The 72,089-nt window shown below is 40.0% G+C and overlaps 2 protein-coding genes, 1 long non-coding RNA gene and 1 pseudogene across 3 annotated transcripts; 2 read left to right on the top strand and 2 right to left on the bottom strand.

Moving 5' to 3' along the window:
• The first annotated feature begins 11,790 nt into the window (after positions 1-11,790).
• On the top strand, positions 11,791-46,623 carry SPMIP4 (sperm microtubule inner protein 4). Its single transcript, XM_028119349.1, has 9 exons — positions 11,791-11,924; positions 21,293-21,469; positions 28,357-28,428; positions 30,468-30,497; positions 33,536-33,717; positions 34,997-35,085; positions 42,523-42,697; positions 42,977-43,068; positions 45,802-46,623. The coding sequence occupies exons 1-9, from the start codon at positions 11,791-11,793 to the stop codon at positions 46,621-46,623; spliced, it is 1,773 nt and encodes a 590-aa protein (XP_027975150.1).
• Positions 15,996-58,854, bottom strand: LOC114221216 (uncharacterized). The gene is made up of 3 exons (XR_015766741.1): positions 58,719-58,854; positions 25,692-25,844; positions 15,996-16,203 (listed from the first exon to the last, which is right to left on the bottom strand). It is a non-coding gene; the product is annotated as an uncharacterized LOC114221216 (long non-coding RNA).
• Positions 52,306-52,747, bottom strand: LOC114221215 (ubiquitin-conjugating enzyme E2 variant 1 pseudogene; annotated as a pseudogene).
• Positions 58,855-59,006: 152 nt separating the features above from the next.
• Positions 59,007-61,243, top strand: CYCS (cytochrome c, somatic). The gene is made up of 3 exons (XM_028119380.2): positions 59,007-59,142; positions 60,264-60,441; positions 60,565-61,243. The coding sequence occupies exons 2-3, from the start codon at positions 60,273-60,275 to the stop codon at positions 60,711-60,713; spliced, it is 318 nt and encodes a 105-aa protein (XP_027975181.1). The 5' UTR covers positions 59,007-59,142; positions 60,264-60,272; the 3' UTR covers positions 60,714-61,243.
• Positions 61,244-72,089: the final 10,846 nt, after the last annotated feature.

Below are 72,089 nucleotides of genomic sequence, written 5' to 3'. Positions count from 1 at the left end.
TTCATTTTTTTCTGACTTCTTTGTAGATTTTTAAAGATTTTATTTATTCATTTGAGACACAGAGATACAGAGAGAGAGAGAGAGCATGAGCAGGGAGAGAGGCAGAGGGAGAGGGAGAAGCAGGCTCCCCACCGAGCAGGGAGCCCGATGTGGGGCTCGATCCCAGGACCCTGGGATCATGACCTGAGCTGAAGGCAGATGCTTAACCATCTGAGCCACCCAGGCGCCCCAAGATTTTTTATTCCTGCTTCCTCTCTTGCTGTCTTCCTTTGTTACTTGATGACTTTTTGTGGTATACTTTGACTCTTTTATCGTAATTTTTGTGTATCTAATCCAGATTTTCTTTTGTGGTTGCCATGAGACTTAGACAAAATATCTTATACTTATAATAGCCTATTTTAAGCTAATAGCAACTTAACTTTGGTAGCATACAGATACTTTATACTTTTATTTCTCCCCCACTCTCACATTTTAGGTTATTGATGATACAGTGTACGTCTTTTTATATTGCGTATCCAGTAACATATTATTGTAGTTATGGCTCTTTTTTAATAATTTGTTTTTTAACTTTTAAACAAGAGTTTAAATTATGCACCACCATTACAATATTAGAAAATCTGACTTTGACTATGTTTACCATTACCAGTGACTTTTACATATTCACTTTTTGTTATGTTAATTAACATCCTTTTATTTCAGCTTGAAGAATGCCCTTTGGCATTTCTTGTAAGTCATGTCTAGTGGTGATGAACTCCCTCAGCTTTTGTTTCTTAGGGGAAGTCTTTCTCTTCCCTTTTAAATTACAGTTTTGTCAGGTATAGTATTCTTGGTTGACAGGTTTTTTTCTTTCAATATTTTAAATATATCGTACCACTCTCTCCTAGACTGCAAAGTTTTTCTTTTTTTAAAGATTTTATTTATTTATTTGACAGAGATACATATAGCAAGAGAGGGAACACAAGCAGGGGGAGTGGGAGAAGGAGAAGCAGGCTTCCCGCTGAGCAAGGAGCCCAACGCAGGGCTCGATCCCAGGACCCTGGGATCATGACCAGAGCCGAAGACAGACGCTTAATGACTGAGCCACCCAGGCACCCCCAGACTGCCTCCCATGTATATGACAACTCATTTTTCCTGCTTTCAAGATTCTTTGTTCCAAATTTTGACAATTTAATTATAATATCTTAGTGTAGCCCTTTATGGGTTCAACCTATTTGGGGTTGTTTAGACCCCATGAATCTGGATGTCAATTTCTCTCCCCAAATTTGGGAAGTTTTCAGCCATTATTGCTCTAAAGAGACTTTCTGGGGGTGGCTGGGTGGCTCAGTCAGTTAAGCATCCAACTCTTGATTTCAGCTCAGGTCATATCTCAGGGTCGTCAGATCAAGCCCTGCATGGGGCTCCACACTCAGCACAAAGCCCACTTGTCCCTCTCCCTCTGCTCCTCCCCCCACTCACTCTCTCTCTTAAATAAAATCTTTAAAAAAATAGATTTTTTTAAATTTTGTTATGTTAATCCCCATACATTACATCATTAGTTTTTGATGTAGTGTTCCATGATTCATTGTTTGCATACAACACCCAGCGCTCCATGCAGGACACACCCTCTCCAAAAAAATGGGAATTGAAGAGATTTTCTGTCCCTTTCTCTTTCTGTTCTCCTTCTGGGATTTCCATTTTACCGTTTCTCTTGATGGTATAAGTCCCATAGGCTTTCTTCACTCTTTTTCATTCTTTTTTCTTTTTGCTCCTCTGACTGGGTAATTTCAAATGCCCTACCTTTAGTTCACTGATTCTTTCTTCTGCTTAGTCAAGTGTGCTGTTGAAGCTCTCTATTAAATTCTTCAGTTCAGTCATTTTATTCTAGTTCTAGGATTTCTGTTTGGGGTTTTTATAGTTTCTATTTCTTTGCTGAACTTCTCTTTTTGTTCATGCATTGTTTCCCTAATTTTGTTTAACTTTCTGTGTGTTCTTATAGTTCACTGAATTTCTTCAGAGGATTATTCTGAATTATTTATCAGACAGTTCATAGATCTCCATTTTTTTTAGGGTCAGTTATTGAACCTTTATTAGTTTCCTTTAGTCACGTTTCCCTGATTCTTCATGATCCTTGATGCCCTGCATTTGTATCTACGCATTTGAATAGCAGTCTCTTCTTCTATACTTTACAGGTTCATTTCAGCAGAGAAAGATCTTCACTAGTCAGCTCAGCTGGACTGGATGGGTCAGCTGGCACAGTCTGTGAGCAACTGGGCTTGCTATCAGAGTCTAGTTGAGCAAGGCCACTGCTTATGCTCTGAGGTTGTAAGGGGGGAGGGTGCCACTGGCTGAGCTCCAGGGTAGGCCTCCTGGCTGACCTACATGTCAAGCAAGGTTGCTGGGTGGGCTCTCTCAGGGGGTGAGGCTGTTGGCTGTGCTTCACAGTCAGATGTGGCCACTAGCTGGGCTTTGCAATCATCTCTGGTCAGGCAAGGTCGCAGGCTATGTTCCATGGTGGGTGATGCCACTGGTTGAACTCCACAGTTGGGAAAGTCTATGGGCTGAGCTCTGCAATTGCTCCTGTTAGATTGGATCTCAGACTGTGCTCTCCAACCGGATGCTGCTGCTGACTGGACTCTGTGCTCAGGTGGGACTTCAGGCAGAGCTTCAGAGTTGGAGAGGCCTCAGGCTAGTTCCTATGAACAGGCAAGGCCACAGACCCTGAAGCTGGGCAAGACTACAGGCTATGCTTCATGATTAGGTAGGCTGCTGGCTATGCTCTCTGGTCAGGAGGGGCCTCCAGCTGTATCCTGTACTTTGGTGGGCCTAGATAGTGTACACTGAGGTCTAGCAGGGTAACTGGCTGGGTTCCCTTTTAGGTAAGGCCATGGATGGGGTTCAGCAATTGGGTTGGGCTGTAGGCTGGGCTCCACAGCTGGGCAGTAATATAGGCTTGACTGCAAGCCTTCCTAAGGTCACTGTTCACACTCCCTGGTTATGTGGGGTGGGGCCACAGCTATACTCAATAGTTGGGCAAAACTGCTGACCTGGCTCCCTGCCTGTGCATGGCTGTAGGATGGACTCTGTGGTTGCCTAGATTTCCTGATCAAGTGGGATTGGAAGCTACATTCAAGAATTGGGTGCAGATGGAAATTTGCTTCCCTGCCTGGGGTGAGGAGGCATAGAACAGGCTCAACAGCTGGTAAAGCCTGTTAGCTAGGGACCCAAATCAAGCAGAACTGCCAACCAAGTTCCCTGTCCAGACAGGGCCACTAGCTAGGATCTCTGCTCAGGCACCACTGCAAGCAGGAATGTGATTTGCCAAGTTCTGAGCTTCGGTTACTGTAAGCCCTAAACTCTTCTCCATCTCTATCTTTTCCCCAGTGGTTGAGCCCCACAGATTCTCCCAGCCATCTCTGTGAAGGAAGACCCAAGTGGGTTTCCCGGGAAGCATCTCACAATGCTCAGAGGCTAGATGTCCACCTAGGGCTCTGTATTTTTCCCCACTTGTGAACCCATAGGCCCTGGGGGGACTTCAGTGCATCCAGGCATGGAGGGGCAATACAATCCTCCTACTCTCCTAATGAGGTTCTTCTCAATCTCTGTGGATGGACATGGAGGTGCTTCAGCCTCACCCCTGGGTTCTGCAATTTTCACAATGTCTTGTCTATAGATAGTTGCTAGTTGGTCTTCTTATATAGAGGGACTGAAGTGAAGAATGGCCTATGTCACCGTATTGATTATGTCACTTTTTCAGTTGTGTTTAACTTAAATAAATGTTATGGAGCTTTAGATCTTATTCTGTTTCTTTTTTATTCAACAGTTTTTCTTTCCTATGTGTGATACAATATGTATAGTTAGGAAAACAGAAACGAAACTAGGCATTTCAGCAGAGGGAATATAGAAAAGTGATGACAGAGATGTACTGAAGACCAAAACAAGAATAGAAAAAAATAATAATAATAATGACAATAAATTGGGGAAGCAGAGGATAAATTAGGGGTTACCAAGTCCTGGAAGCTCATGAATCTTGACTCTGACCTGTGAGGGAGGGTCTCACACACAAAGCAAAATCCAGGACTAGAATAGCTGCTGGAAGCACAAGAACCGAATAAAGATTCTAGACACTGAACAGTGCTGGGGACACACTGGAGTTCAGGCCTAGGGAGAGTGAAGGGACTTCGGTGAACATTCTGGCTGTGCAGCTAAGGCCCTTTTATAAAGGGGCAAAGAGTCGGGGGCAAAGTTGAAATAGACCCACCTTAATAAAACCTAAAACCAAGTCTTATACATGCTGGTAATTTAACGGCCTGCCAGAAAAAAACTCAATACTCTTTCAATACCAATAACATAACCCAAAGGATGATTCCAAAGTTCCTTACTTGAAAAAGTGACAGAGGTAAAATGGACCTAAAGGAAATTTAATGGAATGACCAACATCAGAACCTACCCACGAGTATGAACTAAAATTGTACCATCATATATGGGCCAAGTGTTTTTTAGGAATCAAAGATTTCCTAGGCACAAAAACATATCAAAGAGATTTTAAATAGACAGTTTCCCACCACATTATAGTATTAATAAACAAACCAAACTATAAAATAAAATAAAAACTAAAAAGGCTTTCCCTATTCTCAAGACTCAACAAGACCCACCTAGCTTAATCCAATGGCAAATATTCAACCCAATTCAACAGATTTACTTGGTACCTACCTAGGTGTTTCCAGAATTATTTAGCCCACTGGCACTGGTTTCAAGGAGGGAACACCCAAACAATTATTCTTTTCATGAGCATTTAAGTGCCTGTTAGGTACTAAGTACTAAAGGTGAGCATTAGGAACCCAAAATGAATCGAAAAACACCACTCCTGCTTTTTAGGAACTCCCATATTATGGAGAGAGGTAGACATATAAACCAATAGGTACTGCAATATAAGTGTTGTAATACAGAGGCAAGAACTAAAGGGGAAGACATGAGGGTGCATTTAACTTTCCACAGAGAAGAAAAGAATATGAGGATAGCAGAGAAGAGCACAGCTTTGATGTCCAGACATGGATCATTTGTCATGTATGTCAAATGAGAATAATATCTACTTCACAGGGCTGCTGTGGGATTTAAAATTATGTACACCTGCACACACATGCATAATTCTATCATAGCACCTGGCACATAGTGTGTATTAATTAAATTATCTTTGCTAAGGTGTGCAAATTATCAATTTATTGGTTCTCCATTCTAAATTCACTCTTCTTTGCCCTGCATTTTGTGAGAGTGGACTTGGATCCTGCAAAAGCTTCTCCTTTGTCAGGTGGCAGAATTTTAAACTTCATCAATAGAGGGTACTGGAATGACCCTGCAAGGCAAAGATAACAGTATAAGACACTTCTGTTTCAGGTACTGATCCTCTCTTATTATTATTCACCACCAGAGCCCAGCCGCCACAAAGAAGAGTTCCAGCTGTGCCATTAGACCACTCTCTCTCCACCAGCAGCTGTATGCAGCCCATACCCTCCCACAATAGCAGGCCACTTCTAAAGGCCAGCTCTGGCCAACTCATATCTTTCAAGCAAGATTTGCATTTTACATGTCAGATTTGCATTTTACAAAAGTCTCCCCGGTGGCAGTGTAGAGAATGACAGGATGAAGCTAAAACTTGGAGGGAGGCAAAGTAGTAGAACACTGTAACTGATGTTTCTAAAACTCACTAACATTTCCAGTTCCCTCTTTTTCTAGGTACATAGGAACAGGACATATCCCAGGCCACGTCCTGTTATTTCCTGTGGCCACTGAAATGTTTAGAAACTGATGCAAATCACTTCTGAGCAGAAACATTTAGGAGCTGGTACTTAATTATCTACACTCCCTTCTGCTGGTCCAAGTCTTGAGGCCCCATACTGAGATGGCAGAATTGTCTGACAGTAGGTTTTCCATCAACCTAGACCCCTGATGACAAGGTGCAGAGGCCCCCTGCAGTACTGGAGCATAAGGAGAAACTAGCTACTGAGATTTTAGGCCACTTTGATTTGGGGGTTATATGCTACTGTGGCATGAACTAGCCTAGAGTCCACTCCTTTGGCTCTTCGGGATCCACAGACACCTCTCTACCCATATTTAAACATCAATGCAATAATATGGCATGCTTCCACCTAAAATGGTGAAATTATTTTTCATACAAATGAATATACTATCACTCACTCCCCAGAAGGTCCTAACAGTCACCATGTCTACTTCTGAATGATGTTAATTTCCTCTCCTAGTTTAGTTACAATGCCATCAAAATATTCTGCATCTTAAATACTACACTGTAAAGTCAACCACCAACAAACATCCTTTAATTAACATTAAAGTATTAAAACATTCTAATATTTAAAAAAATAAGAAAGAAAAAATTATACAATATGTACAAACATTACATAACAAGTGTTTGGTTATCTATTACTGCATGATAAACCCTCCCAGGGCTTGGTGGTTTTAAAGAACAACTGTTTTATTACCTTGTGATTCTGCAGGTTGACTGAGATCATGTGGGCAGTTCTTCTGCTGGTCTCACCTGGGGCCTCTCATGTGGTTGAGTCAGATGACAGGTGGGACTGGAGTCATCTCTTCAGATAACAGGGACATTTTGACAACAGGGTCTCTCTCCCTCTTCATGTAATCTTTCCACAGGGTCTCTCCAGTAAGGCAGTCAGACTTAAAAGCAAATGTTCCAAGAAGGAGAAAGTAGAAGCTGCCAATCTTCTTAAAGACTAGGTCTAGAATTGGTACAGCACCACTTCGACTGCATTCAAGTGGTTAACATGAGTCACAGACCAGCCCATTCAAATGTAGGTGGGAAGTACACGTGAGCATTAATAGCAGGAGCTGTGGTTCACTGGAGGTCATCTTTGGAGCCTAGTCCACCTAGACTAGGAAGAAAATATATAGCATGACTACAGTCCTCATTTCCATACTTCTTGAGGCTAGAAGTGCAAGAGTGTTTGCCTCTCGATGCTGCACCTACACATTGGACTATAACTGGTCCCTGGGTCCATATCCCCAGAGACTGCAGGCACTGGGACAATTCCTGACACATTCTAGGCAATAAGGGATTATTTACTAAATAAGCACATTTTATAAATATCTGCATCTACGTCATTTCAATGACTACATAGTTCCTTAGCTACTTAAGGCAAAAAACTCAATTTACTATTAATTAAAGTGTCATTAAACTCATTTGTAATCAGTTCAATTTTAAAGCCAGCAGAATATGTATTTTTAATTGTCATCCTAATAAGTAGGATATATACATTGGAATCAATGAGGTTTTAAGCTTTGCAATTTTTTTAAATGTATATTTTAAAGTCACTGAAAGAGACTTCCCAACCCATCTTCTAGGCAAGGAATAAGACTCAAACTTTTTCCCTTTAAAAAATACTCATGAGGGTGCCTGGGTGGCTCTGCCAGTTAAGCATCTGCCTTCAACCAGGTCATGATCCCAGGGCTCTGGGATCATGCCCCACTTCAGGCTCCCTGCTCAGCGAGGAGACTGCTTCTCCCTCTCCCACTCCCCTTGCTTGTGCTCTCTCCCTCTCCCTCTCTCTCTCTCTCTCTCTCTCAAATAAATAAATAAATAATCTTTATAAAATACTCATGAAATAACTATATCAAAAAGATATCTGTACACCCCATGTCCACTGCAGCATTATTTATAATAGCCAAGACATGGAACAACCTCAGTGTCCATCAACGGAGGAGTGGATACAGAAAATGTGGCACATGCACAAACACACACACACACACACACACACACACACACACGAAAACTATTCAGCCATTAAAAGAAAGAAACCCTGCATTCGGGACACCTGGGTGACTCAGCTGCTTAAGGGTCTGCCTTAGGCTCAGGTCATGATCCCCAGGGTCCTGGGATCAAGTCCTGCATCTGGTTCCTTGCTCAGTAGGGAGTCTGTTTCTCCCTCTGCCTGTCACTCTCCCTGCTTGTTCACTCTCTCTCTCATTCTCTTTCCTTCTCTCTCTCTAATAAATAAATCTTAAAAAAAAATCCTGCATTCATAATGACATGTATGGATCTTGAGGGCATTATGCTAAGTAAAATAAGACAGAGAAAGATAAATACTGTATGATCTCACTTATATGTGGAATCCAAAAAAAAAAAAAACCAAACTCATAGAAAAAAAGATCACATCTGTAATCACCAAAGGCAGGGGGTAAGAGATGAGGGAATCAAGTGAAGGTGGTCAAAAAGTACAAATTTCCAAATACAAAAACCACTGGGAGGTAATGCACAACAGGATGACTAGAGTTAATGCTATATGGTATATTTGAAGTTACTAAGAGAGCAAATCCTAAAAGATTTCATCACAAGGGGAAAAAAAGTCTTTTTTGTAACTAAACATGGTGACAGATGCTAACAACTAAAATTGTGGTAATTATTTCATAACATACACATATATGAAGTCATTATGCTGTACACCTTAAACTTATACAATGTCATATGTCAGTTATATCAAAACTGGGGGGTGGGAATTTTTTTAAATACTCCTATCTGCCAAGAAGTACCAGATATCTCAAAACCTTATTTGGTTCATTAACAAATACCACTTACTTAAAAGTCTCGATAACAGATTTAAAACAAAGGTTATAGAGTATAACTAATAATTTACATTATTATAGTCTTCCCATATATTATTTCCTTGAAGGTTAAAGGTCTAACTTTAGGGGTTTGGAATTTTTGTCAACCCAGCCACAATATTCTATGCAAACATTTTTTCAATCCCAAATTTCATTTTCCCTGCTGGAAGGATTAGTGGTGACTTGAAGAATATATTAAGGTAAATGAGGTGATGAAGGAGAGATCAACCTGTCAGAAGTAGAAAAGTGATCCGAGGCTACTGACTCCACTGGTGGTGGTGACAGACCTAAGAAGTCAGTTATTTTGAGCCCCACCCCCGTAAGTGGCTACTTTGTGTTGTTGGGGTCACATATATATCACCTGATGGCTGAGGCAGTGTGAGTTAAGTTAAAAAAGCCTAGAATAAGGAGCATGGTCAAGTAGACCCAGTCTTGACATCCTCAAGAACCTTTCAGATAGGGAAGGATTTCCAAAGTGAACCCTTGTTTTATAAAGATCTGACAATGAATTTTTTTTTAAGATTTTATTTATTTATTTGACAGAGACACAGCGAGAGAGGGAACACAAGCAGCAGGAGTGGGAGAAGGAAAAGCAGGCTTCCTGCTGAGCAGGGAGCCGGACGTGGGGCTCGATCCCAGGACCCTGGGATCATGACCTGAGCCAAAGGCAGATGCTTAATGATTGAGCCACCCAGGTGCCCCCGACAATGAATTTTTTTCTTGCCTATAAATTTTATTTGGAAATAGCAAATTTAAAAATAAGTAATTATATTTTCCTACCCTTTACTCCCACTTGACAGAGAATAAAATTTCAAACCCAGTAGAACCTGTAGACTATCACCATATATCCTGGTCAATCAACCCATTGTTGCCCTAACTTCCCTGGTACCACAACCATTCACATACAAACATGTGGCTAGTGATGCAGCTTCAGCAGATATGCCTGATTCAATCTATCACGCTCAATCATTACCTCCCAGGAAGAATCAAGCCATAAGGAAATGGGACAAAGGTCAACCACAAGAGAAAGGTGGACTATGGAAATTAATGGAAGGCTGGGCACAGGAAATGGGCTGAGCTGACAGGGAATTTAATGGGAAGGAATTTAAAGGGAAATCCTGAAAACCCTAGACAGCAAAAGGACAAAATAAAATTTAAAAAAAGGTTAGGCTGGACTTCCTCGAGAAGTTTTTTTTGGGGGGGAAAGATATTTAAAGGAGTGAAAGGTATAGGCAAACCACCTAATTCACAACTCTATCTCCAGCAGTATTTACTCTTGCAAGCTTAGTGGAGTTGTGGAAGAGGTGCCGGGACTAAAAAGTTGACCAAGAATACAAAATGACTACCTTGCCTACTCCAATGTACCTTTCTTTCCCTCACAATCAGCTAACATTAACCTAGAAGGCACAGCATAAAATGAATACCCACTGGCCGGCTGATTAAAACGTTGTTTAAAAAAAGGCAGAGAACAAGGACACTGTCACACCTCCCTTCTCAGAGGTGGTGCTCACTCTTACCCCCACATCCTTCTGTGTTCCTGCAGACTTGGTTCTAGCCTCTCCCGAAACCTAAGATTCCCACGCCCCCACCCCTCTGGGGAGCCCAGTTCTGTCATCAGAGAAACTCCGTGGCTCTTTAAGCGCAGAAATGTGGTTCACATTTGTTTCTGGGGAGGGGAAAGGCAAGGGCAGGTGTGCGGGTAACTGAGGTCATCAAGGTGGAGGCTAGATCCTTGGGAACTGCATAGGGCATCCGCAGCCCAACCTGCCGGTTCACCACGTCCGCACCGACCCAGGGGAGGAAGAGCTGAGGTTCTCACAGGGTGCAATCCCGCGAGCTGCGCGTGCAGAGTCCTGAGAAGCCACCCTGGATGTGGCGGCACTCTTCTCCATTCCCGCAAGGGGAGGTGGAGGAGGAACATGGGTGGGTCGCTCCCGCCTCACCAGGGTGTCCTCTGGCCCTCGATCCTGGCCCTGTGCTCATCCTCTGCCCGGTCCACACGAGCGAACGCCTCGGCCAGGGGAAAAGCCTAGAACAGGCAACCCACTTCAAGTAGAACATGAAGCCGCCACCAGAGGACGCCTGGGGGCAGAGCGGGGCGAGGCGTGGGGGCGGGGCCAGGGGCCTGGGTCGCCAGAAGAGTTCCTTTCACCTCTACACTGGGCGTCTAGCCCTCCCTCCACGCTTCAAGTCCCACTTCCCATTCCTACGGGTCGCGGAGCGAGCCTGCGAAACCTCTAAGAGCCGCCCGCTGCCCCGCAAGAATGCATTACCTAGTGCCACGGTCACGGTTGTCGTCACAGGCACCCTCAACCCCACCCCTGGCCTGTCCGCGGTCCCTCTCTCTCTCCCACCCGCACCTGCCCCTAGCCCGCAAGCTTCCCGGGCCCGCAGGTGCCGATGACAGCGGGATTCCACGCCCCGCAGAGGCCCACCAGCTCCGGGGAAGGGGAGACGCGGTCCAGAGCCGCTCCCAGGCGGATGTCCCAGGTGTGTCCGAACCCCTGAGTCACACTGCTTGGCAGGACGCTGATGGCCAGGGAGACACGCGGTCCCAGCCAGGGTGCCTCCTTGGCTTCCCCCTCCAAGTCTGAGGGAGAGGGTGGGATTCTCACCCCTTTGGGGTCCTGCTCCTGCCACGCCCCTGCTTCTCCACCTCTACAAAGGGCTTCTCTCATTCCGGATCCCTGAAACCTTTAGAAGCACAGCTGATTCTGTTGGATGATTCTCCCTGCTTTTTGGAGAATTTATGGGGTGGGGAGGCAGTGGGGGATCAGCTGAGCTTTCTTGAATAGTTATGGTAAATTCTGAGGCAAAAATATAATTTCAGTTGATATCCATACAGTAGTGGCCTTTTATGGATATGGACCTACATGTCATGTCATCCATATAGTGTTTAGATTGTACTTAGGGACATCTTCCACTTGTGGATTTGTTTCCGTTGAAATTCATTTCCATAGAATTTAAGTTGCTATTTATTACTGATCTGATCATCCGAGGGTCCACAGACAGCCTGTTGGGGAGGTGATTTCTACGCAGTGGTGAGCTGAACAATTCAGCAGTGTAAAGTATGTTCCCAGCCTTCCCTGAGGGAGGGTCCTCGTGACAGTGACCAAATCAAGCTGACTGCTAAACCGAGTGTGCCCTCTTCTCTTCCAGTCTGTGCCATCTTAGTCAAGAAACATGGAGGTAATTCATGGCAGGCCCTATTGTTGCAGAGAGCTTGAAGGAGCTGACATACTGTCCAATACCTTCTACTCTAATGAACTGCACACTCCGCTACAAACAACTGTTCGTCCAACTGCCTCAGAGGACAGGTAAAACAAAAACTAGAGAACATAAATCATTAAAAAGGGCTTTAATACATTAGTTTATTTTTATATGTGATATATGTGAGAAAAAAACATTCAGTTAGGGGGCTCTTCTGTTTTCACATCATAGGGATGGCATAACATGACAATTAACTGTAAAGTCTCCACATCCGTTAGGAACTTGATCAAAAGTAAGTTGGTGGGTTTTTTTACAAGGCAGACCTCAATTTCATCCACTACATTCTGGAACTCCAGAATGATCACTTCCTTCATTTGAAAATTAATCTGTTTAATCAAACTTTTTATTTTATAAAGAGTAGTGTAGTGGTTCCCTAACATCCCCTAACACCATCTGTTCAAAAACACTCCCAGAATCTAAAATTGTTCATGGTTGCTATCTAAATTTTTGCTTTACCGAATTTCCTGTAACACATTAATTACAAATTATTATTAAAATTGCACCTAATGTATATCGAGTAATTACTGTGAGTGGGCACTGAACCAAATGCTTTGAATGTAGCAGTTCTTTTAATCCTCACAACAACCCTGTAAGTACTATTATTATCCCCATTTTACATATGAAGTAATGGGTACAAATAAGTAATTTTCCAAGATCTTAGTGCCAGCTTTCTGTTTTTACTTGAATCGTTTTGAGGCAAAAGAAAATCTCAAAACACTTGGACAGTGAAAAAATAGCCTGTGTGGTTGTTTTGTTTTGTTTTGTTGATAATTTCAATTGGTCAAATCTCTCATTTAAGAATTCCTTCTTTAAGAAATCACACAGAAAGCCACTCAGCCTCAGTTTACACTTCCAAAATGGAGTGTCACTACCACACAGGCAATCCATCCCAATTTCGAATGCTACTGATTGTTAGGTAATTCTTTCTACTGAGAACACTTTTTCCTCCTCCTAATTTCCACCTGCTGATCCTAGTTCTTCTCTCCAAAGCTTCGCAAAATAAGAATCATCTACCATCTCCACGACAGCAGCCCTTCAAAGTCTGAAGATCCTTGGGCTCTGTAAGAATTCTCTTTGCCAGACTAAACACTGGTTCTCTGTGGACTTCACTCTTTCTTCCATTGAGGCTTTCACCATCTTGATCAGACGTCCGTGGATCTAGTCTAGTTTGTAAACATGCTTTTTATATGAAAAAAGAAGGTGGCTTTTTTTTTCCTAATGATAAAACTAACACACGTTCCTTATAATTTAGAAATCATGGACATCCATAAAGAAAGCAAATTTTCCATTTTTCTAACAAAGGAAAAGCTATGAAATTAAAGCACAAGGGAGAAAAACCTCTGTACTTCCTTTATCCAGAATAACCACCACCGTTAACATCTCAATATGTGTCTTCTCCATTTTTTAAAATTTAAAGATATTTAACATATTGTTTATAAACTGATATTTTCATTTAATGAAAAGGAATATTTTCATATTTGTGAGAAAGAAGACTCAGCTCATTCTCCTGAGTCAGTCCTTGCTGCATGTGCTCTTTTGTTACCTGATTCCCAAAAGTGGCTGTCAGCCCTGAAGTCCTACTACTCAGCTCCAAGGGGATCAGATTATGGACGGCTTCCCTTGAGTCAAAGGGAACCGTTAGCAGATTGTGCATGATTTGGGCATAGGCAACTGGCCCTGGCTCAAAAGCAAGGTAAAATTTTATATTTAGCGAAAAAGAATCTGAGTAGGAATTTAAGGCTATCCTATCTGAATAAATTCACTATCCCCTCAAAAGCACTTTCGTAAGCCTTTTCACTGAAATGTTTACCTCTTCTACCTACCAACCTATGGTTGGTTAGTAATTGGTTCCAAAACCTTTTAACTGGCATGAAATTTAAGAGAAGTATCTTTAAGAAAATGCTTTTTATTAACTGATTATAAAATTAAATACAACATATGTTCAGTTACCTATAAACTACAGTAAGGTACTACTTGAAGCAAAAGGTAGGTACAACCATGTTCCTGATTCCTAATAACTAAAACTTTCTTTCCCTTTAATCCATGTGAATTTTTTCCTATCATCGTCCCCAAATGGGAAAGCCAGGATGATCATGCATTCTCACAACCCCTCCTTTTAACTCCCTCTTAAAAAGCAGCTGGGCAGCTTACAGAAACAGAAGTTCTCTTTTTCTTCTGAACTGCTGTCAATGCTGAGGCTTACTTCTTCAGAGCAAGGTCAGGGTCTGTGGCTCCTGACTCAAGCCTCAAGGTATCTCAAGAGCAAAACAAGACAAAAAGCTCCTAGCCTTTAGGGATTACCCTTCTTATTGGTAAGGGATGAATCCTAGCATATGTTAGCTCTCAACAGTTTACTTTTCTAAACTTGGATGTACTTAAGGGGATACCTTTTTTAAAATATCATGTGTTCTGAACTCAGCCATTTCAACAACAATGCAAAATGACGTCCTCACATCAGCATACTTTTTTCTTTTCAGAATAGGCAGTCTAGCTCCACTGTTACCCAGCACTGGTATGCAGACAGGACACATTAGAACCACATGAGCAGCTTTCTAAAAATAGAGATTCCCAGGCTCAATCTGGAGATATTCACAAGGTCTGAGGTGGGTCTAGGAAATCTTCATTTTTAGAAGTTTTTCAGCTTACTTTGAGAACTACTAGGCTAGCAGAAAGCACTGAAAACAGTAAGAAAACCAGGATTATGGTTCTGGCTTACCCACTGGCCAAAGGGGAGTCACTCTTTATCATTCAGTTACTTTCTTCACTGGTATATTTTAGAGCAATTATAGTAGTCACTATTATATATACTCTGACTTGATCTCCTTTAAAAATATCAGTAACCATGGACTCTGAGAAACAAACTGAAGGTTCTAGAGGGGAGGGGGTGGGGGGATGGATTAGCCTGGTGATGGGTATTAAAGAGGGCATGTATTGAATGGAGCACTGGGTGTTATACACAAACAATGATGTATTGAATGGAGCACTGGGTGTTATACACAAACAATGAATCATGGAACACTACATCAAAAACTAATGATGTAATGAATGGTGACTAACATAACATAATAAAACTAAAAAAATATGTATCAGTAAACAAGCGGTAGTCTTTTGTATTCCTTCCACTGAAAATTCAAGAATGGCTGATACAGCTATTCAAAATCAGGACAGATGTCTATCTGTTTTCCATTCAGTTGACATCTCCTTACCTCTAGCAAGTTCTCTAGCTCATTGAACAAACAAACATCGATTAAGGCAGTGCATTGAGAATTGCTTAAGATTTCATCAAACGTTCCCATTTGGTTTCTGGATTTATTCCATTGCTTTAGGATTCTTGAGTTTTTTTTTTTTTTTTACTACAAGTCCTCTGCCAACTAAAAATGAGAATATGTTTGTTCTGAGCTTTCCTTTAATCATTCCTTCCAATAATTACTCGCTAAATTCAGCCCCCAAGTAGAATGTAATGCTCAAAACTCCATACTGACTCCAAAGCAAGATGCTCGTTCATCCATAGGAAACCTATCTATCTCAAAAACAAGTAAACACTTAATTTTATGTGGCCACAAACTGCAGTACTAACAATCTACTGTTATTTTCTTTGTTGTGGAGACATGTATTATTTAAGCTTTCAAATTATTTAATCTTAAAACTTCAATATTTATTTTAATTAGTTCCTTCTATAAGATGCAGTTAGTATTCAAGCTAAAAGGCATATGTGAGACACTAAAATAAAGGAGAAATAGGACTTATGTTTGCTTTTGCCTTTTATTTTAAATGGTTTCCTGCAACTTATTGGCTTTAGATGGATGCCCACCCAAATGATTGATTAACATTTTCTACTGGCTCATCTTCCTAGGACAATGTAATATATATGGAGGTCAGATGTTGAGAAATTGACTCATCTAATTTAAATATAACTATTTAAATTGACCATTGAACAACACAGGCTACTGTTCTTCTTTTCCTCTCTTGCTTCACCTCCTACCATAGCTCTTCTCTACTGTGCTTTAAATACCTGAATTCTTTATCATCTCTACTAATGTGGCCCAAAATTCAACTCCATTTTCTCAGTCCTTAAGATTTAGGTAAGTTCCACTCAAATCTTTATTACATACCTTCTGGAAGTCCAAAGCCTTTCTCAAAACTTTCCACATTCCCAGGACAGGGGTGGGGGTGGTCATTAACGACTTTCTGACTTTGGTTTCCTTTGGGTCCACTTCCGCTGCTTCTGTTCAGTAACACTTTGACCCAGATGTGAAACACAGTCATTCTCCAGTTTCCTCCAAAGACCTCATCCACAGAGAGCATTTGTGAGCCTTGTAAACTTTCCTGATCAGTTAGGGGTCAAAAGGAAGAATCACATCACACCATATAACACATAACTTAAAGCCCCTTCTTAGCCATAACTTCTGTATTCTCAAAAGTTCTTGAACCCAGCTGTCACCGGGGTTCCTCACTGGCTTTTCACCCGTGCAGTCCCCAGCCTCCTAATACCTTGCTGGCTTCTCCCTTCTTCATCTCCCTTTACTCTACTTTCCTCTCATCTTCCTCTCACAAGAGTAAAAAACCAAATCCTTCCCTCTGCAGGGCAGCTTAATCAGTCTTAGGTGGCTCCGTGTATTACCAACACCCATACTTCCAGAATCCCAACCTCTACAGCAAGTGGCCTAATAAAATATCTTATCAAACAAAACAGATCCTTTCCAAAGAAGTGTTCTGGAGCCAGCACTGTCAGGATTTTCAATTCCATAAACTTTGTGACCTCTAGGCCTTTTGATGTGTTATTCCCCCACCTACACGTCCTACTCATTCTTTAGAACTCATCTTAGATAGTGATTCCCCCAAGAGTCCTTCCTCCAGAAAGGAATCTTGGTCCTGCAAGGTGCCTAGCAGTATACTATCTATCCTGGACCACTTAAAACCAAGGTCAGATGGTGGGCAGATGCAAATTTGAGCAAAAGACAACAAGAGAGGTGGTTTATTTCTAACTTATCTTTAATATGAGAGAGTAACCTTTTGCAACTTATTGTGGAGATGGTCTCCTTTAGATTTCTCACTTGGCTGATTTCTGTATCCCTCACCCAGAAACCTCCTTAAAACAGAAATAAAATTTGCAAGAATTGGCACTGCCCTAAGGGCAAAAGTGTCTCCTTTGCTTGTTTACCGCTCTGGAGTCCTATTTTCTTCTTATGGAGCTCTGGTAACTCTTTCCTGTCTTGTTAACAACTAGTTGCTTTTATAAAAAGATGTTTTTCTTTTCAGCGTTTTTGTTTTTTGTTTTTAAGTCTGTCTTCTCCAGGTAAATCAATAAGGTCAGATAGAAATAGAATCCAACTTCTCCAAGAAAAGTTAATCCAAAGTAATTGATTCCCTTTTTAAGAGTTACATTTCCTTGCTCTCAAAGAAAACTACCTAGTCAATAAATATTTGTTAGGCATCATATGTTTGCAAGACACTATTCTATATCCTGGGGATTCTACGGTGAGTGTGGCAGAGTCCTTATCTACGGTGATTTGTCCTTTTTGCTGTGCTATGGAAACTGTGATGAATCAATGTTCTTTGTTCTCTACAATATTATACTGTTCATCTCTTGGTGACAGATCACCAGTTTATTATAAAAGGATGTAACTCAGAAATAGCTAGATGGAAGAGATGCATAAGGCACAGTATGTGGAAAGGTGCATGGTGCTTCCATGCTCTCTGAGTGTACTAACTCTCCCCCACATCTCCATGTATTCACCAACCAGAAGCTCCCTTTTCAGCACTTTTGGTTGTTTTCACTGGGAAGGATACTCCAAATAATCTAGACTGCCATTACTAGAAACTGGAAGTCATTAAATCTTTGCTAATTAGGAAGCAGATTTTTTTGCCACATGTTCTTAAGTGTTTAACAAGGCCTGCTTCTAAGGAAAAAGCTTTCATTCCTATGTCACAGGCTACAGTCCAGGAAACAAACCATCTCTTTGGCTTCACTCATTCACTCATATATGCATTCATTCAACAGACTCCACTGAGTACTTCCTACAAAGCATGTTTACAACAGTGAACTAGATAGACTCCCTGCCCTCCACTCTCTTGTTAAGAAAGAGCAGAAAAAGTCATCTGAATTACCAGTTTTCAAAATCAGACTAAGGCCTACCAGCCAATTTATGAAATTTCCACATCTCCAGTCCACTAAATGGTACAGTTGTAAGGGAGGAGACCGGATTCCTATGAAAGGTAACTGTTGAATGGGGCAATGCTTTTAAAACTTTAGCACATATAACAATCATCTAGAGGGCTTATTATAACAGATTACTGGGGCCCACCCCCAGAAATCCTGATTCCTAGCCCTGAGGGAGAGCCTGAGAATTTATATTTCTAGTAAGTTTTAAGAGATGCTGATATTGTGGTGCCTGGGTCGCTCAGTCAGTTAAGCAGCCAACTCTTGGTTTTGGCTCAGGTCATGATCTCGGGGTTCTGGGACTGAGCCATGTGTCAGGCTCCACGCTTAGCAGGGAGTCTCCTTGAGGATTCCCTCTCTCTCTCCCTCTCCCTCTGCCCCTCACTCCACTTGTGTGCTCTCTTTCTCTCAAATAAATAAATAAATCTTTTTAAAAAAAGAGAGATGCTGATGCTGTTGGTCCACGGTCCACACTTTGAGAACCACTATTAAAGGCGCTCTAGATAAAGCTTAGGAGCAAGGGCTTCTGCTCCTTTACACGACTCTCCACTTTTAAAAATCAAAAGATAATCTCCATGTCCATCAACAGATAAATGGATAAAGAAGATATAGTATTTATATACATATAATGGAATATTACTCAGTCATCAATAAGAATGAAATCTTGCAATTTGCAATGACATCAGTGGAACTAGAGGGTATTATGCTAAGCAAAACAAGTCAGTCAGAGAAAGACAAATATCATATAATTCCACTCAAATGTGGAGTTAAGGAAACAAAACAGAGGGCGCTTGGGTGGCTCAGTTGGTTAAGTGACTGCCTTCGGCTCAGGTCATTATCCTGCAGTTGCAGGGCTCCCTGCTCAGCAGGGAGTCTGCTTTTCCCTCTGACCATCCCCTTTCATGCTCTCTCTCTCTCTCAAATAAATAAATAAAATCTTTAAAAAAAAAAAAGAAACAAAACAAATGAAGATAGGGGAAGGGGAAGGAAAAATTAGATGAAAGCAGAGAGGGAGACTCTATTAACACTGTATGTTAATTAAATTGAATTTATATTAAAAAAAAAAGCCAATCTCTAGCCAAGACCATTCAATGGGGAAAGACTATTCTTTTCAACAGATAGTGCTGGGACAACTAGATAACCACGTGCAAAAGAATGAAGTTGTATCCTTATCTCACACCATGTATAGAAATTAACAACAAATCAACATGGATCAAAGACCTAAATGTGTAAAGCTAAAACTATAAAAACTATTAAAAGAAAACATATGGGTAAATCTTCATGATCTTGGATTCAGCACTATATTCTTGACCCTAAAAGCACAAGAAACAAAACAGAAAATAGATAAACTGGACTTCATCAAAATATCAAGAAAATGAAAAGACAACATAGAGACAAAGTAGGAGAAAATACTTACAAATCATATATCTGAGAAGGGACTGGCATCTAGTAGTTTTACACCTCAGTAATAAAAAGAGAGCCCAATTTAAAAATGGCAAAGAATCTGAATAATAGATATTTCTCCAAAGAACATATACAAATGGCCAATAAGCATGTGAAAAGATGTTCAACATCACTAGTCATTAGGAAAATGCAAATCAAAACCACAAAGAGGTACTACTTCACATGCACTGGGAGGGCTGTATGAAAAAAGAGAGGCAGAAAGTAGATTAGTGGTTGCCTTGGGCTTGGGCGGGGAAGGGCAAGTGGGAAATGAAAGCTGAAGGGTACAAGGTTTCTTTTTTAGGTGACGAAAATGTTCTAAAATTATTGCGATGATGGTTGTACATATCTGTGAATATACTAAAAACCATTTAACTGTACACTTCAAATGGATGAATTATATGACATATAAATTGTATCTCAATAAAGATGCTTAAAAGAAATCAGCACATGGACTACAACTGTAAACATAATAATAATAATAATCTGTTATTATTTAACAGATTAAGAATTTAACTCAAGAATTTAACCATGTTCTGTCAGCAATCTGGTGATGCCTTTCATATCTGTGTACTGACTTCCTTGTCTAGAGTTTTAAATTACTTTGATGGCAAAAAGTAGGTTTTTAGTGGTAAGAATACCACTTTAAATAGTTTAGCATTGTCCCAAAGGTACTGACTCTTTTGTGGATTCAGTGTAGTTATACTACTACAGTGCAGTGATTCTCAATATTTTTCAAAGATGAGGATCTCTTTGTTTTCCTGTTCATTTTCAACAGTTTTTATCTCCCACATATGTGTCATGATTCATTGATTGAAATTGTAAAAAGCCATAATGACCAGAAGCTTTTATGAATTTGATAATGCTTTACAATGAAGTTTCATTTAAGTATGTAATGCCCACATGTATTTGAAAATCGGTAGTGTGGTATTCGTAAGATGTTTTTATTTATTTGGTCTACAGATCATTCTTAGTGAGCTTGTGATTCTGCTGACCCTTGAAATAAAGTTGGCTCCCCCTGTGTCCTACTGCCCCATTATCTGGGCATATCATTATTACTTTCACCTCTTAGGGTTCTCATGAAGATTCAGTGAAATACCATATATTAGGTGCATGATACAGTGCTTGGCATTTAAGTGATCTCCATCTTGCTTTCCCTTTCCTGTGTTACCATCAGCCACTTTTGAATATGGAAACGTTCTGGGGTCTTCTGGGTAGTTTGGTACCAATGGGACAGAGTTTAGGGCATTGAATAGGGGCAGGAAGGCCGCATCTCTGAGAGGGCAGGTGAGAAGGCATGAAATATCACCTAGAGCAACAGTATCTCTCATAATCTACCCAGCAGGGAGAATTCCGTGTTTTAAAAATGCAACCCAAAAATAATTGTGAAGCTATAGGAACTTTGGTTGTTCGTCTTAGTCTGTTCAGGCTGCTGTAACAAAACAGCATAGATTGGGTGGCTTCTTATAAACAACATTTCCTTCTCACAGTTCTGGAGGCTTGAAGTCCAGGATCCTGCTGCCAGCATAGTCACATTCTGGTGAAAGCCTTCCTCCTGGTTCAGAGCTGGCACCTTCCTGCTGTATCCTCACATGGTGGAAGGGGCTAGCAAGTTCTCTGGGGTCTCTGTTACAAGAGCATTAGTCCCATTCATGAGGGCTCCATTCGACCTAGTCACTGAGTAAAGGCCCCACTTTCTTACACCATCACATCGGGCATTAGGATTTCAACATCTGAATTCTGGGGACAAAAACATTCTGACCATAGCATTCCATGTTGAAATGATTTTCAAAAGTCTCTCTTTTTTCATAGGTATCAGGAATTAAGGGAGTCGCTCCAACAATGTAGACATCGATGGGGTGCTGATAGGGAATACGGTGGGATAATGCCCATTTCACTCCCTGAGGAACACAGGCAAAAATGTGAACCTCCTCATGTCATGGGCAAAGGACATCAGCATTATGGATTTGGTGGAGAAACCTGGCCAAGGTAAGTAAACTTTCTGCCCTTCACACAGAGGTCTTCATTTTTCATTTTTCTTTATTGTTATTATGAGTCCTTTGTTAACTTAAATCTACCTCCAAACTTACATTTTACTGTTTATGGAAAAGACACAGATGGAAAAACCAACTATATAATTTCTAATTGTGAAATCAGAAAAAAAAAAATCTGTGTTTATGGATGTCTTTGCTATCCTTAGAGATGTTTAAGTATTGTGGTCAGAAATTTTGATTAATTCCCTTACTAATCACATTTTATCTAAAACTAAATGGGAATATTCCTGAGAGACATTAACTTAAAAATGTTTTTTCTTGAGCAAATAGCTGGCTTAATTTGTACAGATGTTGTTGATTTATGGAACTTTTGATTTCTAATTTGTTCATCAATCTGTACTCATTAGAATCTACTGGGCACCATTTTCAAGTATTAAAATATTGAAGTAATCATAACTTTTAAAGTCACTCTTTCAGCAACTTTATTCAAAATACATTAAAACTGAAGAGAAAGCAAAAAATCTGAGCAGCAAATTAAATGTCACATTATTTACTAAAAATATGAAACTTTAAAAAAAACTGCAAAATTTACTCAAAGCACAAACCTTCACACAGAGCCTACCTACCTACTCCTGCTTTATCTAATAATCCTGCTTACCTAGTTTATAACAATCTAGCTAAAGCAGTTTAAAAAAATAAATTAGGAAAGACAAGCTGTAAGTAGAAAGAGAAACAGCCACATTAATGACATGTGGCAGCCAACCTTAATGAAGCCTCAGTGAAGCAATAAAAAGCAGGCAAACGAAAAGGTCTGTCAGTCCAACTGGAAAGATGCAAATATCAACACATTATAGATAGCAAGGACCTCAAGATCATTCATTCATCCAACACATTTTTTTAAGTCCCCACTCTCATGGAACTTACTTTATAATATAATATAATATAGGTAGATTTACAATATCTTTGTAAAGAAACTACTGTTATCCTGGTTTTACAATACACGGAGACCTGGAAGATTCAGTGCCTTTCCCTGGATCAGACAACTATGAAGTTCTGGAACAAGGACTAGAGTCCACGTTTCTTTGAGTCCAAAGCCCAAGCAAATTCTTTTCATCTGTCTATTCCATTCACCATTTACTCCAGCTATTCATTTATTCAGTAATCTGAGTACAGCAAGCTTGTTCTAGATGCTAGAGGTATAGCTCCTCATGGAGTTTACATGTATTGTCCTCAAAATTTATGTATTAAAAAAATACACAACATTCTAAAAGGATCAGAATTGTACTCACAGAATCCCAAAGTGCAAAAAGAGAGCCAAAGATGAGTTTCTTAAGGGAAATCCAGTTTGAAATGAGAGGTTTGTGTTTGCTGCCTCACTGAATGCAGCCCTGGGTGGGCCACCAGGAGATGAAGTACTTGTTCCAATAAGAACGCCCATCATCCCGGGCTCAGAAATGCAGGTTCCTGTGTTCTGTTCTCCTCACATCTTTTTACGTCAAATGTTACCATTTTGGCATATTTAACTCTTAAAAATATATTTAGGACACAGTCCTATTTTCTGATACAATGCACATCCCTTGCCAAACAACTACAGAATAGGTTTTACTTGTTTCCTAGTAGGGAGTAACTTCTGTCACAGTATTTTTCTTTTTCCCAAAAAGGGCCTTTTATTTTTTTTTAAAGATTTTGTTTATTTATTCATGAGAGACAGAGAGAGAGAGAGAGAGAAGCAGAGGGAGAAGCAGGCTCCCAAGAAGCAGGGAGCCCGATGCGGGACTCGATCCCAGGACCCCAGGATCATGACCTGAGCCGAAGGCAGTCGCTTAACCAACTGAGCCACCCAGGTGCCCTACATCATTAGTTTTTGATGTAGTGTTCCATGATTCATTGTTTGTGCATAACACCCAGTGCTCCACGCAGAACGTGCCCTCCTTAATACCCATCACCAGGCTAACCCATCCCCCACCCCCTCCCCTCTAGAATCCTCAGTTTGTTTTTCAGAGTCCATCGTCTCTCATGGTTCGTCTCCCCCTCTGATTTACTCCCCTTCATTCTTCCTCTCCTGCTATCTTCTTCTTCTTTTTTTTTCTTAACATATATTGCATTATTTGTTTCAGAAGTACAGATCTGTGATTCAACAGTCTTGCACAATTCACAGCGCTCTCCATAGCACATACCCTCCCCAATGTCTATCACCCAGCCACCCCATCCCTCCCACCCCCCCACCACTCCAGCAACACTCAGTTTGTTTCCTGAGATTAAGAATTCCTCATATCAGTGAGGTCATATGATCCATGTCTTTCTCTGACTGACTTATTTCACTCAGCATAACACCCTCCAGTTCCATCCACGTCGTTGCAAATGGCAAGATCTCATTCCTTTTGATGGCTGCATAATATTCCATTGTGTATATATACCACAGCTTCTTTATCCATTCATCTGTCGATGGACATCATGAAGCCTCTATTTTAAAACAGCAAGATCTCAAGAGAGATGAAGTTGTGCAGAATGTGTACTCTTCCGGAATACTGTGATGACTTGAGGGAATAAGCAGAAACCCAAGGGTATGGCTATGTCCCCAACGGAAAGGAATGAGCCTTACAGAGGACATTTAACAGGATCTTAGACCGTAGTGCCCAAGATGCTTGTATCCTATCTGACACAATCTCAGCACTTACTCTCTGCCACCTCCATCCCATCAGGCTAAAGACGTATGGAGACAATAATATTCAGTCATCAAGCTTATAGCACAGAAAGGCAAACTGATTTCAGATGACGGAATCAAGAATTCACTCACACTGTGTCATAGCAAATAGCTGGGTTTAAACAGAGCTGTCCAATTAAACACAGGTAATACGAGAACATATGGTAAGGCAATTTTGTAAACCAGGAAGAAAAAAGAAAAAATATGATATATATGTTATATATGTATAACACATATATATTACATATGTACATTTATATATTTTTTAATATATAAAACACATGAAGAAACTAGTCTGAGAAGAAACACAGCCCAGGAAACAAAAGTAGATTCTCTAAAGGACAAAATAAGTATGTGATTCAAATAAAAAAAAAAAAACAAGATGATTAAATGGTAGAACATTATAAAAGGGGAGATCACAGGGCTAAGGGGAAAAATGAGAAAAACAACTACACAAAAGAACTCACAAATCTAGTCCAAAAAGCAGCAGCAAGAAACAGAATAGATGTGACTGAAAATTGATAAGGCAGAGGGGAAAGATAAGGATATTAAAGCAATAAAAATAAAAAGCTATGCTATTAAGAAAAAGCATAATTACTTATCATAAGGAAAACTGATGTCCCAAATGTAGATCATCTAACAAGAAAAACAACAAATAATAAGTAAATCCAGCAGAAATAGGTATTCAGAGATACACAAGAAAAGTCCCTTGAAATCAATAACTGAGGGGCGCCTGGGTGGCTCAGCTGGTTAAGCAACTGCCTTCGGCTCAGGTCATGATCCTGGAGTCCCAGGATCGAGTCCCGCATCGGGCTCCCTGCTCAGCAGGGAGTCTGCTTCTCCCTCTGACCCTCCCCCGTCTCGTGCTCATGCTCTCTCTCTCTTTCTCTCTCTCAAATAACTAAATAAAATCTTTAAAAAAAGAAAAAGAAAATAAATTAAGAACTGGTTCTGAAAATCAAAAGGATATACCATCCAATGGAAAAAACGGAAGTGGAGCTACTGACATTGAGATACAACCTGGTTACATTATTTTATTCATAAAGGAAGAAGCCTGTGTGCTCAAGGCTACTCACATTCAAATCAAAGTCTAGTACAGATATGGATGAGTGGCAGAACTTAGGGCACACATTTGTACCCTGGTTGCTCAAGAGGCTGGGAAGTAGATTTTCTGGATTCTTCCTAGGCAAATGGGATCTTCAAAATGTGGAAAACTAACAAAATGTAGAGAGGGTGTTATAAAGATGTTAGCCATCTGTGCCAGCCAGCTGACTGCCATGCTAAATAGCAGCAGCCACAACAATAATATGCTTTTCTGTTCAACATGGGGCCCATAGACCAGCAGCATCAAGGAAATGGCGAATGCAAATCTTGGATCCCACCCCAGATTGACTGAGCGAGAATCGCGTTTTAAGAAAATCCCTCGGGTAATTCTAACATGTAGCAAAGTTTGAGAACTGCTGCCAGTGTAAGAAAATGCAAGACTTTTTCATACAAATGAAAATGCACTCACCTCCCCAAAAGGGGAAATTCAGAGTCTCATCAGTTCCTGCATCCAGCTCCAAGTCCAAGATCCCTGGGTGATGTTCTCCTCTCTAGTTCAGTGATAATCTTGTCCTGACAGTCCACAGCTATGCACTTAATGAAGCGAACCATCACCAACACCCTATATAGAGTAATAATGAAATAAGGGAAAAGGGTGAATGAAAAAAATAAAACTAGTTAATACATATAAATATAATAAATGTTACATGTTATATTATAATTATATATTATATAAAAGCATACTATATATAACATAGTTATATATATATATTAATATAGTTATATACATACATCCAAGTTTCCTTGCCCTCAGCCAGCACCTGAGCTGGTAGGAGTTCATTACCTGGTGGAATGCCCCCAATCTTCTTCCTGAGAGATCTAGCAATTAGTGGTTCTGCCTGTGGGAGGCCGTTCCAGTATGCCATTAACTTTATGCCACTAGAAGCAATACCAGGAGGTGTCTAAAAGATTCTTTAGATTCTAGAAATACTCCTTTTCCCCATCATTACAACAGCAATCCTCTTACCCTTGACATTCAGGATCAATCATCCCAATCTACTTGGTATAATCCCTCCTTGCCTGTTTCCCCCAATCATAAGGAGCCCCAATTACCACATCATCAGTTCAGCTTCCAATTCAATGGGACCATTGTGTTTCCCGATGAAGAATTTCTCCCTTGACCTAAAACCAGCAAAACTCAAGGTGGCTAGGAAGGAAGTAAAATTTCTCTCAAGTGTAATAGTAAGTATAACAGTGAGAGGTACCACTCCCACTTTCACCCTTCATTTCTTAGACCATCCATTCTGGCTATGGGAGAAACCATTTATTGGTCACCAGTTCAGAGCATGTGCCATACTCCTGAGGACAAGCTTCAGCCACAAATGAATCTTCACTAGGCTGGTCTACATTCTGTAAATAGGATAAGACCAGTGAGTCCTTTAAATTCAATCAGTGCCTTATTTCTTTGGTGGTAAACTGAGTTCCTTAGTCAAAAGTATTATTTTTTAAGATGGCATGCAATGAAGAAGGTATTCAGAAGTCCACTGGTGATGTACTGACAGAAGTATAGTGAGAAGGAAAGGGAAATGTCTCCTTTGGTATGTCTCCTTTCCCACATTTTGTTACACAATTACATAATTATATATGTACCCATTGAAAACATATGTATTATATTGTTTATGTGTGGAATCACTGGATATATAGTAGTAGGCAACTTGGTTTTTTTTTTCTCTCTATAATCTAGAGACCGTAAACACGGATCTATTTTATTTTATTTTATTTTATTCATTTGAGAGAGAGCGCAAGAGAGAGAGAAAGCACAAGCAGAGGGAGGAGGGGCAGAGAGAGAGAGAGGAACAAGCATGCTCCCCACTGAGCAGGGAGCCCGACACGGGGCTCGATACCAGGACCCTGGGATCATGACCTGAGCCAAAGGCAGATGCTTTACCAACTGATTCACCCAGGCGCCCCAACACAGATCTATTTAATTCTTTTTAATTTCTCTTTGTGTTCCACAATATAGATGCATCATAGACTATTTAGCCATTTTCATATTGTTTCCTCTTCTTCTTGGCATTAACTATATGTAACAAATATTCTTGTACAGGCCTCCTTGAGTTCATGCAAAATGTTTCTCTAGGGAAAATCCTTAGTGAAAGTTATGGGTCACAATATATGAATATTTTCAATTTTAGAAATATAGCCCAAATGCTTTATATTCTCGTGGTGGTAAGTAAAAGTATCCATTTCCCTCATACTCTTGGACAACTATGTTATATTATCAAACCATAATTTTTGCCCATCTAATATGTATAAAGGTTACCTTCGTTATCAGAATGCATTTCTCTGGTTGAGTACTTATGTTTGGTTTCTTATGTATGGTCATTTACATTCCCTTTTCTGTCTTATTCTTTGCCCATTTTTATTGTCTTTTTAGTTATGGATTCTTATTATGTTCTAGATATTAATCCTTTACATATCTTTATTACAAAAATTTCTTCCAAACTTTATCTGAGCTTTTTTATTCCATCTTATCTTCAAAAGTTTTTCTTCTGATGTTATCAAATTCCTTTTGGATTTGGATTTTAAAAGAAAAATCTAATTTAAAATGTTTTCCCCACATGGGGCGCCTGGGTGGCTCAGTCGGTTAAGCATTGGACTCTTGATTTCAGCTCAGGTTATGATCTCAGGGTTGTGAGATTGAGCCTGCATTGGACTCCGCCCTGGACATGCAGCCTGCTTAACATTCTCTCTCCTTCTCCCCATCACCTCCCCTCTTTCTCCCTTAAAAAGAAAAAAAAAAAAGTTTTCTGCACCACAAAGAAAAAAACATATTCTTGTATATTTTCTTTTAATATTTGTATGTTTTTCCCAATTCTTTAGATTTTTAATCCATCTGAAATTATCTTTATGCATAGTATGAAATAGAAATCTACTCTTTTTCAAATGGCTAGTGAATTTTTCCTGCATTGTTTATTGAAAAGTAAATTCTTTTCCACTGATTTAAAATGCCACCTTTTTTCATATACTGAATTTCCCATATATACATGGTTGTATTAGTCTATTTGTCTTTTACTATCTGATCATCACTATGTTAATTTGAAAAGATGTTCAATTTAATCTTTTCTTTTCAGAAAACTTCCTATTGAACAATTCTATTATTTGACGCAGAATAAAAAAAGTGGCATCTATGGAAATGATTCTTTGTAAGTTTGGGGTTTCTTTTCCTTATATTGGACCAAATAATGTTTTTAAGTGAAAATGAGTTACATAAGAAATAAAAAAGCCCCAAAATGGGATCTTTCAGAAAAAGTGTTTTTTTTTTTTAACAGAGATCATTAATAATAGAAGCCAAGACCAAAGAAACAGAAATAAAATAAACCAAAACCCACTAAGACTTTGTGGCATTTAACAAGACAAAAAATACAAAATATGGAATAGTAATGTTTGAAAGAATTCACACAAGTCATCTGGGTCCATTCCTCTGCTTTTGACCTAACTATCTAATAAGAATCTGTTAAATTTCTTTAAAGATTCATAGGAAATGCCCCAGCGCCCTCAGCAAAATTTTTCATCAGGAGCTTATGAGGACAGAGGTTAATTATGACAATCTACAAATAATTTGTAATAAAATTACTCCCTAAGTCTCCTTTTTGGATAAGGAATACTTTTTAATTTATCCTTTGCTTAGAGGAAGTATTTTCCAGTATATGAAATTATTTTTTCCTCTTTTAAATAGTTTGGTATATATATTACAAAAGCATACTTTTTAATTTTCAGATAAAAATAAAACACTGACAATCCTAAAGTAACAATGAAAATATCACTTCTTTAACTATTAGAACCGTTAGGAAAGTTTACAGGAAGGAAGTTAATATGGAGTTCAGCCACAAGAGGGAGCCAAAAAGACATGAATTTTGTGGTTGCTAGGCTCTGTTGATCCCTTTGGGATCAGTAAACTTTGAAAAGTAAATGTAGAATGCAGCAGTAAAATAATGGACTGGTTCAAATCAAGGAACTAGTGTCTGAGCATTTTTAATTTTTATTCAACCTTTCAAACTTTTAATTTTTAAAAAAGCTTTCCTTTAAATTTTTTTTTCCATTTTGAATCAGAATGCATTTTAGGTATACACTTGTCAATATCATAGCTAAATTTGTCACATAAGAAAAATTTTAGATGCTGATTTAACCTATTTAATGTTTCATAGCCAACTCAAGACCCCTTGGATTCTTCATATTCATTGCCCCCCCCTTTCCCAACTCAACCACAAATATAACTGTAAGACATGTTTTGGGTCTTTTTTTTTTTTTTTAGTTCCAAGCCTACAAACCTGGAGTCCAAATAAAGAAAGATATAAACCTCTTAAAATTAATGTGGATTATGTATTTATAATACACTGTAGACTCAAAAAATTATATAGCTTATGTACCACTTTCTAAATAAACATACAAATATTGAATAGTATATTCCATTTTATGGATCTTTGCTATCAACAGATAACACTGTATTCATTTTTCATGCCCGAAATACTTCAGAAATATCCTCATAGGCTGAAACTAAGTGTTGAATCCAGTAAAAGCAGGTGACAGTCCTTCTCTAGTGTGGACTTTCTTCCTGGGCTTCAGTATTATTTCTTGGCAGGCAGGGCTCAGAGTAATTAATTAGTAAACACACAACTTTCAAATGAACTGATTCAGAAAAGACATGCCTCCAGGAACTTGTTCAGTTTTGTTCTAGCCTTTCTGTCAAATGGGCACTATTTACTATCATGAGAGATCAGCAATCCTGGGCAAAAGGACAAAGCACACAAAGTACACACAGTACTTATATATCTTGTCCACCAGGCCACACTCGGGTCACTTTAGGTCATGTAATTGTACCCATACATGGTGTCAGGCTGCCTCCAAGCACTCTGGCAATTGCCTGATTATGAGGGTGAATGTCAATAAGAAGCAGAACCATATTATCATTAGAAGCAGTCAGTCCTGCACCTGCACTGCAAATAGGAAATGCAAAATGAGTGCCGAGTGGGACTGAAGTCAGATGGATCAAAAGAACTGAGACATAAGGATATCATATCTCTCTGGTCAATATTCAGTGTTCCAGAAAGTCAATCAACAATATTAAAGACACTGTAGTTTGAAAATGGGATACATCATTATTCTTAAGCAAATTTCCAATAGGAATGTATGCTTTAAAAAGTTCTTAATATAAATTAGGATTTATTTCCTGTTTTTATTCTAGGATGCCCAAACCACCTAATTCAACAGTAGGGTAAGTATATACTTACATTTTCCTTCCCTGTTACAATCAAGAAAAAAATATTGGCAATCCATATGTCTCAGACAGTGTGAGGATAAATGTGCCTTTTCATGAAAGATTTTTTTTTTAACAAGTGGGAGAAGAGGCTGGTATTATATACCCTGCTAACCTTTTTTTAATAAACTTTTTAATTTAGTACAGTTTAAATTTACAGAATTATTTGAAAAATAGTACAGAAGTTCCTACAGACCTCATACCCAGTTTCCCTATTAACAACATCTTATATTAGTATGGTATATTTGTCACAATTCATGAGCCAATATTGTTGCATTGCTATTAACTAAAATCCTACTTTAGTCAGTTTTTTTTAACAAAAATAACCTTTATAATATATACAAGTTATTGAATGAAATCTCGTATTATAGACTAAAGACACACAGAGTCCATAGCTTGCAGGTCTTAAAGTATGTTTTGCTAAATCATTACCAGATATAACTCAATACTATTAACTAAGAAATAGTTTCTAGAATCTGAGGGGAAAGAATTTCTGCCTTAATCCCAAATGATCAGAAATTAATCAGGGCCTCTCCCTGCCTTCCTAACTTCTACCTTTTATCCCTTCTTCACAAAGCCAAAACCCTGGCTACAGACAAAACCAGAAGGACCCAATAACGATGTATACACATTTTGCAAATTGACTTTCTATCAAGAGGACTAATCCCCAGGAAAAAAAAATGGCTTATGAAATTTTTGTGGTTCTTTTTTTGTAATTTAACATGATCTTGGTCTTTGGAATTAATTAAGAAGTCAATCTCTACTTTCTGGTCATGGCTTTGTGATGAGAACAAGATACAATGAAAACCAAGGTAATGGCCTTTGTCAGGAAGTCCTTACCAACATCAGATTAGTAGAAAATGGGGCCACCCTGCCCTGGCCTCTGAGAGCATGCTAGCATTTATTTAACTTGTTGAATGATCCTCTGATAAAGATTAGAAATAAAGCAGTTAGCACAAGGCCTGGCACATAAATGCTTTATTGTTGTTGTTGTAGTAGTTATTGATGGGAGTTAAAAATATTTCAAGGCAATGTCCTCTGAGTACAATTCCTATTCATACAGTAGTTACAATGTCTCAGGACCTCCCACATTACCCAGAGATATTCTGTAGGGACAGTGTACAAATGTGACCATTTTGTGAAATATTCATACCACATTTCCTTAAACTTCATCAAGTCTGTGGGAAATGGTACTGGAAGTTTAAAAATTAATCCCTCATTGATTCCCGATTCCCCATTCCCACTAATTCTTCCATCTTTGGTCAACCTGACACATACTGGGAAAAAAATCCAAGAGAATCAGGATGAATCTTCTTCCCAGATAAGTTAATTAGCACATATTGAGACAATGATTACACTCCATTTACTCAGCCATTCTTTCCAATACGTTTTGTTACTAAATGCTTCTGACTGTTGGACAATATTTGAACCCCAGCATTTCTCATTTCATTCTTCACTGTCCCTGGGTCTCTTATCTTTCTTGCCCAGGTCCCCTGCTTCCTGACCACTCCACCTGCAGTCCCCCAAGGCTTTGAATGTCTAAGAACTTCCCCTGGAACATGGGCTTTTTACTAGACCTCAGTGAACTCCATCCTTTCCTTAGACTGGATGCTCTCTCCACGAGCAAAAATGTGTTCATTCCTGTTTTATTCACACAAATAGTTTGCTCAAACAATAAATGATCACTTATTTTCAAGCCGATTTGTAAGGGGAAGTGAATTTGAGAGGGATAGTTAACTACAGAACCCACCAAATTAGACAATGAAAATATTTATTTAGAATAAATGGAAATCATTGTGTCTTCTATAAAATGAAGTACAGCCAGCATTGCTTCACGAAAAGCAGTTACTAGGCTAGTGTTTTTATGACTACGAGGGACATGAGTTAGTAGAACTGAGGAATGAAAGTCTTGATTCTATGTTCTCATGTCATCACAGAGTTGACAACCTTGTGCCTTGTACCAAGCCATGTAGTAGCTGATGTGGTGCTTTTTAAGCAAAGTAAATAAAACAGAAAAGTGCTTAGTGATTCACAATAAAATGATGCTACACCCAAGGCAAAAATGTGCTCAACTGAGAGAATTTGTGACAAGGGCAAGAAAACCAAATCACTTTCCACAAAAACAGAAAGAACTAGCTGGCCTCATAAATGACTTTTGCTTGGGAGTCAACTTTCTCTCTTACAAATCAAACTTAACTTCTTGTGGTATCTAGGAGAGACCAGAAACTTGTTAAAATCTTATACTGCTAGGTATTTCAGAGGCCCATCGAGGTGCCAAGACTGCTGAATTCAGTACAGCTTTGCATCAGTGAGCCAAGTAAGCAAGCATTAGGGGCCCAGATCTGAGCCAGCTATCACAATTTTTTTAAACCTCTGCTATTTCTTTTAAGAACTCTGCTAGCTTTTCAAATCATAGGAAAATTTTATCCCTGTGGGTTACTTGTTTCTTTTCCCATCAGTATACTAGTTTTTTTTATTTCTAAACAGTACTGTGTACTCTAAACAGGCAGTATATTTTTGTTGACTGACTGCTTAAAAGAACCAGATGGCCTGGATTGAAAGTTCACTGCAAGATGGTGAGAGATCACTTCGCATACTGAATGCCCAAAATGATCCCATAAAATAAAGTACTGGGATCCTCTTAAAACAAGAGGCAGGAATTGAAAGCAAATAGAAATTCTTCTTATAGCATTCTAAAAACTACAAATTTCATGTATCTTCTGCATTAGTTGTGAAAGTTATTCCCTGATAAAGAATTCAGTATGATTTATTTTAAAAATTAATTTGTCTAGCAAAATTAAGAAAATCTCATGTTTAATGGAATATATTCCACCAGAAAGCTAAATCCATGAGTCTAGGGACTTTGGCTCACCGTCATATCCTCAGGGATTAGAACAGTACCTGCTACAAAGAAGGATCCCAATAAATAACCGATGATTAATTTTTTTCAATTGCACTTCTTTCTATTCTATTTTGTTTGCTCAACTAAATCTCAGAGAAATCTGTTGCTCATATCCGATTGAACACCCATACCACACACACATCTCCCGCGGTGCCATGTTCCCGACCTTTACATCACCTAAGGATCTCTACACAGGCATTAAAGCCCGAAGCCAACAGCCATTTCCTCCCACTGTGCCAACGAAGGCTTATGATACAATGATTTTGAAAACAAGAGGTAAAATGTGATTTGATATAAGAATATTGATTCTTCTCATATTTGAATTACCTAGAGAAAAGGTAACTGAAGGTGACAGAACAGGTGCATGGTTGGCAGAGAAAAACACTTGTTGAATAAATTTAGGCTGTGAGGAAGGTAAGACCCAAGAACTGTCCTATAATGCGGTTCCTCTGTACATAAATATTGAGGCCCAAATGTTTGCCATCATCAGTATCAGCTTCAGTACCTTATTAGGAGATAGTAACATTTTGAGAGACAGAATAGTGGAGTGTTTAAGAGCTATGGAGTCAGACTGCACGGGTAGAATTCTAGCTCTGCCACTTACCATGGACCATACCAAAGTCTCTCTTAGAGGACTTTAAAAAGATGAGTATATTGTAATAACCCTTATAAAAGACCTTTCCAAAAACTACTATTGCATTAGGTTTTCTACTCTTTTTTCACACTTACCTTAACTCTTCTTTAATAGAAATCAATACTATATGGATTAAGAGTGCAGGCCCTAGTACCAAATTGCCTGAGTTTGAATTGCTCCACTTACCAGCTGTGTGATCTCAGGCAAACTGCTTTTCTTTGTGCCTCAGTTTCATTTGTTAAAGTGGAAATAACAGTACCTTCCTCATAATAATGTGATGATAGATATAAAATACTTAGTACAGTACTGGCACATGGTAAATGTTCACTAAATGCCAACCTTCACTCTTATTACCCCTGAAGATGGATTTTAATGTGGACCTTACTATAGGACCAGAGGAGGCCATGCTGTGTTTGATAAAGCTTATCAAACTACCACTAATACCTAAGAAGCTAGAGTCTTTAAAATGTTCTCTTTCAATACCTTTTTGGTAAGCAAGTACTAATTCTATGTCTTGATATTTGGTCAGGGAAAGCCCAAATCAGGTGATATAGAAATGTATTTGCTAAGCGTTCAGAAACCAGAAAGAGGATCCAGGAAAACTTAAATTTAAAAGTTACAACTTACCTACAAATCCCTTTCATTAATCAGAGAGGTGCAGTACAGGGCTCTCTCATGCTGCGGGCCGCACCTCGGGTTAGATAGTCTCACTGTGTGTGGCCATGTGCTGCTCATTAAGGGGAGCAAGAATTCAAACACAGCTATTAACAGTAGCTCAAACAGTAGCTTATTAACAGTAGCACCTGCATTGCTCTCTACCTCCTATCATCTAGTTTCTATCCACTGCACCCCCAAAACCCCATTCATAGAAAACTGTTCTTGAATATTCAGGATAACAGCGCTCTTCCTGAAAAATTTCAGGTAATCCTTACAGATATGAACTGCTTGATCTTCCAATGGATTCAAAGAAGAAAGCCTTGATTTGGCCAGGCCAGGATATATATTATGATGTAAGTATCTTTTAAAATGTGTGTTTAAAACAAAGTAAAAAAATGTTTTTACTGTATACATTTATAAAAACCCAAAAGATGGATTCTTTTGTTTTCTATCTGGTTAAAAAACTTGAGATTTTGACCATGATTCACATTTTTTGTTTTCTTAGCTGATTTCACAAACCTTGGGCAGTTATGTAACATTTCCATGATTACAATAAAAGGTTCCCCACTGAAAGAAGGTGGAGGGTTGCGTTTCACTCACTATGTATCCCCCAACTATATTCTTAAAATTAATAGTATATTAAGTAACTCCAAATATACAGAGTAAATGAAAATTTTTCAGAAAGATTTACAATTTATTGTCCCAACCATTGTATTTGTATAGAATCAAAAATAAAACAATGGGCACTGTGCACTGAGCAACTGCTACACACTAAGCACTTTAGATACAGATCACTTAGCCCTTATAATAACTCCAAAAGGTTAGTATCATCATTCTCATTTCTGAGACTCAAGAGAGTCTGTGGCTATCTTATAATCATAGCATTCAAGCTTGTCAGGCTCCAGTCTCTGCTCTTAACCTCTGTACCAGGACTCCACATAGATAGGAAGAAAAATTTTAAATCATGAAGGAAAAGATCCACACATTTGAAAATTGTAACAGCTGACATTCATTGACCAATTAGTTTGTGAGAGGCAGTGGCAAGCGTTTTCCATATATTATCCTCTTGCATCTAAGAATCTATGAGGTAGGCAAGAAATAATTATGCAAGGCTAGAAACATATGAATTTTACTTGGGATGACCACTGTGGCAAGCCGGAGAGTGGTCTCTGCAGTGTCACATGGTCATCTCCAAAGGAAGCAATTTTGTGTTTGTTCTTTGTAAAGTTACACATCAAGAAAAATCCTTAAAGAATCATTTATCTTACTGGACCTTTTTCATTCTTTCAAGCAAAATCTATATCAAAGCAACCCAGAAATATGAGAAGTTATTCTCGAGACCATTCCATCATTACACATTATAGCCGAAGTCTTCAGCTCTGTGGCTTAGTTTCTTCTTTCAATCTCCCTCCCTTCATCCTGCTCAGGAAAACGCTGGTGTCCCCATATCTCACCCCTTTGCAAAAATCTTGACTAGCTCCCCTTTACCTAAGTGTAAATCCCAAGGCTTTAACTGAGCTCTGAAAACCCTTCAGAGTCTGGCCTTCCTTACTTCCTACAGCCTGGCTCAGCTCACTGGTCCTTGAACAGGTGGACGGCCATGTCCCACTCCTGGAGTGCTCTCCTTTAACGGCCTCTCTGCCTATCTCAAACCTGCTCATTCCTCAAGCCTCAGCTCAACTCTAATTCTCTGCGCTACAGAGCAGAAAGTGAACCAAATCAGGAGACCTGTGTTCTAGTTATTCCTATATCTGCCATCTGTTCTCTTGGTGATATGAGAGATATTGTTTCTCTTCTCTGAGCTTTGACTAATAAAATGTACCTATAGGATTTCAGTAAAATCTGTCCTATAAATTTCACAGCATATGAGGATATGAAAGATATAAAAGCACTTTGAAAAATAGAAAGTGCTATAATTTATAAGTGTTATTACTCCAATAGAAATTATTTCCCCTCTTCTGACTTTCTATAACACTCACTATAACCAATAACTTTTCACATGTATTTTATATCTCATCAACTAAATTACAAGCTCTTTAAAAATGGAATATTTTATAATATGTATATTCCCCACAGCACTTTGTACTTAAATATTTTTGACTGATTATCTGACTCTTCTTCCAATGATCAATCTTTCTTAATCTGTTCTAATCTTTTCAACTTTTCAATTATTCTTCTGGTTTATCCCTAATTCTAATCAAGTTTTGCACTTTGCTGGACAAAAAAAATAAAAATAAAATTGATACTGAGCTTGATGGGAGTATCTCATGACTCATCTCCCTCCACCCCACCCCCGCTCAGGATAATACCTATACTTGTCCTCCCCTGCCTTTTACCACTTCACCGGGGGAAGTGGCCAACTTTATCTGTCATGTTCTATTTTTGTTAAAGGAGAATATTTTTATAGTACTTACCTTTCCTATTGCTGGAACAGTGGTTCTCAACCTTGGCTGCATATTAGAATCACCTGGGGTGCTTTTAGAAATCCCAATTCTCAGGCTGTACCCCACCCACATCATAACTGATGACATAATTATAATCATCATTCTCTGAGGGTAGGAGGAGATGGAGGGACACAAATAAGTAGGTCCAAAAATATATCTCCTGGCTACAGAAAAGAAAACCCAGAAGCCAGATTTTAGTAGTTTCTATCCAAGCCAATAAGACAACATGTGTAACATTTGGAAAGAGTATAAATTTTAAGGTGGCACAGCTCCTGGCTCTAATATTTATCAATTGTATGGCTCTGAATAATATATTGAACCCATTAATACCTCAAGTTCCTCATAGATAAAACAGCAGTTATAATGCACTCTACCTCAAAGGGTTGTCTTGAGAATGAAATGCATGTAAGAGCACTCAGCACCATATTAGCAGACAGAAAGCTTAGAGTTAAGTGTTAGCTTCTGCCAGTGCTATTATTCCAATAATTATAACACTTTGTCGACCTAGAAGATTAAGAAATGGGTAGGGGCGCCTGGGTGGCTCAGTCATTACGCGTCTGCCTTCGGCTCAGGTCATGATCCCAGGGTCCTGGAATTGAGCCCCACATTGGGCTCCCTGCTCCGCGGGAAGCCTGCTTCTCCCTCTCCCACTCCCCCTGCTTGTGTTCCCTCTCTCGCTGTGTCTCTCTGTCAAATAAATAAATAAAACCTTTAAAAAAAGAGAGAAAGAAAGAAAGAAATGGGTAGTCTTAGAAAGGGGAATATTCTTTAAAAAAATTTAACCTTTTCAGTTCTGGGCCTTAATTTTAACAGTATTATAACCTCATTTTGCTCCCATCCTTTTACTCAGGCATCGCAAAAATCCAGGTGCCTCTTCCCACCCCGGCCCCAGAGCTGTCCTCCCTTCTTGCCTCTTTGGCCTGGTCCAGTTTTCCCCACCAGGGCCGCTGACCATTGCGCTGCCCTCACCTTAGCCAAGACCTCTCCTCCGAACCACTCTCTTTCCTCGGTGACCTCTTCCCACTGGCCATTTCTAGCCATCACCAAGCCAGTCAGAACATTCCTTTTCCTCTTATAACTGGCAAACAAATAGGTTAAAATATTTGACTCTTCTGGACTGTTTTTGTCATTACTTCCTCAAATGGCCGAAGATTTTTGTTCTATTTCTCAAGAACTCAAGCTTAGTTCTCAAGAACTAAGTCTGGTCTTAGTTTTTGCAATACAAAAATATTCTTTAGGATAAAATCTACCATGGAATCATTTTTTTTTTTTTTTGAGATGGGGGAGGGGCAGAGGAAGAGAGGGAGAGAAAATCTTAAGCAGACTCCATGCTCAGCTCAGAATCCAATGCAGGGGCTCAATCTCACGACCCTGAGATCATAACCTGAGCCAAAATCAAGAGTCAGACATTCAACCAACTGAGCCACACAGGCGTCCCTTGTAATCATCTTTTGAGTAAGATGAGATATAATAACCACAGAGGTCAAGTGCCATAAACCTCTCTAACCTTTGCCTATTTGAAATATTTTAACAAACCATTTTCAAAGCCAAACTGAGCCTACTATCCAATTTTCCTTAACTGTAAATATTTGGAAAGACCTTTGGCTTCCCTTGTAAAGAGCATCCACTCATATCACCCTTACAGAGGAGTGTGGTTTCCTTCTTGAACCATCTTGCCACCTTTCTAATCTGAAGTGCCCATGCCCCTCCTAGAGATACATTCCTCATTCCTAGGACAGTTCTGTCTCTCCACCAGAACACCCATAATCCACACTCATCCTCCAATAACCACAATGGATTTGGCAAGGACACAGGTACGTCCTTCAGGAATGTGTCCCCAAATAACTGGCTGCCCACAGTTCACCTCTCCATCACCACCAGCACGCTAGGCCCCATCCTCCCACCTGCTCATTTCCAGCAACAACCAGTGTATCCAGAATGTGAAATAAACTGGTAGGCTCTCTCTTCTCTACCCTGCATGATTCCCCATTTATGGTCTTGCCCCTCCCCTCCACTTTTCCTCCTCCATCTCAGGCAGCCTTTCCTCCCATTGTGCATGCTCTTCTCCCTTCAACTCTCTCTTCCCAAGTCCTAGCTAGATACCAAAGGAAAATATATCTCTGCCAGTCTCTCATCTCTTATTTACAAACACTCTCTCTATTCATTTCATATGTAAATGAAAAAATTCCTAATCACAACTTCTTATGTAAAAATGATGCTGATAACAAAAGAATTAAGTGAAACATGATCCACTAAGGAACCACCGTACCCAGTATTAAGCTCTCCAAAGGGCAAAGTGGTCTCCAAAATAAACTTGTTCTTGTTCCCCTATTAAGCCTGGTTAAGCACCATCATTCAAGACTAAGAACAAAAAACTATATTTAATTTCTTGGTTTTTTTAATGTGTTACAATAGTATTAATTTCTGTTATTTTGTGGCAACTAACGTAATTTGGGTGCTTACCACAGGCCCTTAGAAGCTTGCACATAGTTGTGCATGTAACAAGTATTCAGTAAATGTTTATGAAGCAATTTATGAATTACATAAATTTTATGGGCTACTGGGGAATGTAACTACAATTTATATGGCCCTACTCCTCTGAAAATGTATTCCCAATTTAAAACAACTAACATCATTCCTTTGTAGACTGGAGTATCTGCCTAGATACTGACATCTCAGGAACCAGAATCCCTTCCTGCTTTTGTACTTATCTTGCATATATTGACACAAACTTCACCTTGTGAATAGTACATTTAACTAATTAATTCCTATTGAGTGGATGATCACCAGCAGCCCCTCTCTCACTATCCTCTCAGAATACCATTAGCTTATTAACATACTGAAAATTGGTGAGCTCTCTACTCTCAAATATTCCTGACTCTTTAAACTCTTCTCAAGAGGGGCGCCTGGGTGGCTCAGACATTAAGCGTCTGCCTTCGGCTCAGGTCATGATCCCAGGGTCCTGGGATTGAGCCCCACATCGGGCTCCCTGCTCCGCGGGAAGCCTGCTTCTCCCTCTCCCACTCCCCCTGCTTGTGTTCCCTCTCTCGCTGCGTCTCTCTCTGTCAAATAAATAAATAAAATCTTTTTAAAAAAATAAAAATAATAAACTCTTCTCAAGATACCACAGGTTACAGTAAAATCTCACATCCCCTATTTTCTTCCCCTGCGCCCTTGCCTGCCATTTCAGTAGATCATTGCTGTTATTTAAACTAGATTAAGACACAGGATTAGTCCAGCCCCTTGGAACAATATTTGGAAAAAAGTCCTTATTTCTAAGCTGTCTTTGCAAATCATGATAAAAAGAACAAAGAATAAGCAAGCCACATATTTGTTAAAGGTTTATAGAGGTGGTTACTTAATACTTGATAGTCTTCTGTCAAGTGCCTTTTACCATGACTATTCCATACATGGAAAATGGGGATCATTCCAACTTCACAGTGTTGCTATAATCAGCATCACCCTTAGATCCAGGAACTTTAGAAGGTCCCATGCCTTTCTGCCCAGCTCTGGCCTTCCTCTGGCTATACCCCTCCCTATGGCATAGGATGTTTGTGGGAACAAGAGGATATATCTATCAAGAGCCCATGCTCCCCAGTCTCCCACCCCAGCCTGATGCTGGACTGCAGAAATCCTTGACAAAATGGCTTTGAACTCAGTTCATGGGGTCTATTCCTTAGGTCCATTCTCCCAGGGGTTGACACTGCTTCCAAGCTAGTATATACCTCTAGGTCAAAGGGGTGGCCAAGTGATGGCTGTTTGCTGGAAACAGAGATAATAGGTATAATGGAGCTTGAACCTGAGGGCCAGGGTACCCTCATATCCAAGACACTTCATAATTTGGGATGGAATTGGGGGTAGGAAGAAAGCAGTAAGGGATGCTGAGGCCAAGGGCCAGCAACTAGCTCTTTCTGAACTACCATGTCCCAATATACAATTAGGATAGTCTAAGAAGTCTAAATTTGAACTTGGTCTTCCAAGTTGTCATGAAGGTATTCTGTCAAGGTAGGAGAAAGGAACACACTTTATTTCTTTAACAGCTTATTTGCTTCATTTATAAATTAAACTAGTTAGACTAGTGGAATGTGGGCTCTCACTATACTATAGCCCCAAAATCTGCAAATGTTAAGGGTGAGCCTGACTGTCAGGACAAGTGCATAGTGTTCAAGAAAGTTAATCCCATACTTTCCACCACCATCCATACCTCTGCTCTTACTGTTCCTTCGGCTTCCCCAACTCTGCATGTCCTCAAAGGCCTATTTCTGTAATATGACATAACATGGTCTCTTGTCTCCCCCCTTCCTCTCTGATCCCAGCCCTACTTCCCTGTTCAGCTGGAATCAATCTCTTCCTCCCCTGAATTTACAAATAATTCTTTCTTCTTTTTTTTTAACAAATAATTCTTTCTTAACTTCTTTTATAACAAAGAGTTACTTTCCATCTTATAGTCATTTATGTTCATGCCTTATCTCCCCTCTAGTCAATATTCCTGGATGACTTGTTTCTGAGCCATCCTTGTTCCCTACTACTACCTTGCACATATAGGTACTCAGTAAATATTTATTGAGTGTCATCAACCTGAGAAAAAGTGAATTTCTAAACTGCCAAAAAGCCTGTAATGAAACTCATTCATTCATTTACTTTTATACCTCCTTTTGAAAATACAAAATAAACTCCATAGTAAATAGTTATGTCAACAGAATAAAAACTTTTATTTGAATTTGAGTGACTTAAACTTCATCAGAAATCAATAAAATGGGGGCGCCTGGATGGCTCATTTGGTTAAGGATCAGACTCTTGATTGCGGCTCAAGTCATGATCTCAAGGTCATGACTGAGCAGTGTCGGGCTCTGCCCTGGACGTGGAGTCTGCTTAAGATTCTATCTCTCTCCCTCTCCTCATTCCCTTCTCCCCTTCTCTTTAAAAAAAAAAAAAAGAAAGAAATCCATAAAATATATCAAATGGTGCCACTTCAGGCAAGGAAAGAGAAGTGGGAGGCACAGAACTTTTGTACTTAGCCAAAGGAATACCTCAGAGCCCTTTATGTCTCTAATAAAAGGTTACTGGAGGCAGAGTATTCCCAGGGACATTTCTCCAATGTATATTATCAGACAGCGTCCTTACTAAAGCAAAAAACTTTCAGAAAAGACCTCACCATTCCTTTGGTAAAATATTGTTTAACTCTATATATGGTTACATTGCAGAATGTTAGTAATTAATGAAGAAAAAAATAAGTATCCGACTTCAGCTTGGAATTTCCTTTACCCTCCTTCCTGCTGACATAGTGAATCAGCCCTTATTCTACTAGATAACATTAACGATAATAAACTTATGTTCATGTTCTAGTTTCCTAAATGCGTTGAGAGAAACAAGCCCGTATTCTACCCAAAACCTCCTAAAACCTTCGCTCCTAACACTTCTTTAAATTCCTGGGACCCTATTAGCTCTCTAAAAGAAGCCAACATACAAAGAAATCTTGAGAGGTCCCACTGGATCACTTCATACACTCATGATTTTACAGGTATGAGTCTACTTTAATCCAAGTAAAAAGAACAAAATTAGAATATTTGACAAATGCTGTTACAAGCTTGCATCTTCTAGTGTTTTTCCCTGTTTCTTAATCTAAGTACTAATAGAAGTTAGGGTGGGTGGTAAGAAACTGGGAGGTAAAATTCATTTTCAATTTATTTGTTCTAATCATATTACAAAGGGAAATGGGTAAGTTTTTCTATAAAAGCTCATTTAACTGTCATCCTTCATTTACTCTAACAAAGTAATAAGATGTGATGTTTCCATTAAGGTCTGGGGCCCATGAACCCCCTTGAACTGGATGATTACCATGAAAAGGAGGTAGCAGAGTTAACTGGACAGATAGGATTTGACCCAGAGCCTGTAAGTAATTGCAGTCAACTCTCAGTTATTTAGGGGGAAAGTATCCAGGTGTTAGGCTCCTTCTGGTTTTGCCCACTTTTTCTTTGCTTCATGAGTGGTGGTGACCAAGCTAGCAAAGGGAAAATTTAACTCATCTTAGAAGTTAATTCTGAATTGATTTGAACCGGTTTGAATATCCTTGTCCACTATTTCAAAGAACAGGGCAGGTTTCTTTTCCTATTCACAGTGCTGGTGTTGTTTTTTTAAAACAGATTTTCTACCATGCTACTCTTCTAAAATTTACAAAGGTGTCAGTTTACAAATGTTTACCCTTTAATTTAATGAGATTCTCAATAAATTCTACAAAATCCTTATAGATTTGTATATCTTGTACATTATCACTGCTTTTGAAGAGATAAAGGCTTCTTCCTGATATCCATAATAATTGAGAGTTGGCTGAATTACAATTGAAAGCCAATAAATTCTCTGCAAATATCAATACAGATTTCTTAACTGATTATGTGAAATGCCCTGAAAGAAATGATTAAGACCTTAGTGACAGAAATTATCATCTGTTGGCTTACTTATATACATGAAATAAAATGAAATAATAGTATACATATATGGTGTTTTATTTAGGGTCTAGATTTTATCCTATAAAACTACGAAGTTTTTAAAACAAAATTAGTATTTTCAAAGATATAAATTGTGGAAAGACCCATAAAAAGTGACTGTAAGATATTTCAGTATGAACTCTTTTTAGACTGGACTCATTCATTTTACATTAGCTTCAGTATTTCCCAAGGTAATAAAAAAAATCATGACACCTGAAGTAGTTCCACAGACTGTGCTTTATCATTCATAGAAGGGTTTTTTTCTTTATGTTTCACTTGCAGCAAATATTATCTAATCCTAGAAAACATTATACCTATACTGACATTGTCAAGCATGTTCAGAAGCTGTCCAGACTTCCACAGATTTGACCCCGTAGGGTCCAGCCCCTCAGGAGGCAGCTTTATCATGTTTACAAAAAAATATATGTACAGTAATACAAAGGATGCTTGTCAAGTATATTATGTGCAAAATTATTCTGCAAGCAAATCAACTAAAATTTTATTAATAACAAGATAAAATATGCCTAAAATAGTTAAAGTTTAAAAGTAAGTTTTAGTGAATCTTGCTGGCTTCTAAAACACAAATAATGGACTCTGGAAAGGCATGTTTTAGTGGTAATAGTGTTGAAATATTTTGTTGTAGTAGCATGAAATAAAGACACTAAAAACCGCTTTTTGCATAAAAGGATACTATAAAGTATGATATGATACACCCTAGACTTTATGACAAATTTAACGCAGTATTTTAAGGAGCTGGGGTTTCTTTTTTTCTTCATAGTATCTACTCAAACCTGACTGGCTAAAGGTTATAACAGATTTGTTAATAACAGATGGAAATTCCTCCAACTCTGAGCAAATTAGGATCCAAGAAGACACTCCTAAGTCCGTTTTGTTTCTAAATCCAAACTACAGTTACGATCTTCTCACCATTCTCATTTATCTTATCTCTGCTATCAATTCTCTCCTCACCATCCATCCATTCTTTAGTTTTTCTTCAACATATTGTCATAAAAATTTTCAAACATATAGAAAGTTGAAATAATTTTGCAATTAACATCCATATATCCACCACCTAGATTCTACCATTAGCATTTTGCTGTACTTCTTTTATCACATAATCTATCCATCTTTCCATCCCTCCAACCATCCATTAATACACTTGATGTTTTATGCACTTCAGAGTAAATTGCAGGAAACAGGATACTTCAGCCTTAAACATTCAGCACGCATATCATTAAACAGAGTTCAATTTGTTGCAGTTTTTCTTTTAAGGCAAAATACACATTCAATGAAATTGCACAAATTTTAAGTATACGTTCAGTGAGTTTTGACAAATGCACACTTTTGTTACCCAACCACCTACAGATATACTGAACATCATCCCAGAAAGTTTCCACATGCCCTTTCCTCATCAACTCCCCCATCTTCCTCCTGTGCCCCAACCACAGACATGTCTATTAATAACCCTTTAAATACACACACTACTTTTGAAGTTGCCAGACATAATTCACAATATTTGTAAAACATCTCAAAAAGCACAGATATGACTAGCTCCCCACACACCAGTGTTTCTCTAAGCAAAACACATCACTGGCCTCAGCATCATCCAAGATGATTGTTAAAAAAGCAGATTCCTAAGTCTGAACTTCTGAAACACAATCTCAGATGATCAAACTTAGGAATCTCATTTTCTCCCAGCTCCGAAGCTGATTCTGATTCAACCAAGGTTTAAGAACCCTTGGGTTGGGCAATAAGGAAGGCTTTCACTGAGATTTAAATAACTGCACATAACTGTTAACATCATCTGTTGGGGATGGCAGAAGTCTTGCTCCTGAGATTCTTTCAATATCTCTGAAAGTTTGAAAGCAAAGAGTTCCTAGATGGAGGAATTTTTCTACAGCCAAGTAAAAATATCTATCCCCCTTCATTAGCAAAAACCAGTAGATGAGAAAAACATGTGTTTATTAGGGCACAAATGTCAATGTCTATAAATAAATAAATAAACATTGCAATATGCACTCCTACACCCATCCCATGTTTACTCAGTGAAAATGGGTATGAATTTTGACCTGACATTTGTAGCGATAAACTTAATAATGCCAGATTAACTGATTTTCTCCTTTTTATCCCACCACTACAGCAAGAAAAATTCCATCCTGTCTTAAAACCTCCCAGACCCCTGGAAGGACGAATTGCTCGACTGATTCAGAACCGACGTCCTCTGGAGGCTACTGTCCAGCAAAGACCACCTTCCTGTCCAGATTGTACCCCTAGGGTTTTGTGTACTTTTCATACCTTTGTACCCAGTTCTACAGAAATGATGGCACTTCGTGATAACAAAGTGGCGGGTGTCACCCATAAAAAACAGGAAATTGAAGACAAGATTAAGCACGAACAAAGCTTGCTATCTACCTATGCATCCCCACCTAGTTACTCAACAAAAGAGCTGACTAACATTTGTGACATAAAAACATTTCCAAAAATCACGGATACTAAAAAGATAGAAGATTTGTACTGGAGACAGCTGGCGTTAAAACCCCAACATATACCTTACTGTAACCCGAACCATTACATTCCGTATGAGCGGTTTAAATCTGTCATACGTGACCACTGTACTATGTGTCAAAACTCTGTTAGCCTTAGTAAGCCTAGTATTTTAGAAAGTAAGTCAGACTTGGAAGCTTTTGATTTAGACCATTCTTTAAGTAAGCGAGAAGAACAGATGTCCTTGAACACAGAAAACAACGAGGAAACAAGACCTATTCTGGGTTGGATTCCTAGAGCTGGAGTGGCCAAGCCTCAAACTGACCTGCTGGAGCTTAAGAACTCTTTTTCAAAAACTGGTGCACAAAAACATTTCCATAAATCAATTGTAGAAGACCATAAAGACCTCAGGGATAAGGAGTATTCAGGGATGAAACACCAATTCTATGGCCATAATTCCTATTATTTCTATAATTGAGATATTCATCCTTTCCTTCAAAACCCAGCTTCTTGCAAGGAAAGTAAAAATATAACAGAACTTCTTCCATGTTGTTGGATTCTGTTTTCTAGAAAAGCCATGATGATCTTGCTAATGAAGTTTGTTTTCAGGAACTTAAGTTAGGATCTGGTCAGAGGAACCCAGAAAAGGGGATGTTCTTACTTCTTGAGAAGTTTAACAATTTCAATAAATATTAGAATCAGAAAAATTTATAGTCTTTAATCTCATTTTCAAATTATACTCCAAGGAAATTTTCCAAAATCTTGAAAAACAATGTGTATGACAAAGCTTACATCATTATTTTATAAAAATGAGTATTTGAAATTTATATGCCCAATAATTGACAGATGTCTATACAAACTATAGTACCCTAATAAAATAAATATGTGAACAATGTCCCCTCCTGTAAATGTTTGTACAAAATAACACCAAATACAAAAGACAAAACTCAGATGCCTAGTTAACTGAGAGACAGCTCTATAAATTACATTAACTTAATAAGTTATGGGCCTTTTTTATGTAAACATGTGGACAAAATAAATTGGTAGAAAAAAATGAAACCGAAAATGCTTTGCATGCACACAAAGTTGGATGTTTCTTTACATTTAGCCCTCTGATAGAGAAACATAACCATTTCCTTCATGCAGGAAAAAAAAATGATTTTATTGTGAAGATCTAACAATGGCTTTAATTAGTAACTGGTAAGTTATAAGTGTGGCAAGAAAGGATGGTATCGTAGTCTGTTTGGGCTGCTAAAACAAAACACCATAAACTAGGTGGCTTACCAACAACACTTACTTCTCACAGTTCTAGAGGGTGGGAAATCCAAGGTCTGGCAGATTTGGTGTCAGCTTCCCACTGACGGCCAACTTCTCCCACCTCACATGGTGGAAGGGGCAAGGGATCTCTCCGGGCAACTTTTATGAGGGCACTAATCCCATTCATGAGGGATCTACCTTTATGAACTAATCACCTCCCAAAGGTCCTAATAAACTTTAGGGGTTAGGATTTCAACACATGAATTTTAGGAGGTCATAAATATGCACATCATAGCAGATGGCTTGATATCAATTACTCTAAAGCCAAATATTTTTGGAAGTTGTTTACCAAGAGTCTGGCTAACCCTCAAATGCAAGTCAACTCATTTAATGAGCCAACAGGCACATTTTAGACATAGTTTATCATGGAAAGTTCATAAGGAATTTTTAAGGAGTGTTTTGTTGAGATTTCTTTTAATTTTTATGTTTCATGACCATGTCATTTAATTACACTTCCTTTAAAACTACTCTGGACTACAATTATGGAATTTTTTCCAATCTCTATTTTAAAGCACTAGTTACAGTATAGTTAGAGCACTAGTATTGGGATATATGGGATGCAAAAAGTTACACGGTAAAATAATATTGGAGAAAACTGAGGGTAACAAAACCAATCCCATTACTTGATCACAGGATTCTCCATAGCCTTTAATATGAAACATATTTGGGAATAGGAGGGGGGGATATACACATTTCTCAAATTAATTTGATTCTTTTATCTTAGAGGTTATCATCAGACTACAATTCTGAAGAACCTTGGAAGATGCAATTCTGCAGTATAGGAATTGCGGGTTTTAATTGCACACTTTCCCCTGGGTTGCAGGGACACAGAATTGCATTAGGACCATGAGCATTCACTCCACCCACCTCTATGCAGGAGTGACACAGGCTTCTCTTCACACATCGGTGTTAGCCACCCTCCTCAATACTCTTAAGAGGATGTCAGACCTACTCCTAACTCCCTGGTTGTTAAGGCCTTACTAGGTGACAGTGAATACCTACCCTCCAAGTATGCTCATCATAAGCTCAATTTTTAAAAATATTTATGGAGTCTTCCAGATTAAGATATATTGAATCCATGCATTTAATCTCACTCTAAAAAGCACATTAAAACTTTGGTAAATTATTTTGGTTTTTTACTGTAATTTTTGTTTGTTTTATCCTACACACAAAACTATAAACCAGCCAGGTCAGTAAGGGGAATAGTGCCAAGACATTAGGAATATTTGGAAAGGAGATAAATGAAAGATAGATCCTAACCAGCTGAAGACACTAGGAACTCTAAACCGGCAGTGGGGAAAACAGCCTGATTTACACAGCAGACTCCTCAAAAGGTTTAGGAAATCAGTACCTAGAGTTTCTGGGTCTGGGAGTAAAGGCCAGGGGTGGGGTTGGAGTGAGACGTTGCTAAATAAGGAAGACTGGACAAAAGCTAAGACACAGCTGGCTCCCTAGACCCTCTCCCTGCCCTGTCCCACTCCACAGTGCTAGGCAACTGCCTTCCCTCACCCTGGCGGAAGTTCAGAGGATAATTTTCTGGAGAAGGGTAAAACAGGATTTCTGGCATGGAGAATACCAGGCATAGCTGAGCAGTGGATGCTGTTCTGAAACCAGGAGGAAAAAGTACTTGGATCAGTCAGGTCCCAGCAGGAAACAGACCCTCAAAGGATTCCACTGAGAGGAGTTTAGTAAAGGAACAATTTACAAAGATGTGGGCAGGGAACCTCCAATAGTGAGGCAGCCAGGAATCAGCAACAGCAAGAAGCCTTACCACTCCCAACCCTTTAGGAGAGGTGAGGGTCCAGTGTTACAGTGCCTCCCACTAATATACCCAACCAGAAACCAGAGAGCAAGGAGACTGAGGTGATGTAGTCCTTAGATACCAATGTAAGACAAAGAAAGGTGGAAAATGGATGTAGACAGGCAAGAAGAAAATAACCAGAACAGTGATCTTGTAAATACCAACTCCTCAGTGCTGAGACATGCAGCTTCCTTCCACACTAGGCTTCCAGCAAACGGACAAATATCAACTCTCCAGGAAAGAGAGAATTCATAGCTGAGGTTGAACAAGGCTACACACTGCCCTCTATTCCCTTATTTTAGTTCTCATATTAAACGTGTCCTTTGGGGGTGGGAGGGCGCCTCGTGGCTCAGTTGGTTATGCGTGTGCCTTCAGCTCAGGTCATGATCCCAGAGTCCTGGGATAGAGTCCCGCATTGAGTCCCACAATGGGCTCCTTGCTCAGTGGGGAGCCTGCTTCTCCCTCTGTCTGCCACTCCCCCTGCTTGTGCTCGCTCTCTCTCTGACAAATAAATAAATCTTTAAAAATAAATAAAAATAAATTTTAAAAAGTATCCTTTTCACAGTCTGCTTCGTGCCACATTTTTCACATTTTTCTATATTTTGTTGGTAATTTTGCTGTTTAAGATGGTCCTCAAGCATAGTGCTGAAGTGCTATCTAATATCCCTAAGAGCAAGAAGTCTTTGATGCGCCTTACAGAGAAAATGTTTGTTAGATGCGCTTCATTCAGACATGAGTTCTTACACTTGACACCAAAAATGTGATACATAAAAGAAAAAACTTGATACTTCATCAAACTTAAAAAATTTTGCTGTGTGAAAGAGCCTGTTAAGAGGATGAAAAGCTATGCCACGGATTGGGAGAAAATATTTTGTAAACCACATATCTAACAAAGGACAAACATCCAGAATACAAGATTAAGCAAGAATAAAGCTTGCTATCTACCTATGCATCCCCACCTCATTACCCAACAAAAGATCTGACTAACATTTGTGACATAAAAACATTTCCAAAAATCACGGATACTAAAAAGATGAAGATCTGTACTGGAGACAGCTGGCATTAAAACCCCAACCATACTGTAACCTGAACTGTATGAGCGGTTTAAATCTGTATGAGCGGTTTAAATCTGTCATACATGACCACTGTACTGTGTTTTTTTCTGATTTATATGCTACAGTTATGTATATATATTTTTTTCTAGTATTAACGTATACTTTTTTATTGTATTAAAATGGTCTGACAATAAAAAAGCTGCTTATGGAATACTGTTATGTTAAACTTTACTTTCAGGGTATTAAATCCTTAGAATTAAGGTTTCCCCCAGAAAAAGATTAATGGAAACATCAATTGCTTTTCAGACTTGATAGCTGCTGCTTCAAAAGTGGTTTTACACAAACACTAAATTAAAAAAAAAAAAACAAGAAACTTCAGAACACAATGAAATGCCCTTTTATTTCGGTATGCATCTATATCTCAGCGTTTAGTGGTCCTGAACAGAAAAGTGGAAAAACGCAGCAATTTGCCAGCGAGTCAAGCCCACCAATTTCAGGGATCTGCTGTGCAAACTGAGTTCTTTCTTAATCTCTGCTGAGGACCATGAGAAACAGCAGCACCAAAACCAAAATATGCACCAAATTCAAGGTTCTTTTTGTCCCAGTTGTCAGATTCCAAACTAGACCCAAATGGATTGCAAGATGACCAAATGAGAACCCTGTTTAAAACTTCTTCAAGTTTTAAAAGCAAAGGCAATTTACAGGAAAAGAAAACAATTCATTCAGAGGGATTGTGTGTGCTTGCTTACAAATGTCTTCTGTGGCCTTTCTCCAAGTTTCACCACCAAGAATTTTGAGAGCTGGAAGGTCTGAGTACCCCTGGTGACTGTTCTTTTCACTTTATCAAAACCTGAGCTAAAAAACTGCCATCAGGGGCGCCTGGGTGGCTCAGTCGGTTAAGCGGCTGCCTTCAGCTCAGGTCATGATCCCAGGGTCCTGGGATCGAACCTGCGTCAGGGAGCTCCCTGCTTAGGGAGAGCCTGCTTCTCCCTCTCCCTCTGCCTGCCGCTCTGCCTATGCTCTCTATCAAATAAATAAATAAAATCTTAAAAAAAAAAAAAAAACTGCATCAGTTGATGATGACAGCAGAGGGTGGCAGGGCTGAGGACCCAATATTCATTCCCAGGCTGGTGGAATAAATGGTTCCAAAACTAAATGAAGGAAGTCAGAAGCTCTTTCCAACCTTACCTGATGGCTTCTGGCCAAAGCAAGGAAGTATCATGAAGTGTTGGGTTGTGATGGTACAAAAAGGGCTGTGAGGAGGAAGAAGGAAAAAGCAGTACCCCTTGATTAAGGTGGGGGAGAAGATATGGGGAAAGCCCTGAATTCCTCATCAAAGGCCAATTTCAGAGGGGAGCAGAGGGGGTTACAATCTATGTTTTGGCCAAGAGTGGTAGTGGGAAGTGAAGAAAGGACAATGGCTAGGAAGGGAGAGGGCATCATTTAAGACTTAAGAGAAAGAAACCAGGGGTGCAGATGGGGTACCTCCGCCCACCCACCAGTAGTCCCACAGGTTGTGACCTGAAACCTCTCACCTACTCTAGCAAGCCACCCCAGCTGGAGGGCTGTTGCAAGGAGGGAGGGAGGGAGAAGGCAGGTGGGGAGAAGGGTAGAAGAAGGCAGAGAACCCAGGCCATGTAATCAGTAGCAAGGTGATTATGTGATGTGTCTTTTCATAGTTGACTTAGATGTGCCCCATTGGTTATGGGAATCAATTTAAATATACTTTCTTGATCCCACAAGTTCAATTATGTGGACAGTAGTTACACCTGACAGGAAGATTTGTTATACCACAACTTACATATTTCAAATGGGCAAAAAATTAGTATCGTTTACAGTATCTTAAGATAAACTGCCTTTGAATGGGACCGTCCTTCCCAGTATTTTGAGGTTTATAAGACGTTATCTAGAAAATGTACTACTATGGAAAATGAAGACTGCTTAAATCGAAGTGGGGGGGAGGAGGTCCTGTGGTTTTTCTTTTTGATTAATTGCTATAACACTGTCCTTTGGGCGGCTGAGAGTTTTATGTTTTCTTTAGACATCATTCGGTGCCAGAGCTCTTGCAGGACAACTTTAATGCTATATGAATCCTGCCATTTTGCTAGCACTGATATGGCTCTTGGCTCCACCACTCCATTAGAACTATTAACTCCATTCATATTAATTTTTGTTACAAATCTTACAAATGGGGGGGTCTTCTGGATATTTAGGATCACATCCTATTTTTAGGCTGTATGTACAGTTTTCGTAAATTGTTCTTGGAGGCCCAATTATCATCCCTGCCCATCTTATAAGTGTCATGACATCACATCTTCCAGACTCCAGCTAACTGTGCCATCTCCTACTCCTTTCTGGCCTCCTTCCAGTTCTTCCAACAGTCTAACATTGCAGGGGACTTTTACCCCCAAGTCAATGGTGGCTGCCATCTTGCACTGCTCTGAATATATTTCAGCTACAAAAGACATTATCATTATTTGAACAATGTCCATTAGATTGAACGATGTATTTACCTATTTTGTTGCTCTTGATTTTTTCCTTCATCTTTGATCTCTTAATCTGTAATACTCCTTTTGTACAAAAAACACCTTTTAGAATTTCCTTCATTGTGGATATGCTGTGACAAACTCAGTTTTTGTTTGAAATGTCTTTTTTTCTTTCTTTCTTAAGAAATATTTTGCCAGATAAAGAATTTGACAGTTATTTTCTTCCAGTACATTGAGAATATCCATATACAGACCTCTGGCTTCCACTATTGATGTAGAGAACTCAGTGGTCAGTCTGAGTTTGAATGTCAGTATTTTTCTCAATTTGCTTTTACATTATTACTGTCTTTGTCTTTGTTTTTTTTTTACTGTATTAGGAACTATTTGGTTTCTTAAACCTATGGACTGGTATCTTTCACTCAAATACTGCTTCTACCCCTTCTCTCTTCTCTTCTTCTGGGACTCCACTTAAAAGTATATTATATATTGTCTCAGTATCCTCTTCATTTTGGTTATTTTTCAGTTCTAGAATTTCTATTTGATTCTTCTTCAAATCCACTGTTATTATATATATATATACATATACATTTATATATATACACACGCATATATATATATATGTGTATGTATGTATGTATATACACTTTCCAGTTCCATTCTAAAATGTTCAAGCCTGGCTTTTATGTCTAGAACATAGCAAACATTTTATAGTTTATCTGATAATTTTAAAATCTGGAATCCCCATGACCTCATTCTTGCCTCTGCTAGTTCTCACTCATATAGTGGATCTAATTATCTTTCTTCCTTTGCTGCAAACTTTAAAAACTTTATTTGTAGGAATAATTTGAGATTTAGGCTGATATTATCTTCTTCCAGAGAAAATTTTCATTTGGTTCTACCAGGTGCCTAAAGGCAACAGAATTCCTATTCCAAAATCTGAGGTTTCCCTTGGCCAACCACTAAAGAAATCAGGCTGCAGATCTTGTATGATCAGTGTTTCTTCCAGTTCACCCTCACTTCCAGGATATAGCTCTTTGAAATGCTGACCTAAAGCAAGGGTTGTTTACCAGGTACCCGGTTCTACAACCTCTGCAAGCCCTGAACTGATATTATAGATAGAAACACATATATTTCTATATAGAGATACAGATATGTATATATCTAAAGACAAACAGTGTGTCCAATGATCCCTGCAGCCTAGTATTTCCACCCTTGTGCCTATTACATTGTACCAGGATCAGCGACCAATAACAAAAGTGACGGTATGTCACTTCTAAGATTATAAAAGGTTATAAAAGACTGGCATCTGTCTTAGCTTCTCTCTGTCTTGGGGAAGCAAACTTCCATGTGGTAAGCAGTCCCATTCACAGGCCTCCAGCTAAGAGCCAATAAGGAACTGAGACCTGACAACCATGTAAGCTCAGACTTGGATTCTCCAATCCTGTTTGAGACCTCAGATAATTGTATCTCTGTTCAACAGTTGACTGCAAACACAGCCAGAACCAAAACCCCGCTAAGCTGCTTCCATAAAAGCTGTAAGATAAATGTTTGCTTATCATACAATATGCAGTTTAATTCAATGATCATAATTTTTATGTCTACAAGTTAGCTTTGCCTTTTTTAAAAATATGCCTAGTTGGAGCACCCGGGTGGGGTGGTTCAGTCGGTTAAGCATCTGCCTTCTGCTCGGGAAGGGTCCTGGGATAGAGCCCCGAGTGGGCTCTCAGCTCAGCAGCAGCCTGCTTCTCCCCTCTCCCCACCGCTCCCCGTTTATACTCTCTCTCTCTCTCTGTCAAACAAAATCTTTAAAAAAATAAAAATATCTGCCTGGTTTTTTTTTTTTTTTTAAAGATTTTATTTATTTATTTGACACAGAGAGACAGTGAGGGAGGGAACACAGGCAGCGGGAGTCGGGGAGGGAGAGGCAGGCTTCCCGCGGAGCAGGGAGCCCGATGCGGGGCTCGATCCCAAGACCCTGGGATCATGACCTGAGCCGAAAGCAGACGCTTAATGACTGAGCCACCCAGGCGCCCCTGCCTGGTTGTTTTTGATAGTCTCTTGTTCATTGCAAATGCTTTTGTTTTCTGCTTTGTCTAAATGTTTTAAATGTCATTTCATATTACACATTCAAGAGGTAAATAAAAAATTTTCTCTGTTTTTAAAGGAAAATGACACCATTTTCTTGTTTCCCTCTTCTAGGAGTGTTTCCTTTGAAAATCCAATAAAAAAAAAAAATCCAAAAGGCCAAACTCCTCACTCCAGCCTTTTAAGAATGTGAAAGATTCTCTCAGTGGTCTGGGCTTTATCCCTTTTGGTATGTAAACACCTAGGAAGACAGAGCTTCACCTCAGGAGCTTAAAGTAGGTATATCTACTTGTTTCTAGGGAAAATAAGTTTTATTATTCTTTAGGATGAGGACAACTAATTAAACAAATGGCTACCCCAATTCCAATTCCTGAGTGAACTTAGGGTGAGAAAATGTGAAAAAAACAAAACTCAACCAAGAAGGATCTGGCCACAAACTGTGATGACAGTCCTCCTACAGAAAACTGGTTACCATTAATCCAAATACTAAGCAATAATTGTGCTGCCAAAAGGGAAACAGGCTACTATTGATCCTAAAGCCTCAGGTTTGTTACATGCTAGCTAAAAACTGCATGGTATAAAAGCATCATAATTAATTTAGCTGTATAAACTGTGTGAGATTTTATTCTGATTGGGTAGTTTCTTGTGAACTACCAATATACAACCACTTTATTGTGCTTAACTCAATAACAGAACAAACTTACTTTCATAATATAGTAAAGTAAGGAGACATCTCTTGGTAAGTTTCTTACTTCCCCAATGATATCTAATAATTCCAACTCCTATGGCCCTTTGTGGGTGTAATTTTGCTCTTTGTTGTTTTTCATAATGATCTCATGCCTGGCATCTCTTAAGTGTGGGAATCCTGAGAGCCTGGGTTAAAATATTCCTTTGCAGATTTACATTTGCTTCTGCCAGACACCAGAACACACTGCCCATTGACAACTACTGTGTTAATTTTTCAGCTAGAGGTTCCCCCAGACCATGCAGGTAGAGTAAAATCAAACCCTAAAACTGCATGAGGGCCAACCTGCAGTTATGAATTCTCAGGGAACACTTTTTCCTTCCACTCAGTACCTAATGATGTGGAAAACAAAGGCAGAAGAAAAAATATTAAATTTCCTTACTACCTACAGCTCATTGACAAGTCCTTGAAATAGGCAGAGTGACAGTCCTCTAGGGACTCAACTGCCTCAATGTTAATACTTTGCTAAGTGCAAAAGACAACCCTAGCCCCACCTGCACCCCCAGGATCCTGTAACCCCCCACCCCCAGGATCCTGTAAATCTACTTGTAACATATGAAAACTCCTTTAGAAACTTCCTTTATCTCTAAATCCCCCAAGATACGTGTTGACAATCACCCCAAACCCAAGCATATGGCCCACCGATATACATCTGAAGGGTCTCATGACTAAGGTTTTATTGACGGTAATAAATGATCTTTCCCAGCAATAGCTAGCCCCCTCAAGGTCCTGGAAACCTCGCTTCCAAATTCCTTAGAGAATTCCGCTATCCCCACCCCCTTCCCAACTTGAAAGTATATAATGGGCCGCTCCTCATGACCCCAGTGCCGCCCTTTCTGCCCATGGGTCCTGTCCCCATGCTTTGTAAAACCACCTTTTGGCACCAAAGACATCTCAAGAATTCTTTGTTGGTCATCGGCTTCAAACCCTAATGTTCCTTCCTACATCATCTAAGGCCAAGCCAGACAAGACTAACCTGGTTCTTCCTTTTGCTGGTGAACAGACTGTTATTTTATCCTTCGGATTCAAGTGTTTCAGCATTATGCAGGGGTCTCAGCCGAGCTTATTTCCTCACCCCCTTACTCTCACCTTTTATGAGCTTTACTTTCGTTCTGCTGAGCTGCTGCTAAAGCCTAAAGTTCTTTTATTTCAGCAAAAGTCCCTAGGGTGGCCCTAAAGTCAGCTTAAGCTTACCCCGTTCATTTTCAGTTCTTGTTCCCCACCTCACCCCTGCCTCTAACCTGATTTCTCTGACCTTGTTAAATGTTTTGATCTGGAGGGAGGGTATCTTATTACATCTTTTTTATCCGAAGGGTCTTTAAAAATATGGCATCCATTATGTTGGTAGAAGGAAATATCTAAGGCATTTGCTTTATAATAACTCTACCCTTTACCAGCCACTATCAAACCTATGGGATAAGATGGAGGTAGACAGAACAGATACAACATAGAATAAAAAACAGAGTATTATTGTTCTCAACTAATTCTCTTAGGTATCTTGAGTAAACTGTAAGTACTATGTGTCTCTTCCAAACGTGAATACATAGATATTATAAAACATAACTTACGGTATCTGCTTTACTAAAGGAATGTGTCAAGTATTTACTCTTGCTGTTATTTCTTTTTCCTCATCTTCCCATTACTTTCAACAAGGCTCTTTATCCACAATGTCCTTAATTAAAAGTATTAAGAACTTCTGTTTTCTATTCTCCCTTCATGGGAATAAATTTTAAATGATATCAATCAATTCACTGGGCCACGTGATTTAACGCTACATCTATATGATCTGCAGTATCAGCACAATGCTGATACTCCCCATGAGTCAACTCCCCTATGAGCAAAGACAGTAACTTCTGATATAACACAACAGATTTTGATAGAACTATACCTATTTAAGGACCACGTATTTCTTGGAGGGATATGGGTGAGAATATAAGTACTTGGCTTCCGAAGTACAGGTTAAATTTGCAAGGTATTATTGCTAAACTTGGTCTTTTAAAAACTTGGTTAGCCAAATAAGCCTACTTCAGGAGTACACCTAAATGCTATCTTGGTCGCTTCCAAAAGCCACAGAAGATCTTGAATAGTGTGATTTCTGCTGTTTCACAGCACCCTTTTGTGGCAGTAGCGTGTGCAATTAGAGGAGGGAACTGGAAATCAGGACACAGAAAACAAAATAATCCAGTTATATGGAGAGATGGGTGGTCTGGAGCAGATATCATGCTACCAGTGATTTGGAAGGCGTGTAAGGCAATAGTATCTATTGCTTAAATTGGGGGCAGGAGAAAGATTGCTAGAATGTAAGCTCCATCAGAGAAAGAGTCCTCAATGATTTACTCCAGGTACATAATATGCATTCAATAAACCTTTGACCGAATACGGCAGTGCTAGAATATTGGAGGAGAAATTCATTCACAACTTGGGACTGGGAGTCAAGAAGAAGCTTGCCAGTGGAATTGAGTATGTCTGGAAAAGGAGCTAGTTCTGGAGGAAAAGTATAACTGGAAACTGTGATATCAAACCTGCTTTCTCATATGACCCCAACCGCATTCTCTTACTTGAACATGTCATTCAACCTAGGTTGGATGAGACGCAAATCCTCTCAAGATTTCCAACAATTCTCTAACCATGTAAAAATGTTTCTTCCTAATGTTGCCTATAAATCCTCCTTGTTCCATACATAAACGCAAGGGAGAGACCGGTGTCGGCACAAAAGCCGGCAGGTGTGTGGCCAGAGCTACAATCCAGTTTCTGCCGCAGCTGCAAGCACCTTCCCCATCCCCCAGTCTTGGGGCGTCCATCAGGAGGAGATTTGAAACATGACTTAAAAGTATCAGAGTGAAGGCGAAACAAGAACACGTCGGCAGCTCGGGTCCAACTCTTAAAATTCCTGGTTCCAGGCTATGTATTTTGGGTGTGGCTGGCGCCAGCCGTGGAATCAGCACAAAAACTGGGTAAAGGTCGCCAGCTGAAGGCACGGTAGCCAGGAGACCTCTACGTGCGTCAGAGCTGGGGCGTTCCCCTCCGGACAGGCAAAACGCCCCCCTCAAAGCGCATTACGTCAACGAGCACGAGAGCAGTTACCTTGGCAGGATAACGCCCTCCATCCACCACGAGATTCCGCTCTACCCTCCCCTTGGGTACACCCATGCACACAAGGCCAGAACGGTATGTTAACCCTTCCCGGCACCACCTCGTTGTCGTACATCCAACGGCCTGTCGTAACGGCCGGCAAGAGAGCAGAAGGGCACGCACGCGATACACCCTACCCTGCTAGCCGGCATACGCGCAGGTCGTTGTCGCAGGCCCTGGACACTGAAGCCAATGAGGAGCGGGGACGTTCCTACGTGTTAGGCAGCGCAGCCGCACGTCCCGCCGCGAGGGGACGGAGAGAGTTCGGTTGCACCAACACCGGTACTTAGGTGCGGACCGGCGTGTCCTTGGACTTAGAGAGCGGGACGTCCGGCTTGCGAGTGGCTCCCTTCGTTTCGCGCGCGACGAAAGAGCGGTGAGCGCGCGGCGCGGAGGCCGCAGCGGGCTGGAAGCCGAGCACGGGGGCGCGCGACTGCGTTGAAGGGTGCGCGGGCAGGCCGAGGCCAGCGCCCGGCCTCTGCGGGTGGGGCCCACGCGGAGCCGGTAGGCCCGGGAGTCACGACCCCCGCTGGTGGCCGGCCGGAACCCGGTGGGCTACGGCTTGAGGTGGGGCGGAACCCCAACTAAGTCGGGGAATGACTCGTTCAGGGTCCTGGAAGTCCGGAGGAGACCTGGATGCAATACGACTTGAGACGCAATACGACTTGAGACCCAGACTCTCGTAGTCGGGGCTGAGGAGCTGTGGAAGTGACAAGACTTCCCGAGATAAGGGCGGGAAGGCGAGGGACGGCGCGTAGCGCCTCACGTTCTTCTTCAAAGGGAGTAAGAACTGCTGCTGCTCCTCCAAAAAGGGGTCATTTTCCTTCTGGGTCACCTGTCGCTTTTCCCCTTAACCTGCGTAGGTATCTCGGGAAGGTAGGTTTCATCAGTTTCCCTGAAATCGGACTAATTGGGTGACCTCGTGGTTGACTCCCGAGATCCCAGACTGGAGGATGGGGGTCCCTGGGAAACCTCGCAGCCCACCACTGCCCTCCCACCCACACAGCAAGGCAGTTTATAGTGACCTGAGCAGGCTGGATCAAGGATGCACGACTTCTATTTTTTTAAAACGTATTCTGACTTGCCAGAAGTTCTTCAATTTGTAGTATGGGTAAATAATTAGGCTTTCTTAAAGGTGGACATTTTGGTAGTTTGGGTTTAATGTAATCATGGTTTTCACTTAGAGTTGTGACTTTTTGTGACCTTGACCTCAACTTTTGAAACAGTTTAGAACTAGGTTCCCACTTCGCTTATTTGGGGTTTAATTCCATCACTTAAACACACATAGATGTGTGTTTCAGGAAGTTCTCCTTCCACCTAGTGGTTTGGGACTAAAGAGTCTGTTGCAAGTGTACAGAGCAAAACAAGATTCACTCTGGTACTAACGTCCTAGGTTTGCAGTAGATTAGTAATTAAGTCACTAGAGTGACTACTGATTGGTTTCCATTGGATCTTTACATGGAAGAAAAAGGTAATAAATTGTCTTTAATTTTTTAGATTTAAAAAATGGGTGATGTTGAGAAGGGCAAGAAGATTTTTGTTCAGAAGTGTGCCCAGTGCCATACCGTGGAAAAGGGAGGCAAGCACAAGACTGGGCCAAATCTCCATGGTTTATTTGGCCGAAAGACAGGTCAGGCCCCTGGATTTTCCTACACAGATGCCAACAAGAACAAAGGTAAGGGGCTGGGGGCGGGGGTCAGTTTTGAAATAACAGAAGCACAAATTGCATGAATATAACCAATGGTGAGCCCTTTATCGGGAGTGTAAAATACTTAACAATACATCCCTCCTTATTCAGGCATCACCTGGGGAGAGGAGACACTGATGGAGTATTTGGAGAATCCCAAGAAGTACATCCCTGGAACAAAAATGATCTTCGCTGGCATTAAGAAGACAGGGGAAAGAGCAGACTTGATAGCTTATCTCAAAAAAGCTACTAAGGAGTAATAGTTGGCTATTGCCTTATTTATTGCAAAACAAAAATGTCTCATGACTTTTTTTTTATGTGTACCGTATTTAAATTGATCTCATACACCAGAATTCAGATCATGAATGGCTGACAGAATATTTTTTTTTGGACAGTCCTGATTTAAATAAGATTGGCTTGTGGTTAAATGAACATGATCAGCTTTTTGAACTTTGATAGTAATTCTGGTTCAGCAAGTGCTGTCACTTTTCCCCTCTTAAAATACGATTGGAATTGATTAGTAATGTTCAGCTTTTCACAGAGATGGTAAATGCCATCTCTAAACTTATAGGAGATTGGTTTTATATTTAGATTTATATAACTGGTTATATTAATATATTTAAATACTGAAGAAATCCCTTCACTGTCTCAGAACCAGCAAGACTCAGCTGTGTTTCAAGTTGTGTTTGTTAGCCTGTTAAAGGCAAGGGTTGAAGATAAGCTGGCAGTGTCCACTTTATCTTTTTGGTCTTAACTATGCCAATTTAATTAAAATTCTCTGCATCTAAAATGTTGTCTTTTGCTTAATGGAAGGCATTTTAGTGTGGTTTATGTTTAATATTAAAGGATAACACCTCACATTTTATAGATCTATAAGGTCAGATGCTTTTAAAATTCAGTGTGACAATATTTAGCAGCAGACTTGGCTTGTGAATTCTGTACTACGACTAAGTTATAATTCAGAATTGTCTTCTAAACAGCTATGCAAAGACACAGCTGTGGAAATACCATATATGTATGATTGGTAATGGTGCTTTTGCCAACTTGTTAGAAGGATTAAAATAGAGAGATCTATCATCAGCACAGATTTGTAAATTATGTGATGAGGCTTAAGATAATTAAAAACAAAATCACAGATCATGATTTTTCTGATGTGCCTGATTTACTGACTGATGCCAAAATATTGAGTAAAACCATTCTAAGTACTTGTGAAGCAGTGTTACTAGTTATAGTACTCAGTTGTGTTTACTTAGTCTTCTAGGACACCCTGAACTAGAACAACACATCAGTAATTTATCTTTAGAGTTTCCTCAGCCAGAATGAGCACTGGAGTGTTTATGCCAAATGTGGATAGGATAAGGTGCTTCTAGTCATAGTTTGGAGGTATATAACTGTATAATTTGTGTACCAAGTTATTTCATACGTGGTCCACGCCATACGATTTAGAGTGGGCCCTGGAGGTTTTATGGAGATGGTGAAATTCTCAGTGAAGGTAATCTGGTGGCGATGAGAGCCATCTCTGAGACAAGGAGACTGGGAAGAGGCTTTGTTAATGGTTTCAAAGGTGATGGGGGTGATAGCCTGTTAAGGCTTGACAAAGCAATTTGTAACTTAGGAATCTCATTTTCAATCATCAGAGAAATGTAAGTAAGCAAAGAAGTCAGGCATGCAGAAACAATTTGGGAAAGCAAAAGAAAGCCTGCTATTCAGAGGAAAGGCCTATGTAACAGAGAACTTGCTAACTGCAGAAGTCAGTGGTATTCAGAGACAGTACAGCAATTTAGTTTATAAGAATTATAGATCATTATGGGAAGACTTGGAGGCCAGGGAGTTGATTTACTTCTGTGCCTCCTACATCAACTAAAGCCTATGTTGGCAGAGATAATTACTAAGTACCTGCTGTGTTCTAGGCCAGTTGTACTCATTAAGTGCCCCTGGTGATTTATGTATAACGTTTAAGTGATCTACAGTTAATTCGGAAGTGAGATTCCCAGCTATGAAGTATATATGCTTTCTTAGAAATAGAGGACAGGGACACCTGGGTGGCTCGGTCAGTTAAGCATCCGCCTTCGGCTCAAGTCATGATCTGGGATTGAGTCCCTGCTCAGTGGGGAACCTGCTTCTCCATCTCCCCTGCTCTTGCGTGCTCTCTCTGATAAAATCTTAAAAAAGAAGTCAAGAGCACTGTCTAACCCATGTTTTCATTCCTATTGCTCCATTATAGGTGGCTTGGTGCTATCACAAGTGAATCAGGTTTTTAAGGAGTGTTTCCCAGGTGCCACCTACACTCTGAATTTTGCCTAGAACAGCACTGTCCAGTAGAATTTCTGTGATGATGGATTGTACTTGGGCAGTCCAGTACAGTAGCCACTAACCACATTTGGCGATTAAGCCCTTGAATTATGACTGAATTTACATAGCCATAGATGGCTCATAAGATTGCTGTTGAGCATTGACATCTGTGAAAGCACTTAACTGGTGAGCACGGGAATACTTTTCATTTTATAGCCATGTCAAATTCCTTGAAAGTCAGTGAAAATTTACCTCTTCAAGGTTGCAGTGGTCGAATTGTCCTATCTAGTGTTCTTTCGTATTCTCAATTAGCTCTGATGATCTCTAGGACTTTTGACACCCTTGACTGCTCTTATTTTAATCTCCCTTGGTTTAAGTAGTTTCACACTCAATGTGGAATAAAACAGGCATTGTAAAATCTTTACACACTTACCTGTAATCTGTTGCTAACCCAAATTCATTTTTTTGATGGCCAAATTCTAGCCCTATCACTTGGATTGCTTTATAAAGTTCATTCAGTTCTCAGCTTATCTTTACTACCTCATAAGGTGTATGGAACAAATATCTTTCCTATTTTATATTTAAACAGGCTCAGAGAGGTTTCTGTCAAAGGTCACACAGGCATTACCTTGGAGTAGTATCACATGAACTGACCCTGCCTTTTTTACGCTGTCTTCTAAAGCTCCATCTCCATTTAAACCGGGTCATCTATTAGTCTCTACGGAACTCACACTTCCTTTTCTTACTAAAGACTGCGTTCTCCAGGGACGCTTGGGTGGCTCAGTCGGTTAAGCTTCTGCCTTTGGCTTAGGTCATGATCCCAGAGTCCCGGGATTGAGTCCCACATTGGGATCCTTGCTCAGTGGAAAGTCTGCTGCTTCTCATCCTTTCCCCCTCATGCTTTGTATCTCTCACTCTTTCTCAAAATCTTAAGAAAAAAAAGACTGCGTTCTCCAGGTGTCTGAACCTCTGCAGTCCTTGCAGGTGGTGCCTACTTGTCCTTTCACGCTGTCCACAACAGAGGCCATTGTGGTCTTGGCATCTTCCAGATCGTTACTACTCTTCTCACAGGCAGAACTACCTGTGTAAGATTCATGACATCTTCGTGGATCCTTCTGTTTTCTGTACTCCCGGACGTTCACTACATTAACTGAAAATTTACATACTCCATTCCAACTCTTAAAAAAATTATGCTGGTAATAACTACATAAAAGTGAATGAATGACCTGTCCTTAATGCAACTATAACCTCAAAAAAAATTTTTTTTAATTTTACTTGACAGAGAAACAGAGGGAACACAAGCAGGGAGAGTGGGAGAGGGAGAAGCAGGCTTCCCGCGGAGCAGGGAACCTGATGCAGGGCTTGATCCTGGGACCCTGGGATCATGACCTGAGCTGAAGGCAGATGTTTAACGGCTGAGCCACCCAGGCACCCCTATAACCTCAAAATTTTTTACTTGATTTTAACTCAGTGCTTCTTTCTCCTCGTTGCAACTTAAACTTGTCATTACTCCAGAACGACTCCACTTCTGAAATTTGAAGTCCTGTTATACAGCCTCATACTACTCCATGTCTCTCTTGATCTCTATTCTGTTTCCTTGAACAACTCAAAACCCCGGTCCCTGATCATTCCCTTGTAGCTTTCCTTCCTTAGCCAGCTTCTCTGTATCTTTTCAATCACTGCATTGCCTGCACCCTCTACCATTGTCATCTGTGTTGCTTTTTGGGGCATCTGCTCTATGCACACCCAGGCTGGGAGCAGCCCAGCTATCTGATTTCTCCACTTCCACACCCAATCTGAGCATTACTGGAGAAAATCACGCACATCTGCCAATTGGCACACTGTTGTAAACCTCTGATTCAACTGAACGAGCAGACACCCAGCACAACTGTCGTTATATAACCATTCTTTCCCAGTCTTCCTCATGGTTATAAAATCATGCTCCTCAAGCATATCTCTCCTCTCCCCTCTCGCAGTAGATCGATGACCTTGCCTCCCATTTCATATACGAATTCTTTACTTCCTGACTACAAGGAAGGGTTTTGTTGTCTCCCATCCCCCACCTTCAACAGTGTTCTTAATTCAGATATGGTTCAGAATGTTCAATTACATCAACAGGAGCTCCAGATGTGTCCCAATTCCCAACCCTCTGTCTTCTGCTTCCTCTCCCATAGGAGTTTGAAAAGGTAAATGCTTGCTTTCATTTCCATGCAGGAGCTTCACTTTGGGACCCATACTCCAACAGAACAAATACACTTACGTTCTGGAAGTTAACAGCTTTTCTTAGTTTAATGAAATTGTAGTTCGGCATGGTTAATACATCTGAACCAAGAGATTAAAAATCTTTACAGTTCGGGGAGGATAAGGGAAATCTATAGGTTTTCTAAGTCACCCGCCCTGAGTTGGAGCATATCATACTGTCATATAAATTTTACTTTTGGTGAGTGTTGGAGGAAGACAGCCCAAGGATCTGAACCCTCTGCTGATGCTGCTTAATGGACTCCTGCACAATAACACTTCTGTGCCTTAAGTTAACTGATCTGTAAACTGACATTAATTACAACAGCCCTGAGGGTTGGTGTAAGGATTAAACAAGAGAATGTGTTTAGCATGCTGCCTGACACTCTACACACTGAAATGATAGCTAATTTTTAATTGGATGGGCAGTACAATTTATTAAATTAATAGCTGGACAGATTGCATGGAAGGGACACCAAGCGGACTCCTAACTGAAGTGGTATAATGGAAGAGAAGTGCCTAGAATCAGATTTGTATCCATGACTCCAGACCATAATTGTGGTAACTCACTCACCGGGTGATGCCTCATTCCCTATTCGTGACCAGGAACAGGAATCAGTGAAGAGCAACGTCCATCAATTCCATTTACCTTTTTGGAGGGAGGTCTGAGATGTGGTCAAAGGATTAAATGGGCACCTAATTTTCATACACTTGTGTGTCTAGTTTTTCCAGCAACTTAATAAAGACAAAGTTGTTAATGCCCTACTTATTGGGATTATGCCAGTCTGCCAACTTCTGAATCTTTAATTTCAACAAGGAAGGAGACAAATCAAGATGGGACCATGTGCATTAAAGGCAGCTTAGAGGGCCTCCTAGGTGGCTGTCGGTTAAGCATCCAACTCTTGGTTTCAGCTCAGGTCATGACGTCTCGCTCCTGGGATCAAGCCCCACGTTGGGCTCTGCACTCAGCACGGATTCTCTTTCCCTCTCCCTTCTGCTAACTCTCTCTCTCAAATAAGTGATAATAACAAAGGCAGCTTAGAGGACAATGTTTAGGAGGCTGACTCCAGCCCTCCACTGTTCTACCTCCCAGGATTTATCTGGAGGCTTAATCCAGGTCGTAGTAGGATACCACCAGCAAGTCCCTTGCCTGTGAAGAACTAGTGCTTCAGTTTCCTGTCTTGGCACAGTGGTTACAACTTGTCACGAGCAATATTCAGTAGGTGTATTTTTAAAGACTGTTGAGTCTGGAAACCAGCACCTTGCATAATTCTTGGATGGGTCATGTGTGATGTAAGAAAATACCACTATTTTAGCCAAACAAACACGTACCCAGGTTAGAGACAGTAGGGGAAGAGATCTGTGGGAAAGATTATTTTTTTAAAGATTTTTATTTGTTTATTTGTCAGAGAGAGAGCGTGCACAAGCAGGGGGAGTGGCAGGCAGTGGGAAAAGCAGGCTTCCCGCTGAGCAGGGAGCCCAATGCGGGACTCGATCCCAGGACCCTGGGATCATGAACCTGAGCCGAAGGCAGACACTTAATTGACTGAGCCACTAGGCATCCCTGTGGGAAAGATTTTTAATTTGTGAGTCTCCTGAATCGGAGTAGGTTAAGATATTTGGTTTCTTGGTATGTACATAAGGTTAGGGGGGAAAGGGATTTTAAGGAACTAGTGTTTAGTGGAAAAACAGGAAGGGCCTGCTCACTTTGCCCCTTCCCAACATGATATCTCTCAAGATAAGATAAAGTACTGTAAATCAAGGTAAGGTAAAGACTCCAGTGCTCTTTTATAGCATAACAAAACAAAAGGTAGCCTGCATATGCCAAATTCTTTTTGTAGATATCCTACCTGAAAATTGTGATAGCTTTCTTTCTATTCTCCATCCTAAAGTTGATGAAGCAGTTCACAACCAAGGCCTCTATTGGAAGATACAAGAGAATTCAGGTAAGGTGTGTGATTTTCTAAAACCCTCTTAGCTGGAGCAGTTGTCCCCTTTACCCTTATTCATTCTCCAGCAGAATATCTTGAAAGTAGACAGCTAATGACTTTACCCTTGGCCTTTTACATGTAGGTGCAATTTCTGAATCCAGCTACTTTTTGACAGGGAACTGCCCTCCAGGACACAGGTCCAAACTCCTCGCCCTTCGTTTGTTTCCTCTTTCACTGATCATTCCTTCTCAGCCTCATTTGTAGAGATTTTTGGTTGTGTGTGTGTGTGTTGTCCATTCTCAAAGAGACTGCTCTTTGCCTATTTGATACCCATTCTCCCCTTCATTTTAGTAACAGAACCTTGATTTTCTTTTCTTTCTTTTTCTTTTTCTTTTTTTTTTTTTAGGGTGACAATATACCTATAAAAGACTACACTCTCCAACTTCCCTAGGTGCGGTCAGTGGGTCAAGTGGAGGTCAGTTGGGTGGGACTTAACAAGAAATCTCTACAGAGATCTGACTCAGCTAGAAGGACTGCCCTTTTACCCCTTCTCTTCTTCCTGCCTAGAAACTAGATAAGATGGCAAAACCCTGGCAGCCATTTTTGACTATGTTGCATCATTGAAGATGATGGATGGTGGAGCAGAAAGATGGAGGGAACTAGCACATTGGTGATGTGGTCAAAGTGCCATACTAACCCAGACTTCTTTAATAGTCTAATAAACTTCATTTTTATTTAAGCCATTGTTACTTAAGTTTCTGTTATATGCAGCTGATTCTAATCCTAACGGATGCCTACCCCTTATAATGTCAGTGCCCCCCACAGTTACGTCTTTGATATTTTTCTTTACATTTCCCCCTTTGGCATATCCACACACATGCCAGTGACTTCATATCTATAACTACAGTCCAAATCCCTCTCGAGTTCAAAAGCCATATGCTCAACTGCCTTTTAGACGTCTTTATTTGGATTACTCCCTAGGCACTGTGGTAGGCTGAAAAAGGGCCACCCAAATATGTCCATGCCCTAATCCCTAGAATCTATGAATGCTACCTTATATGGCAAAAGGGACCTTACAAATGTGATCAAGTTAAGGATCCGAGATGGAGAATTTATCCTGAATTATTTGGATGGGCTTGATGAGTCAGAGAAGAAGGCAGTGTGACAATGGAAGCAGAGATTGGAGTGATGTGGCCACAAACCAAGAAATGCCGCCAGCCTCTAGAAGCTGGAAAAGACAAGGAATGGATTCCCCTTTTGAATCTCCAGAAGGAACCAGCCCTTCCAACACTTTGATTTTAGCCCACTGAGACCCATTTTGGAATTCTGACCTCCAGAACTCTAAGATATAAAGTTTATGGTAATTTGTTACAATGGCAATAGGAAACTGATACAGGCACCTCAAACCTAACATATCCTAAAATAAATTCATTAACTTTCCCCCAAAACCTGATTCTTTTATATTTCCTATCTTGAGTATTATAGCATCCAAAATATGAAATATATAAAGTTAATCTTATAACCTAGATTTGCCCCACTCTTATCATCCTTCACTCATCACTTTGTATTTTCATTTCTATGTATTAACTGTCATTCAAATCAGTTCCTAATTTGTCTGCATTATCTTCCAGCTGTATTATAGTAGCACAATGTTTCTCAACTGGGGGTAAATGTGCCACCTTGGGCAGAGGAGGGGGACATTTGGCAAATGTCTGGAGATATCCTTGGTTGTTACCACTGTGCAGGGATGCTGTTGGCTGGCATCAAGTGGGTAGAGGCCAAGGATGCTACTGAACATCCTAGAGTTCTCTGAGCAGCCCCTACAACAAAGAATTCTCTGGCCTAAAATGTTAATACTGCCAAGATTGAGAAAGCCTGCCATAGTCTTAAAACTAGTTTCCTTGCCTCCTATCTTAAACCACTCCAGTCATGACAATTTCCAACTCCCTGGGGAAATCTACAGGTATATCTTATTTTATTGCACTTTGCAGGTACTACTTTTTTTTTTTTTTTTTTTTTTTACAAATTGAAGGTTTGTGGCAACCCTGCATCAAGCAAGTCTATTGGCACAATTTTCCAACAGCATTTGCTCATTTTGTGTCTCTCTATCACACTTTGGTAATTCTTGCAATATTTCAAACTTTTACCATATTATATTTGTTACAGTGATCTGTGATCAGTGATCTTTGATGTTACGTTATAATTGTTTGGGATGCCAGAAACCACACCCATTTAAGGTGGAGAACTTAGTTGAGAAGTGTGTATATTCTGATTGCTCCACTTGTCTCCCCATCTCCCTCCTTCTCCTCAGGCCCCCTTTTCTCCAAGACAGCAGTATTGAAGTTTGGCCAGTTAACCCTACAATGGACTCTCAGTATTCAAGTGAAAGGAAGAGTCAGTCTCTCACCCTAAGTCAAAAGCTAGCGATGACTGAGCTTAGTGAGGAAGGCATGTCCTAAAAGCTGAGACAGGTCAAAAGTTAGGCCTCTTGTGCCAAATAGTAAAGTTGTGAATGCAAAGGAAAAGATGAGGAGTTGCTTCTTACGGATAAGCAAAGAAAGTAGTTGCTTGAGATGGAATCTATCTACTCCTGGTGAGGATGCTGTGAAGATTGTCGAAATGACAACAAAGATTTGGAATAGTACATAAACTTAGTTGATAAAGCAGTGGGAGGGTTTGAGGGGATTGACTCCAATTTTGAAAGTTCTACAGTGGATAAAATGCCATCAAACAGCATCACATGCTACAAAGAAATCCTTCATGAAAGGAAGAGTCAGTTGATGCAGCAAACCTCACTGTTGTCTTATTTGAAGAAATTGCCACAGCCATCCGACCTTCAGCAACCACTAGCGTATCAGGCAGCAGCCATCAACATGGAGGCAAGATCTTCCCCCAGCAAAAGGATTACAGTTCACTGAAGGCATTTTTTAGCAATATTTTTTTTCAGATTTTATTTGTAAGTAATCTCTACACCCAACGTGGGGCTCAAACCCACACCCTGAGGTCAAGAGTCACACACTCTACCTACTGAGCCAGCCAGGTGCCCCAGCAATAAAGTATTTTTAATTAACGTATGTACATATTCTTAAGACATAAGGCTATTTCACACCTAATAGACTACAGTATAATGTAAACATAATTTTATATGCACTGGGAAACCAAAACATTCATTCGCTTTACTGTAAATATTACTTTATTGCAATCTTCACTTTATATCTTCAAGATATGACTCTTTTTTGTCCATAATTGTAAGACTTAGAGTCCTTGACCAATAGTGTCAATATCTGGATCACTTACAGATCTATTGTCTTTCTTTTCCTCATCAGTTTTCAGTCATTTTGACCTTTCTCTTGACATGCCACGTAATTTTGTGTGTGTGTGTGTAAGAAATTTATTAAGTGAAGATACAGAAAAAGCTCTCAAGAGTGGGACAGTGTTGCCAATGAGGGCCTTTAGTGTTGGTCTTTTAAAGAAAGCTAACCAGGGAACTAAAGTCTTTTTAACGTCGTCTCTATTGATAACACCTTGATGGCTTACTTCCTTTTTAGCGGCTGGTTAGTCTTTGTTGGTCACAGGTGATTATCATGTGGTCCCCCCTACCCTGCAAACCTAGGGACATGCCAAGTAATTTTTAATTGAATGCTGACATGGAGTATTAAAAATTATAGTGGCTCTGGATGATATCTTCCTCCAGTTGAAGTTCACCCTTTCTTTGCTGGGTAGTTAGAATGGAGGCTAATTATCTCAATCCATTTAGAGACTGAGCTGGCTCAAGTCTGGGCTGAAATTCTGGAAAGGCTTTTTCTATGTCTGTTTCAACCCTGTTCTTGAAGTGTAACCTTTTAGGGTTCCAGCAGATTACTTCTCAGCCTTTTGGCTAAGATTGGGTGTGGGGAGTTGACTGGGCTCGTTCCAACGTAAGTCTTGAACTCTACCCTTGTCTGCTCAGCACTCCTAGACTGACACAAACTCCGTTGGGCTCTTTAGAGCCTGTCTGCTTGGCTTCTTTGGTCAGCTTAAAAATTTGGCAAATGTCTTAAGGGCAGGATGTTGGGTATACGTTTTGCCCCTTCTTAGAGACATTCACCCTTCAAATTTCTACTTAATGTTTCTTCATCCCCGAGAAGTTTCTCTACCTTTTAGTAGAGGTCCTCTGCCCAAACCCTTCCATTGGATTCTTAGGCTTTTTGACCCACACCCGGAATGAGTAATTGCCTAGAAGGAAAATGCAGCTACACACTGTGGGTTCACCTCTCTCTTAAATCCTCCCTTCTCTAAGATTTTATCTTTTCAAGACCTGATAGCTTCTCCATTATCTTCAAACAGTAGCTGCAATCTACTTCATGGCAGCTCCACATGTGTGAGAGAGGTGAGCCCTAGGCCACCTGAACTGCTCTTCTCAGGCTCTACCTGTGACCTGCCTCTGTAAAGAACTTGCCTGGCATCTGAGCCTTGCTTTAATGACAGAAGGCTGATGTTCCCTCTCGTTCCCCACAGTCTGCCAGTGTCTCACTCCAGTTTAGTTCCTAACACCACACCAGCGTCCCTCTGCATCCCAGGTCAGAGTGAATAACACTTAGGCAAAGTAGGACTGCCTGCTTTCTAAATCCTCCTCTCTCCTTGATAATTCTGAAGTGCTTTGCCAGCTCCAAATCAGGCAAGAAAGAAGGCTCATTTTGACATTCATGTATATATTTCCTTCTGTTTTTCCAATTATTCCTGAAATAAAAGCCTTAATAGCCCTCTCATAGGTTGCATTCTCTTCTATAAATTATAAATGAGTCAGTTTTTGACTGTGTTTGGTAAGCAGGGTCAAAGATCTTTATTAAAAGCAAGAATGGTAGCTGTTTTATAGTTCTGAGATTTTGTGCTCTTGTTGCATGGGTATTAGGTGTTTTCTATGCCTGGTCTCATTTAACACAACAAGCCTCTGCAGGGCAGGGTTGGGAGGATTACTGAATACACTTTATCAGGAAATGGAGCGGAGAAATGTTACATTGCTCATTAGCAAGTGGTAGAACTAAGAATCAAAGTCAAGTCTGAGTCCCAAGCCCTTACTCTTTCTAACACAGTTCTGCCCCCTGGCCCCTAATTCTCAGTGGCTGATGCCACAAACAATTTCTAACCTCAATCCAGTATAGTCATCTAACCACCCCTGGTGAGGCTGTGGATGAC

This window comes from Eumetopias jubatus, unplaced genomic scaffold, assembly GCF_037043125.1.
Source record: "Eumetopias jubatus isolate StellerSeaLion01/CBP00866 unplaced genomic scaffold, mEumJub1_p1.0 scaffold_14, whole genome shotgun sequence".
NCBI lineage: Eukaryota > Metazoa > Chordata > Mammalia > Carnivora > Otariidae > Eumetopias > Eumetopias jubatus.
Note: the sequence above shows the minus strand (reverse complement) of the source record. Positions and strands in the feature narration are given on the sequence as shown.

Bases quoted from the DNA above. Each gene is read 5' to 3' on its own strand.
- SPMIP4 (XM_028119349.1), top strand. From the start codon at position 11,791: ATGGAGGTAATTCATGGCAGGCCCTATTGTTGCAGAGAGCTTGAAGGA. The intron at 11,925-21,292 runs GTAAAACAAAAA...CTTTTTTCATAG, and splicing joins CCAACTGCCTCAGAGGACAG to GTATCAGGAATTAAGGGAGT. The intron at 43,069-45,801 runs GTAAGTAATTGC...CCACCACTACAG, and splicing joins TAGGATTTGACCCAGAGCCT to CAAGAAAAATTCCATCCTGT.
- CYCS (XM_028119380.2), top strand. From the start codon at position 60,273: ATGGGTGATGTTGAGAAGGGCAAGAAGATTTTTGTTCAGAAGTGTGCC. The intron at 60,442-60,564 runs GTAAGGGGCTGG...CTCCTTATTCAG, and splicing joins AGATGCCAACAAGAACAAAG to GCATCACCTGGGGAGAGGAG.